Here is a 72,089-nt window from a genome sequence, read left to right on the forward strand (position 1 = left end):
AAATGCGTTCCCCATTAAGATAATAAGGAAGTATTTGATTCGCCGAGTTTTTGTGCTTCCCTCTTATCACCACAATATATTACACAATAGTAATAAGACATCGTTTTCTGAAAGTTGGAACACTCTTATTACAAAAGTAAACGCTAACTACGACAACATGACCACGTTGTTTACTACAATTTCATCCTAGAAGTCACTTCCATCAATTAATAAACGAAACCCTTCATTATGTTATGTCCGACGTCATCAAAAACATTGTTTCTAACCACACGCATCGACTGATTTTATTTTTGTCTTTATATGCGTATTGGTTTAAATATATTTGTAAATATGTGTGTAAGAATGCTCACAATGTATGAACATCCATTGATGAGTATATTACGTATGTGCCAGTTTGTTATACTGAATTAGGTTCTTGGTTGTCAACTTTGCTTTACGTTGTTTATACTCGTTCTAAGAGGAGCTCCCACTGACAGTTTTTACTTTGGGACCTCCTTTTGTAGTATACGCACTTTTTTGTTTTCATTCTATTGTAATACAGTCTTTATTATACTGAATAAAGTTTAATAAATACGCGCCAAATCGTCATATCTACTTATAGGCACGTTATATACTAAGCTTCGAAAGAATAAGATGACCCAGTGTATCAACGTTGGTTATATATCAATGTGGGTTTTCACCTCGTCTATATAGAGCTGTCACTTGTGGTGCCATTAGCGTATCTAAAGCCTAGTCTCCCAGAGGTTTCCACCCTGTCGACGCGATGAAAACCGCATAAAAGCAAATCCGTGACATTCCACCCATCTCACTTTTCATATTTATTATTATTATTATTATAGGTTTTTTTCGTTACGCACCCCCTCTCACACGCGAGGATCCTCCCGTCTTTAGTTTTAGTTCCCACCCTCTCACTACCCATGAGGTTTTCTCTGATACACGTTTCTTGAGGGTGCAGAGTGAAGAACGTGGAGAGAAGGAGAGAGAGACAGAAAGAAAAGTTATAAAAAAGTAGAGAATAATGGTAGACATACATAGTGCTAAGTAAGGCAATTGTTGCCTTCGCAAAGAAAAGTCTTCTGTTTGAAGCATGGGCTTTGGCGAGTATCCCTGTTGAATATTTTCTGGTGTCTTAAAACCTCCATCCTGACATAATCTTCTCTCTAGTAGGTACCAATGTGAAAGTGTGTCTCACTATACCGCATCGTGCCAACTTCACTTGAACGTATAGTGACAACTAAAAAACATGGCGACAGAAATGTGCTTTCAATACTTCACGAGAAAATGTTTCTGCATGCTTGCACTTCCACACGAATAACCATTATGTAATCTCTAAGCCTCTCATTGTTATTCAGTGGCGCTTTCGAAACAAAACCACCCGTGAAGTAAAGTGAAGTGCCATTTAGTACATCCGTATTGACCGTAAAAAAAGTTTCGTTCATGTCAAACGTATCTCCGATGATGTGGCAAGAAATGGTAATTGGGTATATTTTGAACGTTCCCCGCACCCAACGTTTTTAAAATTTACACACGTTTACACATGCACACAAACACATACAACCTAACAAAGCATTATACATAGGGATCATTTGAATCTCTTAAGTCTCCCTTCTCCCTTGCGAGCATTTGTCACTAGGGCAATCTTTAGCTCGTTTTTTTTCCACTGTACATACCTTTGGGGAGAAATAAACACTGATCGATTGATTGATTGGAATGTTAAACTAAACGTGCAGCAAGCTGCCCAAGTTGCTAAGGATGTTTGATTTCGATTGAGTAGAGCAAGAAAAGCGTGCTGTCTACGTCGCTGTCTTTTATCTCCGTTTTTCATACCCATCAACAGTGAAATAACTAACGAGCACTTGATGAACAGAACGCAAACATATGTAACAAACCTTTTTTTGTTCGAATTCGCAGGTTAAACTTCGCCAGACAAAGAGAGTCTCTTAGAACCATTAGAAGAAAACAAAGGCTTAATATTGGATCAGAGTGATGAAAAGTGCGTAACTCACAGTTCAATAGCACTGAGTAGCCAACTAAATACAGCACTCTAGGCATCTTTGCAGTCAGAAGTACGATGTGCATAATGCTTCCTACGTCAATAGAAGAAGAATATCGATCGAACGTTATATTTTCAATGCCTCGACATGAATGTCCCCGTGCAGAAGGGAGCACCAACATGTACATCAATGACGACACTGAATTTCTTATCAGACCGCATTGTTGTATTAAGGCAAAGATTCTGGAACATATTTCATGGATCGAACATTTATTGGAGTTATACACTTTCTGATTTGAACATGAATTATTCGAACACGGAGTGCTGTGTAGTTCAGTAGTCAATCACAGAATCACTCCAAGCAATCGCTGTAAAAAAAATGGGGTTACTAGGAACACCAGTTGTAAGGACATTTTAACGCGATTGCGTTAGAGAGCTCGTGTCGCAAATATTCTGCCATCGGCGTCAGCACCATTGATTGTGAGCGAAAAATCTAGAAAGAAGCAAATATATTGAAAATAAATTTTTTTCTCGGGCTGTTCGCGTGACAAGCAGGTGTCCTACCCAAGGAGGATTAAAGAAAAATTGCTGGAGTGGAAGCTCCCGCAATGCCTTGCCAGCAGAAGTGAAGCCATCTTTTTCCACTGCCAAGATGGCGGAATTGTGCTCTTTTCTGGTGGTGCCCACTTGAAGATCAAGTGGCTTTGATATGTTATGTAAATCCTACGTTAGTTGTATTTTAAAAGAAAGTTGTTCCTGACGAAATAACACACATTAGTATGAATGACTGAAAAATAAAAGAACTTTGCCTTTAATTAGACCACATCACGGGGGGCCACGGAGTGCAGACACGCATGTCGCGTCGGCTCCGCAGATTTTCAGTGATTCTCAGCGTGAAATCGAAGAATTGACGGACGCCTTCTTACAGTGAAGAAAGTGGAAGTTCCACGGAACCCCGCGATACCACTCTCAAGTAGGTGGACGTTTAATTTTCGGCACATTGACCGCATTTATGTAACGCCGACGAACGCACGACGCCGTTGCCTCCTGCTGCTGTGCATAATGCGCTTGGCCTAGCCCACGGACGCTGGCGTCTTGAGCCCCTTCAAGGCGGCGTCTTATCGGGTTAATGCCACAGGATGGCTACGATGAGCGTGGATGGCGAAGATATCACGCAACAAGAGTATGAGAACGACGCAGGTTGGCGCCTTGTGAACAGAAAAGGACGAGCCAACAAAGAAACCACAACGCATGAAGCCAAGGACCAAGAAACGCACTTCTCAAGCGAGAACGTGGTCAGTAATAGATGGAGGAAGGGACAGAGAGCAAGAAAAATTGCGGCTGCGAGCAGGATGCCCCGTCTGCCGAAGGAAGATTACAAGATAATTGTGCGCCCACGTGACGGCTTCAAGGTCACTGACTACGGGATCAATCGTCTAGAATGCTGCATCGCCAACGCCGCTAAAATACCCAGGAATGAATCGGAAGAAGACACGGTATGTGCCTACTATAAACAGAACATTCTAGTGGTCAGCACACCATCAGAGGAGCGCGCCGAAAAATACAGAACCATCGCTAAACTGAAGATTGGGGACAAAGAATTCGAAGCCAATGCGTACGAGTCAGCTCCGGAAGATACATCTAAAGGGGTGATCCGAGGTGTAACGCAGGACGTGTCTCCAAGAGAGATCGTGGAAATGCTGGTAACCCCGAGAAATCCGACAGTCCTCATGGCCAAGAGGATGGGAAACACCACAAACGTCATCGTCCTCTTCGATGGGCATCGCGTTCCAAGTTATGTGAGCTACGGAAGAGCACTGGTCAAGTGCTCACTATACTGCAAGAAAATAGACGTGTGCTACCAGTGTGGACGCCTTGGTCACAGAGCTGACGTCTGCCCGAGCCCGAATAACAGAATATGCAGAGGGTGTGGCACTAAGAACCCACCGCAGGAGCACGAGTGCGAAGTGAAGTGCCAGCTGTGTGGCAAAGACCACCCGACGGCAGATCGCCATTGCAAGGCCAGATTTAAGGTACCGTATCTGGTGAAACGACGCCGCTGGGAACGAGCCCGACGGGAGGAAGAAGAAGCACTTTACTACGAGACGGAAGCGAAAGCACTTCACAGGCAAAGATGGGGTGACTCAGGTCAAAGATCGGAACATCGGACGCGGGACGCATCCGGACCAGAAGCCTTCACCAAGCTTCAAGCACAAAACAAAAACCGCTCTACGTTTACTACCACCACATCTATGTCGAGATCCAGATCGAGGTCCAGATCGAGGTCCAGATCGAGGTCCAGATCGAGGTCTAGACCCAAGACTGGCAACACCGGGTCTCCCCGATCAAAGGAGGGAGGAGGATCCCAAAGCTCAAAAGGACCGAGCGGCGTCCGTGGCACCGCGGGACCCTTCCAGGTGAGCTGGGCTGATGTGGCCTCCGGGGCGCGCGCGGAGGCAGAGGCTGCTTTTCAATGTAAAATTAAGGCGCTAGAGAACGAATTGGCGCAGATCAGGCAGAACAATGTTGCATTTATGAATGAGATTAGAAAACTCAGGGAAGAAAATGATTTTCTGAAAAACGGAGGGGTTACACGCAACGAGGAAACCTCCCAAGTTATAATGAAGGAAAAAGGCGCAGCAACGGAGGAAGAGGTAGCAGCCCTCACCCCTGTTAAACGTAAACCAGAGAACGCTCCGATTAAAAGCGTGGTAAAGAAACCAAAAGCAGTTGCGACGCCACAAGAAAGACAGGAGGAATTCGCAAACACCATGGAAGCCAAAATGGAACAAATTGAAAAAAAATTGCAAACTAAACTCGAACAACAAGAAGTTAGATTTGAGGCAAACATAGAGGCCAAAATTGAGGAGCTAGGCAAGACGATATTGCAGAAAGTGCAGCAAATGGTGGCTGATTTCGACGCCAAGCTAGCAATATGGGGATCGCAGTCAAGTGGTGGGGGCCCAGTTAAGACGTCTTTTAAACCGTACGCTAGGACCTCGGTGCCCACCGAGGGATTAGAGAGCCTGTAACGCCGCCATGGACAGACAAAATAGCTACACGATTTGGCAATGGAATTGTCGAGGATATAATCGAAAACGATACATTTTGCAACAACATCTTAAAGACACCAGCACCCCGGATGTTATAATGGTGCAAGAAACGCACGGGCTGGTCAAACTGTCGGGATATAAGTCATTCGGCAGTGCTGATGGGGAGACAAAGGTATTAGCAACGTTGGTTAAGCGAAATCACGCGGTGGTGCAACATGACACGGAAATCAAGGCAATAAATCACATTCTCCTCGAACTCATACCCACGCGAAAAACAGAGGACAGTCTTTTCGTATTGAATATTTACAGCAGTCCTAAATGCAGAAAGCACAAATTCCGCACGCTGTTTCGAAAAACCCTCGCTATAACGGGCAACCGGCCGCTAGTGATTGGAGGAGATTTCAACGCCCCACACGGTGCATGGGGATACAGGATCGAAACCCAGAAAGGCAGGAACTTGTGGTTGGACGCACAGGAGGAGGGCCTGACGCTCGTGACCGATCCATCCATTCCTACAAGAACAGGTACTAGCGTTTGCGCGGATACCACGCCAGATTTGACGTTCACCAAAAATATACTGGACACGCAATGGACCAATACGCAACATGACTTGGGAAGCGATCATTTTATACTTGAAATAACGGTGAGGGCAGGGCCGCGGAAGGCAAAAGGCAGACAACTTAAACTTGTCGATTGGGACAAGTTCCGAAACACCAGAGAGGAGCCCGACGAAATGATACGGAGTATTGAGGAATGGACCGAAAAGTTAAAACGAGACGTGGAGGCAGCTACGCAAACGGTGCCACCGGAGGCGCAGCTAGAGTATGTAGACAATAAGCTTCTCCACATGTGGGAAGCTAAGGAAGGTTTACAACGAAGGTGGAAAAACCAAAGGCACAACCGGACACTTCGTAGAAAGATAGCTAAATTGAACAGAGATATAGAGCAATACGCCCAGCAGCTGTGCAGACAACAGTGGGAGGAAAAGTGCAATGACATGGACAACCAGATAGGAATGGCGAAAACGTGGACCATCCTTAGACATTTGTTAAACCCGGACGGAAACAAGTTGGCAGAAAGGCACAATATTAATCGGTTAATACAAAGATATCAAGGTACAGAGCAGGATTTCCTGAATGAAATCAAGAAAACATACATCTCTCAAGCGCTTCCCGTTACACACCCTGATTACACAGGGCTAGCAAATGATGATTTAGACAACGAGATCGGGGAAGCAGAAGTGAGGGCCGTCTTGCAAAAACTCAATACTAGATCAGCACCTGGACCAGATGACATAACTAACAAAACGCTACGCAATTTGGATGACGAGTCCATAACTAAGTTAACTGAATTCATTAACAAATCATGGAAGGCAGGACAGATTCCGCAACAATGGAAGACGGCAAAAATCGTGTTAATACCCAAGCCAGGCAAGCGAGTGCAGATTGCGGACTTGAGGCCCATATCTCTCACATCTTGCGTGGGGAAACTCATGGAGCACGTGATTCTGGAGAGGATAACTACCTATCTAGAGGACCGGGATGCGCTTCCACCCACAATGATAGGGTTCAGGAGGAACCTCTCAACGCAAGACGCAATGCTACAGTTAAAACATCAGATGATAGATAATCCGGGAACAGCGACAAAGGCCATTCTAGGGTTAGACCTCAAGAAGGCCTTTGATAATGTAACCCATGCAACGGTGCTAAAAAGGGTAAACGATCTAGATCTGGGACAACGGACGTACAATTACGTGCGTAATTTCCTGACGGGAAGGAAGGCAAAGATCATGATAGGGGACCTAGTTTCAGAGGAAATTGAGATGGGCAGTGCAGGTACGCCGCAAGGCTCGGTATTATCACCTATGTTATTCTATCTGGCTCTAATTGGACTGCCAACCAAACTCCAAGCAATCGAAGGACTGAATCATACTATATATGCAGATGACATCACCCTATGGGTGAGAAGTGGTAGTGATGGCGAAATAGAGGAAACGCTTCAAACAGCAGTCGAAACGGTCGAGCGGTATCTGGAAGGTACTGGGCTAGCCTGCTCTGCGGAAAAATCAGAGCTGTTGCTGTACAGACCTACTCGTAGAGGTCGCAAACCAGGCAACTGCCTGCAAGGTCTTGCTCATAGAGAAGAAATACAGTTAAGAACAGCTGATGGAAAAACCATACCCATAGTCGACAGGATCAGAGTACTGGGTCTGCTCATCGAAGCAAAGGGCAACAATGGAGAAATCCTCAGGCGATTGGATGCAACTGTAGCCCAAATAATGAGACTCATAAAAAGGATAGCAACTAAGCACAGTGGCATGCGGGAGGAAAACACGATAAGGTTGATACAGGCATTCGTGATTAGCAGAATAGTATACGTAGCGCCATACTTAAAATGGCAAGTCGCGGAAAAGATCAAGCTAGACTGCCTCATTCGAAAAATATTCAAACTAGCTATAGGGCTACCGATTAGCACAAGCACCGACAAACTGTTACAGTTAGGCCTGCACAATACAATAGATGAGCTTATTGAGGCGCAGCGTACGGCGCAATATGAACGTCTCTCTAAGACACGAGCAGGAAGACATATTCTAGAGCGACTAGGTATAACGTATCACACGCAACACGGCGTTAAGGTGGACATTCCAAAAGAGACCAGGGAAACAATGATGATACCACCCTTGCCAAAAAACATGCACCCCGAACACAATAAAGCTAGACGAGAGACAAGAGCAAAACAAATACAAAAAAAGTTCGGTAATGACAAGGACGCAGTTTTCGTAGACGCTGCTCGATACAAGCGCAAACGGGTGTTTACCGCAGCCGTAATCGATAGCAACAAACGCTGTATGACATGCGCGACGATACGCACCACAAGTACCGAGACAGCGGAAGAGGTAGCCATAGCGCTCGCTGTAGCTCAGACAAACGCAACCGTGATATTCAGTGACTCTCAAACGGCAGTGAGAAACTTTCTCCCCGGAGGCACTACGTATTATCAAAGGAGGGTGTCGAACGAGCCCCAGAAATACATATATTATATGGACACCTGCTCATGCCATCGCGGGGGACAGCAACAACGGGGCTGTACATGACGCAGCTCGAGGGCTCACCGACCGAGCTGCCCTCTCAAGTGCCGCCCCAACCTCCTCCGGTGATTACGGCGTGGCAGACGAGTGGGAGTGGGAAGACAGAATGACCAGATACAATGAAATTACAAAGCATTATAGATTACAGAGGGGCATATTCCCGCCACCTCACCCAAAATTAACAAAAAAACAGTCTGTCGAATGGCGGCAGTTACAAACTAGGACATATCCGAATCCTGCACTATCGCACATTATATATCCTGATATATACAAAACGGACAGGTGCAAGCGTTGCGACTCCAGAGCCACTCTGGAGCATATGTTATGGGAATGTAGAGGGATTAGTACTCATAACAAGTATGCGGCCTCTGCTGACAGCCTTCGCGCGCGCTGGGAGGCCGCAATGCTCAGTTCCGTCCTCGAAGACCAAATGTGGGCCGTCCAGCGGGCCGAGGAAGCCGCCAGGATTCAAGGACTCCTGGCCGTAACCTAGGCGGGGCCAATCGCCCACCCCATCTACTCGCCGGACTCTGAATAAAGTTCTTTCCTCCTCCTCCTCCTTGCCTTTAATTACAGGCTCACTAAGGAAAACTAGTAAACGTAAGACGCACTTGGAGCACTATGGTACCCGACAAAGTTCACACATTAAACTCGTTGGGCGTGTTAGAGAAACGCTTCGTTTTTAATCGCTTAACGGTGGTACTTAAACATGCCCCTAGTATGACGGCCGCCACAGCCACCATCTTGTCAGAGGAATGGCTTCACTTCTGATTGATATGTGGGGTTTAACGTCCCAAAACCACCATTTAATTATGAGAGACGCAACGGCTTCACTTCTGCTCAATCATTTCCACTTCAGCAACTTTTTTAATCCTCCTTGGTCCTACCACAAAGCCACGATGTTAACTGCAGCCTCAGCGGGAAAAAGCACTACATAAATGCTTTGCACTGGATGGAGTCTCCTTATTCATTTTGTTCGACAAGTGTGATGACGAAAACAAGCCCATTCGGCGCATTGTAGGCGCATTTAGGAGGCCATCAAAGTACGTCAAAAATGGCCGAGATAGTGCAGCGATCGCCGCTAAAAACACACTGGAACTTTGAAACGGCTCTAAAAATGAACAACTATGTCCACCTAGCGGAAAACAAATCATGCGTTTTCAGAGGCGTTGATCAAGCAAACAGCAAACGCTAGCTGATTTGCTGCCATTTGTGAGGCATTGTGAGACTCTTTATGGCCTCCTGAATGGCAAGCGCGTGGCATGTACAATGGAGGCGACGCGACTCTTGATTTAGAACAAAAACCTGTATGTAGAATTTGCGCGCGTGCACGTGTGTGTGTGTGCGTGTGTGTGTGTGTGTGTATGAGTGTGTGTGTGTGTGTGAGTGAGCGCGCGTGTGTGTGTGTGTGTGTGCGCGCGCGCGCGTAACAAAACATATTAATAGGTATGCACTTGGCGGTTGAAGGGATCACTAGGAGCCGGATTTCGCTATCGCGTTTAACTCTTGAAGGCGATCGAATCCCGGCTGCGGCGGCTGCATTTCCGATGGAGGCGGAAATGTTGTAGGCCCGTGTGCTCAGATTTGGGTGCACGTTAAAGAACCCCAGGTGGTCGAAACTTCCGGAGCCCTTCACTACGGCGCCTCTCATAATCATAAGGTGGTTTTGGGACGTTAAACCCCACATATCAATCAATCAATCAATCTTTAAAGCGAAGCCTAAGGGTTCCTCAGTTTTCATTGTTTTAAATTCTATACTAGTGACATTGCTAACACTGCCGAATTTCGTGTGCAGCTGTGGTTGCCTATCAATGCATGCTTCTAAAGATAAGTTGTGTCAGCGATGAAGTTAATTTGTTCAGAATTTAAATAATATTTAGGAATGAAGTATGTGCCGGGAAATGACACTTTGTAGAGACAAAAGCGCACTAATGCGAATTATACATAAAATCACTCTTACTTCATGTGCTTAAATGAGGTTCAACTCCTGTGCATGGCGTAACTAACTTTAAGTATCTGGGAGTTACTGGCACTTTAACTGAATTCAAGCATCTGGGAGTCCCTTTGAACAGCACGTTAACATGAAATGACCAAATTGGTAACATCTTTACCTTATCTTTCAGAAAAGTATGTCTGTTGAGGCACTAATTTAGCAAAGCCCTTTCACCGAAAAAGTTTTATGATATAACACTGTGAAATATGTAAACTAGTGAAGCAGATGTAGCATGGCTGTCACTCCGACGTCACCGGCCATTTCGTTAAAATCGCGTGACCTGTTACGTCACCACTCTTGCCTATATCTACTTCGTTTCAACCACAATAAAGGTTGTTCATCACCCGACTGCAGGCCCGCTTACATGGTGGCAGCGCTTCCTAGCTGAAATCGCTGGCCACGTTGCCAGCGATTTCGCCGTCAACAATCTTGCCGCCGCCAAAGCCGCTCGACACATCGGGCAACACCTGGCTTGCATAGAAAACCTGGAAAAGTGAGTTCACTCTATTTTCCACTGCTACCCAGTTGACAAAACAAGCGAGAGAAATGCAACCAGCCACGTTGCTAGTGATTATTGGCGAAGAGGGAAAGAAGGTATACAGCACCTTCACGTTTGACGATGAAGAAAAAAAATAGCGTAATCGTCTTAATTGCGAAGTTTGAAGACTTCTACAAGCCAGAAACGAACTTGACCTATAATGAACTTCTATTAGGGTCCAGAAACCAAAGGGAAGGCAAACCTTTCAATGAGTGGCTGACGGAGCTCCGAATGTTAGCCACAAACTGTGAATTTGGGGTAATGGAAGACCGTATGCTGCGCAGTCGTATTATTCTGGGTATTCGTGACAAGAACCTGCAGCAGAAACTGATTGCGGAAAACCTTTCGTACAAGAAGACTATCGATATCTGTCGCACGCAAGAGCAAGGGAAACAGCAGTTTCGTGAAATCAGTGAAGCCGCGGAGACAGCGCAGGACATGGCAGTTAACGCAGTCGCAAAGAAAAGGGAGGCCTGCGGCATCTCCGGCTATCGCGCACACCGCGGCGAAAGATGCCCCGCCACCGGTAGAACATGCAATAGGTTTGGAGGATTTAACCACTTTGCCCGAGCATGCAAATCGCCAATGCCTTCGTGAACCGTTCCTCACAAGAAGAAATAACTACGGGAACTATGCGCAGAAAACGGCGATTTTTTTCTGCAAACATTAACAGTGAGCACGGTCAACACAGACCACTGGAGCGCGACGGTGGACATTCAAGGCCAACCAATGACTTTCAAATTAGACACGGGGGCTAATTGTTGCGTCATTTGAAGGAGGGACGTTGCAAAGCTACCGGATATACCTGAGCAGGCTTGCCGGGTCGTGCTAACAGAATTTTTCGGCCACAAAGCAACCGCCCAAGCAAAAGTGCACCTGCGGCTTTCAGCCAATGAGAGGGTGGTCCACGAAACATTATACATCATAAAGCAAAGTGTACCAGTGACTTTGAGTGGTTCAGCAGCCGATCGCTTTGAATTTATCCGCCGGGTACAGCACATTGATGTCGATCAACTTTACCAGCTAGCCCAATTTTTTGCTGATGTCTTCACAGGACTGGGTGAGCTCAAGGACTACGAGTACGAAATAAAACTCAAGCCCGGCGCCGTGGATGTCGTCGTACCAGCTCGAAGAGTCCCCTTGGCCCTGGAGGACAAGACTAGAGCGGAACTTCACCGTATGGAGGATCAGGGCGTCATAACAAAGGTAACTGAGCCTACAGAGTGGTCCAGCCCTATGGTTACCGTTGTTAAAGGAGACAAAGTTCGAATTTGCCTGGATTCAACATCGCTGAATCAAGCCATACTCCATGAAAACTATCCCATGCCAACGTTAGAAGATGTCGCTCCTAGGCTTGCCGGAGCAAGATTTTTTTCTACGCTTGATTCAGTTTCAGGGTTTCTGAAAATTCGGCTTAGCGAGTCGAGCTCCACACTTTGCACCATGAGCACTCCATATGGTCACTATCGGTTCTTTCGCATGCCGTTCGGTATAGCTTCGGCCCCAGAAATATTCCAAGCAGCAATGCACCGCATTTTGGAAGGCTTGTCCTGTGTAGCGGTTGTGATGGATGACGTATTAGTATGGGGCAGAACTAAAGAAGAGCACCACGGGTTCGAATCCCGGCTGCGGCGGCTGCATTTCTGATGGAGGCGGACATGTTGTAGGCCCGTGTGCTCAGATTTGGGTGCACGTTGAAGAACCCCAGGTGGTCTAAATTTCCGGAGCCCTCCACTACGGCGTCTTTCATAACTATATGGTGGTTTTCGGACGTTAAACCCCACATATCAATCAATCAACTAAAGAAGAACACGACTACAGCTTAAAACTTGTGTTATTCCGGTGTCAACAGCACAACCTCTGACTTAACCCCAGGAAGAGTGCGCTTCTGCAGCTGGAGGTCCAGTATCTGGGACACATGCTCACTACAGAAGGCCTACGCCTTGATCCTGAGAAGCTACAAGACATACTTGGAATACCGGAACCGAAGAACAAGAAGGAAATGCAAGTATTTCTTGGTACGATGAATTTCGTGCAGCGATTCATTCCCAACATGTCAGAGGTAACCGCTCCGCTTAGAACAGTGTTGCGTAAAGACATTGCATGAGTTTGGACGAAGGCGCAGCAAAAGAGTTTTGAGACCTTGCATCAATCCTTGACGAAAGCGCCCGTTTTGGCTTTCTTCAACCCTAAAAAGCCTTTCATTCTCTCGGTTGAAGCAAGCCAATTAGGAGTCGGCGTACTTCTCATGCAAGACGGCCGCCCCATCGCTTTTTGGTCCCGGTCGCTCACAGAGGCGCAACAAATATATGCACAAATTGAGAAGGAAATGTTGGCGATATTGCATGGTCACGAAGTTCCATGACCATGTTTTTGGTCAGGCAGAAGTGATTGTAGCGACCGACCACAGGCCTTTAGTACCAACACTTAACAAGTCGCTGCATCAGTGTCCCCTTTGCTTGCAACGCATGCAGCGCTTGCAGCGCTATTTAATCAAACTGGTTTATAAGCCAGGCAAAGATCTTTTTCTTGCTGATGTTTTGTCGCGTTTCTCGAGCACAGTGAGCTTGTGGGAGGAAACTGCGCAGTATTAAGTAAATGTGCTGGAATTTGTTTCAGCCTCGGAACCCTGTCTAAAAAGTATTCTCGCAGCAACCCACAATGATACCGTTCTCTCCCAGCTGCGGGAATATGCACTGACCAGTTGGCCTTACAAGGAGCACGAGGTTCCAGAAGCCATCCACCCATACTGGTCTTATCAAGAGGAGATACACACACAAGACGGGCTCCTATTTCGCAGCAACAAGGTGATCATACAAAGTTCGACAAAAGCAGAAATATTGACTCTTTTTCACGTCGCACACCACGAAGCCGATAAGGTGAAGGTGCGGGCACGAAGCATCATGTTCTGGCTCTGCCTGGCAAGTGACAAAGAGCAATTTTGCCGAAACTGCAAAATGTGCCAAAAGCATCAGCCCCGAAACGCAAAGATGCCGCTTTTGAGCCATGAGGTTCCAAACTTGCCATGGGAAGCTGTAGGAATGGACCTATTCTTTTACGGGGGTCGACAGTTTGCCATTATTATCGATTTCTATTCCTTCTTTTTTGAAATAAGGCAATTTCACCATACTACTGCTAATCAGCTGAAGTCTTGTTGCACAGAACTTTTTTGGGTTCAAGAATTACCGCTTAAACTGTGCAGCGATAATGGGCCGCTAATTAACAGCACAGAATTCAGACTTTTTATATGGGCTCGGCATTACCCACGTAACGTCAAGCCCATATCATCCACGCTCAAATGGTATGACAGAGAGGGCCGTGCAAGAAGCAAAAAAGCTATTAAAGAAGTGCTCTCTTAGAACGCCTCATTTCCACATGGCTCTGCTTGAATGGCGTAATACACCGCGAGATTCTGTTTTCAAATCACCTGTGCAGAGACTACTGGGAAGGCAGACGAGGACCCTGCTGCCCGTACCCTCAAGCCACCTGGTGCCGGAAACTGTGCCCAACTGAACCATCCATAACCGTCTCAAGGAAATCCGCCAACACCAGAGGATCTACTACAATCACCGCTCCAAGCACCTGCCACCTCTATCACCTGGCCGGAGGGTGACTACATACGATACCCATGAAAAGACCTGGACACCTGCGATCGTTCTAAGTCCAGCTGAGACGCTGGGCTCGGTGGTGGTGAAGCTGCGAGACGCACCTACACATCCCGAAGAGAGACCTCGTGACGGGCGCGAACGACCAGATGACGCCCAGCCCGCTCAAGAGCTACGGAGAAGCAAAAGGCCACGCCGGGAGCCCTGCCGATACCCACAACCAGAAAGACCAGTGTAATTTTTTGCTTCCCCAAGAAAAGGGAGATGTAGCATGGCGGAGTCACTCCGACCTCACCGGCCATTTCGTTGAAATCACGTGGCCTGTTACGTCACCATTCTTGCCTATATCTACTTCGTTTCAACCACAATAAAGGTTGTTCATCACCCGACTGCAGGCCCGCTTGAAGGCCCGCTCACCTGCAGGCCCGCTCACCCGACTACAATATGCATGAAATGTGTGAGTCTCGTGCACTAAAAGTAGCATCGGTGGCCTTGAGAAAGTGGCGTTGCATTAGGGCTCATGTTTTATTTTGTGCGTTAGAAAACTACAGCTTTGAGAAAGTGTAGCGAAGAACAGTTAGATCTATATGTAACAACTTGTCGACATCGCATGCCCCCGCGGAACGCATGAAAGCTAACCACATTGAAACACTCGAGATAAGAAGACAGAAGAAAATGCCTGAAGTTTTTATACTGTATTACGCGAACAATTCTCTTCTCCACTCATCTCTATATCTATTGCTCTTATTAAGCCGAACCACACATCTTCGTAGACAACAAGCTGTAACACCTTATTTATATGGACCACATTTAAGTATTATATTTGCCATTGTTATATAGCACGATGGAAAAACGACGACTGAATACCATTTCATAATCGAATCGACATCGTGATATTCGTTACTGTTGTTTTGCTTTCTAATCCAGGCCCGAAAAAATCACCCTCTTTCTGTAATATTGTTTTGCGTTCTTGTTTTGTTTTATATTTTTTTTCTAAATGCGCTCACTGTGAGTACTATTTTTTTGGTCTCCCTGTTTAGACTATGTGTCCGCATTATTAGACAAACAGTCAAATACAATGAGTAAATAAGTTTATGCGGTAGATGCGATGAATCGTTGAGACCTAACCTATCTGGTACTTTGTTGTTGTTTTTTGGTGTTTTGTGATGCAAATGCTATAAATCTACTTCTATTTATTGATTAGCTGTGGTAGTCTAGTGGCTGAGGTACTCGGCTGCTGACCCGCAGGTCACGGAATCAATTCCCGGCTGCGACGGCTGCATTTCCGATGAAGGCGGAAGTGTTGTAGGCCCGTGTGCTCAAATTTGGGTGCACGGTAAAGAACCCAAGGTGGTCGAAATTTCTGGAGCCCTCCACTACGGCATCTCCCATAATCATAGCGTGGTTTCAGGACGTTAAGCCCCACATATCAATCAATTTATTGGCTAACTGTTTTTGATGTACTTAAACTGCGTGGTGGTGAATTGCATATGTCGTTGCTACCATAAAGTGGCTGGTAACATATAGTGTGAAAAAATTAGCTCATTGTATTTGTAGTGATATGTTGCTAGATAAAGAATTTCTACCCTTCAAGGCTTCGAACAAACCAGGTGGTTGAATGAAAGTCCTATGAGCAGCCCTTCGTTAATATCCGGACTCCCCAAATTAGCTCATTTTCATTAAGTAGCTCTAAAGAGTAACTATAACGCTGCCTTACCATAATGTAAATATCTAAAGGCTAACGATACTACCAGTTACCCGTTCAGCCTGACCCATTTGTGAGCTCGGTACCTCAATTAACAATGTTTCACAAAGATAATGATAGCACCATTCATTACGCTCGTCTCAAAATGTATATAAAGAACTTAAAGCACGTGCTGCTTTCTTCATCGAGAAACGGCACTAAACGAACAGAGGTCAAGTCGTACTGCATTCGAAACTCCTACGGTGGTGCCTGAGCCAGATTTGGACTGCATGCTGACCACTGCCGGCTACCGTTATAGCCCAGCGTTGCGGCGCATTAGTGCTCAGCCTGTGGGTGCACTGGCGTGCCGGCCGTCGTCAGCGAAGCGTTCCTGAAGTTAAATTGCCGAAAATACCCTATGAGCAAGAACGATCATTTTACCCAGGAAATATCCTTCAAGCTCCAGTTCCTTAAATACTTGTTGTCATGCCATCCTGAGTCACAAGAAGTCGTGGACTTGGGTGAGGATGTCGATGTCGGTTGTGGCATACACAAAGATTCGGTGGAGTGGGGTCAGCGAATGTAGTTCATTCCCTGGTGCGTTGCGTTTTCCTTCGGAGGGGAGAGTCAAATAATACAATGTTCAACTAACATGAGGGCATTGTTCAGCAGTGAGTTTAAAGAAAGAAAGGTAGAACGTCTTGCGAAATTCTGCAGTACTGCTCTTCAATCTTTCAAAACGCTTCAAAACACCTTAGAGAAATGTTCAATCAAAAAAACCCTAACACAACATTTTAACTTTTACGATGAAAAACAATACATACAAGATATCAAACGCCAAAAGACGCTAAGTAAAAATGACACAAGCACTAAACCAAAGAGCTGCACTCACAACTAATTCCGAAAAACATTCTGAAAAGCTCGAAGTCCTACATCCCGCTTCACACTTGAGCGTCGGGTGTGGGACAATATTGCATCCTTGTTGTGGTATGAACAAACAAGCTTAATTCCTCCTCGGAATAGTAACTATCAGCGTTTCCTTATGAAAATGAATTTTGAGAGTTTAATGTGCAGCGAATGCACACCCACATAATGAGCCATTAGATTGACATTAAACCTGCAAAGCCTAATGTCTTTTAGCATCAGGTGTGCAACGGAGACTCAGATGACAACATGCACCAGGATTTCTGATGATCAAAGTACGCACATTTTCCAGTGCGTGTCCTAATGTCAAAACACATCACAATAAAACAATTTGCGTTAATCTTTTATAGCCAACAAAACCTCAATTTCTTACTACCAATTGTAATATTCGCGGGAATTCCAGATCCCAAAACCACAATATGATTATGAAGAATGCCGTAGTGAATGGCTTCAGAAATTTCGATGATCTGTGATTTCTTAACGTGCACCTAGGTCTAATTCAATTACTTGCTGATCTCGACATTCACGTACATGTTGTCTTTCGGAAATCTAAAACACTAAACAGTTCGTATTCCCATAGATTTTTCTATCATGTTTTAGTAAATATAACATTGACATGATGAGAATGTCTTCATACACATGCTTAAGTGTAAGTCAGCTAGACCATAAGAGCAATAATAATAATAATAATAATAATAATAATAATAATAATAATAATAATAATAATAATAATAATAATAATAATAATAATAATAATAATAATAATAATAATAATAATAATAATCATCATGATGATTCAGGGTCTCTTATGAATTTACGTAACTCGAAGGTGACAGCCATCTCTTTTAGTTTTTTATAACCAGTCGATGTGTTCATCCTGCCGCCCTTCGAAAACTTTCTGAAACTAAAGTAGTTATGCATTGCCTCCAAGGTTAAAGACACCATTTCGCGTAACCTTCACAATCATCCAGCCTTTGGACAAGCTATGATGCCATTGGGTGCGATGTATTGTCTTGATCATGTGACGCTATGATGACACGTCATCTCGTGGTGATTATTTTTTGCATGCATCTGTCGTTCCCTACATTGCAGGATGCGAGACGCCACCAAACGGTCAACTTTTACATGTAATGAGGCATCTAAGGCTTGCGATTTCATTATTGATCAATGATTTCTTATTTACTTATTTATGTAGCGTCCCCAGAAACAATTATAAAGTTGTACAGGCGCATCTAAAAAAACAACATTTTAATAATAATAATAATAATAATAATAATAATAATAATAATAATAATAATAATAATAATAATAATAATAATAATAATAATAATAATAATAATAATAATAATAATAATGTTATTATTATTATTATTATTATTATTATTATTATTATTATTATTATTATTATTATTATTATTATTATTATTATTATTATTATTATTATTATTATTATTATTATTATTATTATTATTATTATTGATAATGAGATATTCGTGCCAAAAGCGCGATGTGGAGGCAAACTTTACTGGGGAATTCATGGTTGCTTCCCACCACCTTGCACGCATAAATATTGAATATGTATTTAAAACTACCAAGCACAGCGCCGATCACTTACGCTGAAGCAGTACACCAAACAGTTGCACAGACGTGCCATTTTGCCATTTGCATAGCAGGGGATGGTTACATTAGCCGTTCATAGGACACGGAGGACAGCACAGGAGATAAACTCATTGTATCGCTGAAGTATTTGTAGAAAGTGTATTTAAATATCAGTCACACCTTTACAACAAAAATATGGCTGGGAGTGGCAGCTGCCAAATGTGTGCCCCTCTCCCCCCTCCCCGCCACCAGTAGGTGGTGGACAGCGAAGGCGTGATGGAGAGGGAGAGAGAAGTTTTAATGCGCATTCGTGCCTCTCACCTCGCCCCACTGTTTTGCTGTCACAACGCTAGCTGTTATGTAGAGACAGCGGCGTAGGTAAAAAAAAAACCAAGGGAAGGGAAGCAAAGGAATCCCTCGTTGATCTCGGGGAGATGGGGGAGCAGGCAAATAGTCATTTTGCTCTATGTATGCCACGCCGAAAAAAAAATCGCCCGAAAGGCGCGGGGAGGGGGGAGGGCAGAGAGGGGTAACGGACACGGTTTGCCAGCCCCTGGCTACGCCACTGCGTAGGGACGTAAAGGAACGGACACCTGGTTAGATACCTTTCTTCTCTGTAGAGCATGAATGCATACCATTCATTCTCTCTGCACACGAACAAAGCCGCTGCTGCAAAGCATTGCCCTTGAGATCTGTACTTATTGTGTTGCAGAGACTCAGAGATGACCATCGCTTTTGACATGTGAAGTTAAACCTTTTTTGTTATGCAAAACAAAGTACATACAACTGAATAACTACATCCCAGGCAGCACGCCGCCGTTGGACCAATCTTGGACCAACATCGGCTAACATCGGCACCGACGTCGGGCCGACGTCGGAAGTGCAACTTCTTCCACTGTCGGGCCGACGTTCAAGCCAATGATGGGCCGACGTTTTGCCGATGTTTTAGCCAGTATGCAACCAACATTGGGCCGACGAAGGCCCATCGTATTGCCTACAAAGCTGCCAATGTTCGGCCAACATTGGGCCATATTTCAGCCAATCACATGCCATTTTTACGCCGATGTTTGCTGCACGACGAATATTGGCTACGGATGTACGACCGACATTGGACCAATCCAGGGCCACATTGCAGCCAATCAAATGCCGTTATTACACCGATGTTTCCTGCACGACGAATATTGGCTACTGATTGGCTTGCCATTATGTAACCATTATTAGTAGGGAATTTTTTTTACCGGAAGATTTAAACAATATGCCTCGATGACCCGCTCTTGTAGCTTTGCAGCCCTGTATACTTGGGGCAACGAAAATTGAATGCTGAGAAGTGAAAGCAGTTACTCGATCTATTATATCTTTTATACCTCATTCCCTTTGCTAACACTAGAAGTGTAGTTTATTTTTTTACCAATCCATCTTTTGCAATAGCTAGTGCTTTATTTGGTACTGGTATTTGGTACAGTAGATCGAAAAAAGTCGTTAGGAAGTAAATGCTGAAAGCGTATGTCCCCCACTTGCAATCCCTACATATGTCCCCCACATGATAATCGAGAATATTCATACAGTTTAGAGCATTTTTTTTGTAACTAAAACATGGTGATGGTGCTTCCGAATCAGCATAAGCTAGCCGAACAGTGCACCACCGACAGTCTGCAGACCATTTATTCTTAGTTTTTTTATTTGGTACAACAAAAAATGTATACATTGAAAAATATATATACACAACTAAAAAGGCCCGCTCTACTGCAGGTCAGGTTGCGTTGGGGGCACAGTGGCAGTGGTGCTGTCAAGGCCCTAGCTGCTGTGGCTGGGCAGGAAGCCAGCTGCCGCGAGCAGCCGATAATCTGCACTCTGAGAATGGGGATCATCGGGCTGCTCCACAACAAATGCTTCTCTGAAGCGCCGCTTCCTGCCCCCACAGCGATCACCAGACCCTGGCAGCCACCTCTTAATAAAGTTGAGGGCCTCCGCCTGGTCGCACCCTGCTTTTTGGCAGATGACATCTGCATACAAGAACAGAAATACCACAGTACACATGAAGCACTGCAGAACAGAGAATACACAAGGGTACACACACATAAAACAATGAACAAGTCTAACCTGTCACTAATCTACACAGCCTCAGGTTCACAAAGGCCCTTTTCCCTTTTCTGCCATGAAGGCTGTACAGCACTTGCTCGTCATGTGCCAATACAGCCTTCATGGCATTCACAGCAATTTCTCGGAGGCCACGTCCCCCAATCTGCAAGAGGTGGTTGCGCTGTAAAAAAATGCAAGAAGCATAGATGGGGTAAACGCAACAGCACATCGAAATGTTTTCATGATAAAGATCTGCAAGAAGAGGACACTGAAAATAACAACTTGAATTTTTGGGCATCACAACATTTCATTGTTTTTTACGCTAACTTCAACTCACTTGACCTAAAATAGTTTCCACATCAGCCCTCTCACACTCAGTGTGAGAACCTTTCAGAGTCCTTCTCTGATATGCAGTTTCGCTGTTATGAAATCAAATACAACACTGTTATAACCCTTAATAAATATTGATTCTAGCTATGAAATAGTATAATTACTTTGTACAGTGCTCAAATTCCAATACACGTTTCTTCGAGGTTACAATGTCTTTGCCTGAATGTTGACCAGGAGTAGCTTCTACAGGTGAAAAACGATAAAATATGTGGAATTCAAAAAGAAGCTTGGACATGTTTTTAATCAATGCATTGTAAGCAGAGCACAACAAGATAAATGAACATGATCAAGGCGTACTAAGAGGCAACCTTAGAGAGACCAAATCTTCGTCATAGATGAAACTGATAGAAAAATAAAGGTCGCACTAGATGGTCGCACCATTTGCTGTTTATATTTTTCTGTGATAGCCAACAAAAAGGCATGTCGCTATAGAAATCTCGTCACAATAAACAAAGGTGCATTTTTCTTAACCCTGCGAAATTGGGTGCATGTTAGATTTTTAAAAAAGTAAGAAATCGGCTAACACAAGGCAGGGTGAACTGTAGCTCAAAGTAGAGAGAGCCGCAGCGGACACGAAATAGGGTGATAAATGAACAAAATTACTGAATGTCTGTTTTAAGCAGGCTATTGCTAGTCACTGCCCATCAAACACACGATGCCGCCTACATCGTCTGCTAGCTTAGGACAGTTCACTCGGACTTCACAGACTATAGTAAATACAGTCGAATCTCATTAATTCCAACACACTTAATTCGAACTGACGCTGTGGTCCTATCAAAGCTATACCGCGCTCCGAAAATGCTCTCAGCACCCCGCCCAATCCTGCGGTGGCATTCCAGACACCTCATCGCTGTGCTTGAAGAAGAAAATGAAGAAAAGGAAAGAAAAGACTGCGGTGGAATGTTTGCCAAATGCCAATCTGCGACATTCCTGTGCCACGCTTCGGCTTTTTCCGTCCCTGCCACGTAGAGACCCTTCTCCTCTTAACACTGCGCACGAAGAGAAAGAGGGGAAAAAAAGCTGTCACAGAGAGCTGGCTCTCTCTCATGCCGATCTGCAACGCGCCGGTGTCACGCTTCCCTGTTTTTCGTTCCTGCTATGTAGAGACTCTTCTCCTTTCAACACCGTGCATGAAGAGAGAAAAAAAAAAGCTGCCGCGGAGTGTTTCTCTCTCGAATGCCGATCTGCTTTTCTCCAGGTGGAGACGCTCTTCCTTTCTCAGCATGTGCTGGCCACGCTCCGGCTGCAGCGCAGATGGTAACAGTGGAAACACAGTTGTCTTCGAAGAGTGTCAGTACTGGACATAGCCGTGCACAACTTCTTTTGCCAGGAGAATACTGAAGCCGAAGTACAAATGCTTTGCAAACTGCACGCAAAACTTGTTGACTCGTTGCAAGGCCAACGTGTACAGACATGTATTGACTACTTTAATTAATGACGGATGTCCTGCAATTTGTGAATAAAACTTCTCCATGCACATGCATCACTGCATGGTGAGCCCTCCGCTCGTTTACCGTATTTACTCGATTCTACCACGCCCTCGATTGTAACGCGCGCCCGGTTTCCACGACAAAAAAAAAAAAAAAAAAACTAAGACATCGGTTGCAACGCGCACCCTTTTTTCTCGTTGGCCCGCTTGATCACACCACTGGGGAAAACGACTCTTTTTGAGAGCGTCTTCCGTTTAAATATGAAGTACGGGGGAAGCTTATGCCTATCTGACGTGCAACGGAGCATTGCTGTCACTCTAGTTTTACCGTGGCCCGATGTCAGTACACGAACTTGCTTCGCCCCCTTCTCCTAGACAGTTGTGGTGCCAGGCATGTCGAAGTAAAGAGGCGTGTGATCGGAATTCCCGATTTGCTGAAGCAGGTAGCCGTTGTTGTGCCGCAAGTTTAGGAGGAACCTCTGAAGACTCTGAAGCTTTTCTTCGTACTCCTCCGGCAACTTCCGGCATATGCCCGTTCGCCTTCGAAGGGAAAAACCTTTTCTCTTCATAAAGTTCGTTAGCCAGCACCTGCTCGCTTTAAAATGGCTCTGCAATAGCCCTTTTTCTAAGGCTAACTGCATAGCCTGCACTTGGAGCAGTTCTGTCGTCACGGGCCGCTGTGCCGCTCACTGCTTAATCACATACTCGCCGAGCAGCTCTTCAATTTGTGGAAACCGACCCTGCTGTGGTCCACTGAAGCCTTTGCGTGAATCTTTGCTGTCGACAATATTCTGCTTTTGTTTCCGCCAGTCCCGCACGCACGTTTCGGGAACTCCGAATGACCGCGATGCGGCCCGATTTCTGTTCGTTCCGGCACACGCGACGACTTTTCTTTTAGAAGCAGCAATGTGGTGCACTCGTCGAGTTTTTGGAGTCGGCCCTACCATGTTGTCGATGCTAATGTACTACAAGATGACGAACTCCTCAGCACACGCATGAAGTGCCGCGCATGGGAAACGTATAGGCAGAAATGACCGACGCGCCATGCCGACGCACGTAGGGGGCAGCCATTTTGTAAGTGGCGATGGCCAAAGAATGACCATATTCATTTTTTTTCGTACTCAATTCTACCGCACATGCGATGTATGAACTCTCTTAACCGGAAAAAAGGTGTGTGTTAGATTCAAGTAATTAGGGTAACTTTCATTATTTTGAACTTCTTTTAATTTGAACAAATTTTCTGGCCTCTTTGAATACGAATTATTCATATTCGACTGTAGTACAGTGGCTCATGAGATAACCTGACTAGTTTGTTTCCCGAAACACAGTATCTTAAAGCAATACTAAATTTCTGCATGTTACATAGGCATATTAAAAATCAAGAAATATACACCAAAGCCGCAGCCACAGCTTTACTCTGCCTCTGCTGTCTCCACTTCTCCAATTGTACCAGCAGGCAGCTGGGGAAGGTCAGAAGGGCGCTGTGCTGGCTGGGTGTGCTGAGGCACGGACAAGAGCCGTACCTAGTGCTTCAGCTGTCGCACCTACTGCAGAACCTCTCTTTGTTGCTGCCGGATGCCAAGTTGGATCCGCACGATCCGTAGCAACAGAGCTGAAACATACAAGAGTACATACCATATTTACTCGCACAATTTGCATCCTCACATAATTTGCTCACCAGTATAATTAGCCAGCCTGCTTTACTACAAGAAACTTTTTGCTCGCATACTTTGCCCTCCCCAACCAGCCCGAGCCACCTTGCCAGCACACACACAGACACATTTGACTTCATGATGCTCTGGTCAGGCACATCTCTTGTCGAGCAGGCGAGTGCAGTCTTACACAAAATGGACTGAGTGCAAGGTCCCTTCTTCCATGAACTTTTATGCTTTCCCTAGAATATTGAACTTGAAAACCGAAACCTGTTTATGTGTAGCCCGAAATGCCTAAAAGTTTGCCTCCTATCTTTCCACCTCTTCCACGGCAAGAATGTATTCCCGAGACACAGCACAGATGTTGAACGCGTGCAAGGACCTGTCACATCAACTAGATGAGGCAGGTTTTCGCACTCATTTTCTTTTTTTTTTGGTTTCGCCATCTGGCCATTGCGTTTTTACTGTTCCTTGTGATAGGCTACAATAATTATATACGAGGCAGATTGCTGTTATAAAGCTTACCGAAGAAAACTGAAACCGGGCTACCGCTAAGCATATCAGCGTGGAGTTCTTCGACATGCAATATTCAGTATGGGAGCCAGCAGAAGAGTGCGTTGAATAAGACTTAGCATAGAAGCTTGGGTGTGTTGGTTAGATATCGGAGGGAACACAACGCAATAGAAGACTGGGACAAGGAAAGGACACACACACACATGAAGGGCGACACACACAGCACTGTGTTGGCATCGCGCTTCCTTGTCTGCATCCTACTTTACGTTGGGTCCCCGACAATTATTGGAGAGTACTTATGTTCTCTGGTATAACCCTGTCGTGGGAACTGGTTTTTGTGAGCACTGTTCGGAAGAACTTCAAGAAAATGGGGGCATTTGAACAGGCTTAGCAAACAAATGACAATCCGCTTTGAGACAGCTGTGACAGCGCCTGCAACATATATTCCCAGTTGGGCTTTTAGGCCAGCGATTCCTACTCGCTTCGCACATAACCGGATCGACAAAAAAAGTACACATAATACGCGAGTATATACCGCATTTGACTCTGTAGCTTTGATGAACCAGGCAGATACACAAATTTATCCAAAACTCCATTGATTTTGTTGCAAAATTATTCAACAAACAAATTGCGATTTTATCCATGTTACTATACGATTGTGGCACTTTACCATTGCAGCTTTCCAGGAGGCACACGTAGTGCACCGTTAGTTCACCACTCACAGTTAATTGTATGCAGTAGGTTGCTCACAGCGACTGACAGCATGCAATGGTGAACATCTTGCATGCTTGCACCGCTGTTTCAGCATGCTGGCTTCCCTATACGCCTATCAATTGATGTTGACAAAATTGGGAAGATCAAGAAAGACTACACAGTGCCCTCTGGCCACCCTATACCCCAAACCTCCAGCCAACAAACAAACAAAAGAAACAGAAGCATGCAGATGAATATTATTTCTAATGCAGCTGGAATGAAGTGTAGTTTTCACCGATTCTGTGTGTTAAGTCAATATGGAGTGAGTTAACTTCATAAAGTAGCTTTTCTCATAACAGTGTTCACTCTATTGTAACACAAGGAGTGACTTCATAGCATCTAGAAGGAAAAATAGAATCTTCAGTATTTGACTGAAATGTGAGGCTCTACCTTAAAACAACAATAATCAGGAAAAAGAACTCATTACATTCGAAAAAAAAAGGTAGCACAATTGACCCCCTTTACAAGAGACACTGATGTAACAGACAAACGGGGATAAGAGGCACCACTGTGCAGGCTGACATTTGGCCCATCATGCATCAGGCACTCCGTAGATGCGCCTGTGCAGCCGGGAGCCCTGCAGTCAAGCATGCTGAGGAAGACTGTTGACCACTGTACAATGACACATTGCCACAAATTTTCAAAACTTCATTTCACAGACTTCTGCAAAAGCTTCTTACTCATTTGCATAATTTTTGCACAAGCTTCTCTCATTCTTGCGTGATTTTCGTCAGAACATATAAGTGTTGGAAGTTGTATGTCCCCAAATACTTGCACAATACAAATAGCATACATTAAAGTCTATCACTTAATACGTGCATAGTGTAGCAATGAAAGGAAACTCACACATGGTTTGCTCCGAGCCTTCCCCCTGCGGTGCCTCCTTGTGCCTTGGAGAGCACTGTACAGCTAGAGCAAAGTAGCATCAATACAGTGTTAATGGCAGGTTAACAAGACAACAAAACTAAACCCCATATTCATAAATGCTCCCCCGACTCGACTTTCACCCTTCACTTGACAGAGTTGAGCACTGTGCCGCTGCTCGTTTGAAAGCGACGCTGCGCTACTCGAGAATCACAGCTGATTATTGCTGACATGCAGCGACTTTCTCTGCTTAGAGACGGCGCTCCCATCAGCCATATTAAGTGAAGGTGAAGCGTTGAGTGGAGGGACGTTCTAGAATACGGGGGTAAGATTGGTTGCAAGAACACTACAATAGACACACTTAATTTTTACTTTCATCTATATTGTACAGCCACACACATTCTGCATCCTTATAATGCAACATATACATACAGGCTTATAAAGTAAACACTGTAGGCTGCTCAAATAACACCTACACAAAAAATTACCCAAACGTGGCCATGCGCAAAGTAGTTTTATTTGAAACTCACAAAACTTTTGCGGTGATGGAGAATAAATAAGACAGGTTACGCTTGGAGGCACATGAGACCTTCGCAGCTTTCATAAAGTACAAAAAACAATAAGGTGTGTGTGTGTGTGTGTGTATGTACGCATGAAGCTTCAGTCTTTACATACGGTTTCTTGAAAGAATTGACTATGAATTTTATGGCACCTGTGTCCTTCAGCGCAATTGAAAGCCTGCTGATCAGTGTGTGTAATTGTGGAATAGTTACATGTAAAATGGCGTTAAACACCTAAAATCAAATTTTTCTAGCTAGGAAATATGCAGCTGTGTATACACAACACATGCTGCAAAGAGTGGGAGGTGACCACAACAATGATTTTAGTGTAAGCGGCAGTATTCCGCATTCATGCACCCCGCCATTTTCAACTGTTGCCCAAAAGCAGCACCACTTCAGCGTGCTACTTTTTTTTTACATCATAAACAGCACGGAATACAGCCAGGATGAAAACAACATATGCAATTAAATTTTGAGCACTATTTATGGTGCGCATGATTGATTGATTGCTATGTGGGGTTTATAGTCCCAAAACCACTATATGATTATGAGAGTTTTGTTGAAAAAAGAGGTCACTGACCAATGTCAAACAAAACAATGACGTTTCGGGACCCGTACGGGTCCCTTGTTCACAATGGAATGACGGCTGAGCAACAGGTTCTTATGTAACGTTGAGCGCATGACGCAAAGTCCGGGAGTACACGTGGTTTAGTGTGCCAGATGATCTATTGATTGTGTTACTTGTCGTCTGAATGATTAGTGATTCGAGGTTCAGTCTGGTTGTAAAATTCTTCTCCGTGGCTACGATGCGTGCATTGTCCCAGCTTATCTCGTGGCCCGTCTTCTCGGCATGCTCTGCGAGTGCATTTGTCACTGTGTGGCTCTTGGCGACGTCATTCTTGTGTTGCATAAGACGTTTGCAGTAATTTCCACTCGTGCCAATGTACACCGATTCGCAATCGGTGCATGGTATCTTGTAGACCACACCAGGAAAGTGTTGCCGAGGGAGAGGATCCTTCACATTTAGCAACTCAGCCTTAAGCTTGCTTGCTGGAACATGCGCGATCTGTACACCACGTTTTCTGAATAGACGGGCTAGGGCTTCGCTTATATTTCGAATATAAGGAATCGATGCACGCTTTTTTGTAGACGATGTGTTATGCATAGCCTGACTAGTTGACTGCAGTTTATGCATGACGGATTAAGTTGTTTTCCTAATAAAAATCTTGGGGTATCCATTCTTGATCAGGTCATCTTCAATGGTCCAGAGCTCCTCCTGCAGGCTTTCTTCATCGGAACAAATGCGAATCGCTCGTTGAACTGAAGACCGAATCACTGAGCGTTTGTGGGCTACCGGGTGGACTGACTCGTAGTCGAGGTATCTACCGGAGTGCGTTGGCTTTCGGTACACAGCCAACACAGCCGAAAGCCAACGCACTCCGGTAGATACCTCGACTACGAGTCAGTCCACCCGGTAGCCCACAAACGCTCAGTGATTCGGTCTTTAGTTCAACGAGCGATTCGCATTTGTTCCGATGAAGAAAGCCTGCAGGAGGAGCTCCGGACCATTGAAGATGACCTGATCAAGAATGGATACCCCAAGATTTTTATTAGGAAAACAACTAAATCCGTCATGCATAAACTGCAGTCAACTAGTCAGGCCATGCATAACACATCGTCTACAAAAAAGCGTGCATCGATTCCTTATATTCGAAATATAAGCGAAGCCCTAGCCCGTCTATTCAGAAAACGTGGTGTACAGATCGCGCATGTTCCAGCAAGCAAGCTTAAGGCTGAGTTGCTAAATGTGAAGGATCCTCTCCCTCGGCAACACTTTCCTGGTGTGGTCTACAAGATACCATGCGCCGATTGCGAATCGGTGTACATTGGCACGAGTGGAAATTACTGCAAACGTCTTATGCAACACAAGAATGACGTCGCCAAGAGCCACACAGTGACAAATGCACTCGCAGAGCATGCCGAGAAGACGGGCCACGAGATAAGCTGGGACAATGCACGCATCGTAGCCACGGAGAAGAATTTTACAACCAGACTGAACCTCGAATCACTAATCATTCAGACGACAAGTAACACAATCAATAGATCATCTGGCACACTAAACCACGTGTACTCCCGGACTTTGCGTCATGCGCTCAACGTTACATAAGAACCTGTTGCTCAGCCGTCATTCCATTGTGAACAAGGGACCCGTACGGGTCCCGAAACGTCATCGTTTTGTTTGACATTGGTCAGTGACCTGTTTTTTCAACAATGCCTTTACCTGACCAGACGGCATTCCGTCGAACTCTCGACTATGTTTATGAGAGACGCCGTAGTGGAGAGCTCCGGAAATTTAGACCACCTGGGGTTCTTTAACGTGCACCTAAATCTGAGCACACGGGCCTACAACATTTCCGCCTCCATCGGAAGTGCAGCCGCCGCAGCCGGGATCCGAACCCGCGCCCTGCGGGTCAGCAGCCGAGTACCTTAGCCACTAGACCATCGCGGCGAGGATGGTGCGCATGAAAAAAAAATAGGCCTTTGTACAATGACGAATTCATAATTTGCCTTCACGGACCTTCTGTTAGGCTGCACCACATACAGATTTTTCGTGGCTTTCAAAAGAGATTTGAAAAAAAATAATAACCGTGTTTACTCTCCTCATGAGAGCACTCACTAAGTCACCCTCATTTCAGTCGCCAAAATTTTGAATTTTTTTTTCTTCCACATATTAAACACACACCCTACGTTCATCCGCTGCAGTCCCACGGGCTCCCCCCCCCCTTGCCACCTTCGCTCGCTGCCACGTGCCATTTTATTTTTGTTTCAATTTGTTCACGGCACGTCCCCTGTCTTTTTTTAATTATCTGTTGTAACATATGTGGCATTATCTTGTCCCCGAGGTGCCACAGGTGCTCTGCTATGTAGATGCACTATTAAACTAGTATTTTTGATCAACTGTGCATTTCTGATGTTTACCTTGCAAGTACGTGAAACTGGCATGCTTCTTAATCTACGATACACATGTGGCTTGTCTCACTTTGAAGGAAAAGTTAGCATACAATGGTGTAAATGCTTAGAATTTGAAATAGTGAGGCAGCAGCACACCGGAGATGATCATATGGTAACGAAACGAGTGCTGCCTTATTACTGGCAAGTTGTCACTTATATGTACAAATAAATTTTGTGAGCTAAAAAAAGTACAAAAGCACAGCGAGGCTATGATGTGGTTCAACCTGTGGATTCGCTTCATTTATCACGCCATACGATGAAGCTTCCTTTGGTAAAACTGCCCAGATAAGAAAAAAAGTTTGCTGTCCAATACAGCAACTATACAAAGTGTGCACGTGGATCTCGCAGCGCCTTTTCGTCACTTCCGAAATGCGCCACCAACATGCCCGGGCACCAAATGAATCTATTGCCTACAACTGCCATGTTGTCTCCTCGTGCTTGCACCCGTTTAGTTTTGCCTCACGATGCAAGTTTGAAAAATTATGAGCTGCTAGTGAGGCAAGTTGATTTAGAAGTCCACGCAGAGGGAGCAGAGCTTAGGGTGTTTCTTCGCTGAAAGTTATAACCTAAAATTGAGAACGCACATTCTGATTTTCCTAAAAGTACCAGCGTATTTGGCTGGTGCAGATTAACAAAAGGTACTTGAAGAAACTTTGCAATATTTGCATCTTCAGGTGACACTTCATTACGGGTAAGTGCCATAGCCAAGTATTTACCTGCAAACAGATATAGCTTACCAAGATACTGTACATACCAACTTGTCCGCAGTTAAAATGATGATGGCGAGGAAGGCGGTTAAAATCGTGATGGCGATCGCGGAGATTTGGTATTGCATTGAAACAAACTATAAAGAATGGGAAACAATATTTGTTCACTTTGAAGTATAGCCGATCGGTTCAAGTTGGGCGTCAGGATTTTTTTTAATTAGTCAATTAATTCTATACACGGTCTCTATCATGTTCAGTGACTCCACTGTACATTAGCGTACAACAAAAGCAAAATACAAAGTGAAAAGTGTGTTAAAGCATACGCGAAAAATAAAGTGATGACTGGCATTACCGCGGCACACACCACGCAAAGTCGCTATCTGCCTTGTATAATATTTTCCTCGACTATTTCCACAAATTGCAATCAAAGAGGCTCAAGCTCAACATCAGCATTGTTTAAAACTCTTGGGGGGGGGGGGGTGGCATTGCTACTTTGGTGGCGTAGGCCGTGACAATATATTCATAATATTATATCTCTTGTAAACTTGCCTAGCTCTGCACGACGTGTTTTCGATGGGAGCTGCTGCGCTTCGCACATCCACTCTTAAAATTGCGGCTCAAGAGATTTTGAGCTTTCACTTGTTTTTGGGCCAGGCAATTTGTAGTGAAAGCAAGATAATAGGCCCTCATAGGTTGTGGCGGGCAGCCGGTGTACGCCGTGGCTGGTGTATGTGTCGCACATCATGATTATCTGGTCTTGTATCAAGTGAACGAGCGAGGCCTTCCTAATCCAATGGGCTCGTTAAAGTAAGACAACAAAAAACCACAATCCTTCCACATCGTTCACAGCAACAGATGACGAGCCCCCAACAAACCGCACTGCAGCACGTGAACTGCCGTAGGTACCCAGGGAGTTACCCGGGCATGGCGGGAGAGGGCGACAACGGCAGAAGTGACATCACAAGAACACTATGTATAAAGGGGACATTTAAATACTTTTTTCCCATTTTTAAACTTTGTGCACTGTTCTGTCACAATTTATTGCTCAGAATAGTTGTATTTTGAAAAAGGCACTAATTCATAAGCCCAATGATTTAAGGATGGGTGCATTTAGGGGGCCCATTCTACGTTTTACTTATGCCCTTCAAGAACTTGCTTACAGGGCCAACGTCCTGTTTCAGAAAGAACACGCTAGTGCGTGGCCAGCAGTCCGTCAAGCATTAGTGCTGGTGAGATTTGGAAATGCAGCGCATGAGCATCCTCATCTGCTACTTCTCTGCTCATGCTCTCGGGGCTTACTTGCGAGGCACGGTCCTTCGCACTTTTCATTTTCACACTGTAAATCAACTGATACCAACTCTGCCTTCCATTATTTAATAAACCAAAATTTCATGGTCTTGAGGACGAGCTTAAAATGTTTGCTACATCAGACCTGAACAGCATTTTGAGTCATCGAAACTTGCTAGTTGCAGCGAGCATTTGGCAAAAAATATGATGTGCTTTACAGTGACAACTTGCAAAACACTGCAGCAACGATTAAAATCATGCATTTTTTGATCTCACAGGAAATCCCTGAAGCAGGAGGCACTGGGCTAGATAAATTGCGCAGCTAAAATACGGATGTGCTTTCCAATGCTGCCATGCGTACAGGCGGAGAAATGGCAGACAAAACTGGGGGCACCCCGATTCTATGCGCATGCGTCCCATTCACAAGCCTTGCTGCCAGTTAGCACCACATGGCTCACTGTTTATGAGCTCGCTTGTTTCCTGTAACAGTGGACCATACGGTACACCTATTTAAAAAGGAGGATAGAATGTATATAATGCAGCATCTGATGAAGCCATGATGATATGTTGCTGATGAAATCTGGAACTCTAGTTAGTACCCTTATTGTTAACCAGCCGACCGACTAGCAAAAAGATTTGCGACTGAAACGATGGCATCTACACCTGCCCTTAAAGGGACACTGAACAATGTTTTTGCCACCGAGATTTTCAGCAAAAGTGAAAGAATGGGCCATGAAATTCATAGACAATAATAATTTCAAGCAGGAACTACGAAAAAATACTGCATTTAATGAGCCTTTTACAAAATGCCGCGTCTAGCTCTTAGACACGGCGTTTTCTAAAGACCGACTCTATACGCACGACGTCGTGGGTCTTGGCGGAAGCGTGTATACGCACGACGCGACTGACGCGCCACGCGGCAGTTGCTGAAACCTTCCGGATCGGACTACCGATGCATGCTTCCGAGTAGTCTGCGCGTGTCTGTTCGGTCGCCGCGCGTGTGACAACTGTTTAGTGGATGTTGCCAAAGTAACGGGCCCTACAGCTGTGAACAGTACGATGTTTTAATGCAAACGAGAGCGTGTGCTGCACCTTGCTCACCTTATCGCTCTGCACGTAATTGCGCATGCAAAGAGCAGCAGTTTTCAATGGGGTAGGCCACTATACTCGCGGACAACTTTTTCTTGGCATTGAAGCGAAGGCTGCAGAGTCAAATCGCGCGTATCCTATCGTAAATAATATAGTCCCGCAAATGCCACCGTATTTCTAGGTAAGTTATCAGAACAACTCTTTTATTTTCTACATGTAGCCCTCTTTGAGACAGGACGCAGCACACACTAGTGAGATGTACAGACTCCCAAATCTATAACTATCCAAATCTCGTGCGCGAGCGCCGACCTTTTTGTGCGTCAACGCCATACGACAGAGCCATGTTCCAAATAGGGCGAGAGAAAACTTAAAAAAAAAAGCGTTTGCGTCGCCAGATAACAAATGAACGATCCACATTTGTCAGCTTATCTCATGCGCGGGGGCGTGTGACGTATCTGCGGATTTCATTTTCTTGGTTGCTTGCTAATCTTCGGAATATTAAGATACGAGCCAGACGCGCTGCCTGTTCTTCTGAACTAAGTTAATGCAGGGTGACGTTCTCACGAAGGAACAGCCGAGCAGACGATAGGCCCATGTGCGCGCGTCATGGGACTGCGCTTACTCTCGCCGTTTGCAACTTGGCTCCGTCGTACGGCGCTAACGCACAAAGTCGGCGTTCGCGCACGATAGTTAAAAAGATTTGGGCGGCTGTACATGTGCAGAAGCTCCGCCCCCGTAGCTTTCCCTTCATTGCCATGAAAAGTTGTCCTCGTTGGAAGAAACCAGCTTGCAGTGGAAATGGAGGTCTTTGACAACGCTAATAGGGTGAACACCCTATTATTGTTCAGCAGTGCCTTCAGTTCATATACATCTGGCCATCCTGTTTGAGCATGTGTTGGCAGCAAGCACTCCGAGCTTCAGAAAAAGTCAGCTAGCCGCGCTGTTCACACGCTGGCTGTCCTCACCGTCGAAACAGTTTCATGTTGGAGCATATTACAGTTACATGTATTTCAACTTACACTAGTATCAGTTACTCTATTTCCCTGTTTCATAGATGACAAGATATAAAAGTTTAGAAATAATTTACTGTAGTAAATTTCTCATCCTGCTGTGTCAAATTACACCCCCCCTTCCCTTTTTCTCAGGGTCTCCCTATTTAAACTTTCACGCTACACAAAAAAAGTAACCTAACGCTGATGTGCTTCCTGGGTGAGAACTGAAATAGACAGGACGCAACATGCGTCAAACACTTCAGTCACCTTGGTCTCTCGCGATTCCCTCATCTCATGCGCGGGGGCGTATGAGATATACTAAGCTCTCCTGAACTTTTGCAACAGAGCGGACGGACCCGTAGCAGTACTGCAGTTTCGAGCTGACAAGGCACTGCACTACCGAAGACTGCCTACCGTCTATTCAGCAGCAAAACAAAACAGCATAAGTGTAAAAAGAAAAAAAAAGCATGCGTTTATTGCTCCAGGAAGTATCTATGTGTGACTGCAACACTTCATACAGAACCAGTGACGCTTTAGGTCCTCCTTCTTCACTGAAGCACACGGCCTGTAATATAATGGAGAAAAGCATGTAAGAACATAAATTATGACCTTATGCCATCCTATACTTACCAGTGAAACCATTCCAAGCACTGATCACACAAAACCATTTTTATTTCGCCATCATCCTTTTTCTTGCATTGTGCACAGCTCCATATGTCTCCTTTTTTTTTCACAGCAACTGCAGACAAGGAACAGTTGCTCATGCATGGCAGTCACAAAACAATGATAAACGACCAGAAAGAGATAGGTTCTTACGGGATGATGAGAGCAACAGCCATGCCTCTGCGGTGAAGTATTTCTTCAGCTTTGGCAATGATACCCGGTGGTCTAGGAGGGCGCTCGCCAACTCCTCGGGGTGCACTTCAATATCACTCTCATCGAGAATTCCCCCTTCATTCAAAACACGTGCTGTAGCCTCTTGGCAAGCAATGCCAGTTAGGATCACTGAAAAAAATATCCAGCACATAATGCACAAGCATGACAAGCCATACCAATAAAGAACATTTCCTCAGATTAACCTTTCTTGAGAGACGTAGCTAGTGCATGTTTAAAAGTTCTTAAAAATTATGCATCTGACAAAAAATCATCACTAGAAACGTTTTCTGTTCCATTCCAAGCAAGTAATGATTGCACACTTCCAGAACGCTTGCAAAAGGCATATTTCCTTACACTTTTCTTGAGACCTCGGAGATAAATCCTTGAAAGGCACAGGACCTTCTCCTTGTCTCTTCCTCTTCATTGTTCTTTGGCGAATGCGCTTGGCAGGACGTCCTCTGCTTTTCACCACTGGAAGCATTATTGGACAGCTTTTCCCTGTTTCCTCAGCTTTCTCCTGCACGTTTTTTACTACAACGGGTTGACCAGGATTGTCGGGTTCTTCAGCTTTCTCCTGCATGTTTTCCAGCTCAATGGCTTGACCCGAATTTTCAGCTTCCTCAGGTTTCTTCTGCATGTTTTCCACTTCAACGGCTTGACTATGAGGATTTTCAGCTGCTTGTGTGTCACACTCACTGTTACTGCTGGTGGCTAAATTTATAGAGCAGTCCCTTTTGTTCTCTTCACCTCCTTTGAGCCAAGTGCTATTCAAATCCTCCAAGAACCCGAGTCGTTGTGCAAAGATACCAGGTTGACAATCGGCCATCGTGTCAGCAAGTGACTTGAGTGTCCGCATAGCAAAATTGTATCGCTGATTACGGTTCATTTTTTCAAAATTTGGGCCAGGCATCGAAAGTATTCGGAGTTGGTCTGTGGGGGTGCTGTTCTCAGCAGCGGCTTGCTGATTTGGCAAGAATGCGGCCTGGTACCGTTTGAACCAGTGGCTTCGTACTGCTTTGTCCAAGTCAGGCTCAATGTCGTATTTGACGTACACGGCCAACAAGTGCCGGCAAGGCAACCCCATTTTGGAAGAGAAGGTGCAGCTGCACGAGTGACTTTCAATGGAAATATCATGCCACCTTTCTCCATTTGAAAATGTAACATGGTACAATTTTTCTTTTGTTTTCTTCACTTCAATATCATTTTCTGCAAGTTTGCTGAACTGCTTTCTAATTACTCCACAAGCAAACGGGGTCAGCACTTTAGCACATGCCTCTTCAATTTTATTATTGCTAGAATGGTTGTAGAAGATGCATGTCTTCAGCAATGTTGCTGAGTGGGCCGACTTTCTTTCAATACTGCTTGATAAATGTAGCAGTTTCCTTACAGCATCATGAAGCTTTGTTGATGATGACAATGCCGTTTTTATGAAACCATTGTGCGCTTCAACTTTGTTAGTTGTGTTGGCTCCACAAGTGAACTCTTGGTCGCAGATGTGGCGAACCCACATGTTCTTAATTGAGAGCCAATTCTTCTCGAGGTACTCTATTGAGTCTTTGCTTGCAAACCTTGTGAACTCAGACTGTGCATCTTCAAATTTGCTTGAATTAGGGGCGTGCAGCATTTCATTGAATGTGGTCACCATTTTGTCACGTTCGTCAGCGGAACGTGCTAAGTGGCTAGCTGCTGTTCTGAATGCTTTCATCACATGAAACTGGCACAACTGTATTGATGGAGCAGATGGGAAAGCGCTACGAATTGCACTAATTTCGGTGAAGTCCTTGTCCACGACTATGACGCCAGTATTTTCAGAACAAGGGTTTTCCTTCACGAAGAGGTTGAGCATTTCAGTGACGTGGTGACACTGCTCAGAAGCAACAAAAGCATAAGCAATTACTTGGCTTTCTCCACACCCATCTTGCACGACAAATACAAAAAGTGGCATCTTTAACTTGTTTGTCCTATATGTTGCATCAAGCAACACCACCTCTGGGAAGGACTTATATGCTTGCTGCATGTGTGGCGTTTGAATAAACAAAATTTGCAGCTCCTCATTTTCATCTGTGATAGGAATTATCTTTGCCCGATGCTGCTGACGACACTTCTCTATCTCCTGAAGAAGTTGTTCAGCTTCGTCTCGGCCGTGACAATTTCGCTTGACATTGTGCAGATCCTGCGTTGTTACCACCTTTCCTGTTGGTAAAAGCCAGGAAAGAAATACATGCATGAATAGCATGCACTGACAAAACAGGAAAAAATATTCGGAAGTCATAATTGAGCACTCTGAGAAAAATAAGACGGGAAGTGCGAAAATTAAGGCAATCAATGCATCGCAAAAAGAGGGAAAAAACACATGTCCTTACCCGTCTTTTCTGCTAGCTTCCCAGCTATGACATTGGGCAACACATTGAGGTCAAGCAAAGGAAGGACATATTCCTTTTCATGGTGCGTAAGCCGGCGGTTTTCCGGATACAGCTGAAAAATTTCCTTGTTCACTTCGTGGTTGTGGTTGCAGTCAATCTTTGTTATCTCTAACTGCTGGCTGGTCCGACGTGCTGCGATGACAACGGTCGCGGGACACCCTTGCTTCATGGTCCTGCGCACATTTTTTTCTATTCGTAACTACTGGAAACGTAACCCAAGAGGTTAGCTCATTGTTAAAGTGTACAAGTTAAGAAAGGATAAATGGATTGCAGCTCACCTTTGCTGAGGTCCTACACCAGTAGCAGTGCACCTCCGTTCCCCGGCGTGTTTACACACATACGTCGCGTTTGCGTACTTGAGCTTCTTTTGCAGACGTTCAAGTCCGACACTTAGCCGCGAACTGACGACGTCCATTGTCTTTGTCGCTTTTGCTACGAAAAGGGTATTGTTTTGGAGCTGGTATTCCCTAAAGGCGCGATCAAAATCGCTAAAACAACTAAACCGTGCCCCAACTTCGAATCCCATGCCGTTCACCACACTGCGGCCACTAGAACAACAAAGCGAGGCGCCTGTGCACGGCCGCTCGATGAAAGCATGAATACGCACGTGGACGTGCACTGAGCAGCGAGAGTAGCGAGGGCGCTTTCCGTTTTCTGAAGTTGCCGCGTGGCGTGTCGTGGCGCCTCAGTCGCGTCGTGCGTATACACGCTTCCGCCAAGACCCACGACGTCGTGCGTATAGAGTCGGTCTTTTCTAAAAGGCCGCGACATTTATTTTTCAAGTTTTTTTTTGTTATTCAAGACAAATCTACGGTGCATTGTTCACAGAAAACAAAATTGCCTCGGTAAGATTTTTTTGCGAGCAACTTACTAATTTAAAGGCAGGCGCGTTGATTCGTGAACTGAAGGATGCGAGTGATCGATCTTGCCTGCTAGTGGCTAGGCGACAAAGGTTTACCTCATGTCCTGGTGTAGCTAAGTCACGCAAATGGAGCAGAAAATGTGCATTATCATTTATTTCACCTAAATATCACACGTATGTGACTTATTGCCGGTGACAGGTGATCAGGATGAAGTCGACAAGTTGCAAATCTGAACAAGAATTCACTCGAATGAAAAACCAACCTATACTCACGTGCACGGTGAAGTCGAACACGTCGTCCGTCAATGTTGTCGCTGATACCCGAAGGAAAAGAGAAGAGGACAAGTGACGGGGTCGTCTCTTTCTATAAAGTCGGCGGAACTGCCAGAACGGCCAACACAAAAGGCATCGGGTTGACATTCCTCAATCTGGGCATCAGTCGCTCCACCCGGGCATGCAGCTGCTACTGGTTCTACTACTATCCTCTTCCCGACATTGCAGTGTTGCTGCCATACTCGCGAACATTTTTAAATTAAAGCACGCAATCATGTATTATCGTGCGCCATACTAAACTTAAAAACAGTGCGCCGGTACATGAGATCACGAAGCGCGGTTCACGCCATCACAAGACCGATTAGAGAAATGAAACAAAGAAAACAAAAATGTATAAAATATTTTGTCTCAATACGATCCGCAACCAGTTTCCTGCAGCGGCTTTTGGCTCTGTATGAACGGCCAAGCCAGTGCCAAGCCAAGCTTGCGTCCCTGATCAGCTGTTTGTTTCCATGGAGAATTCAACAGTAAACTGGCGATTTGTTTAGATGATATTGCTAAAGGTCTTGAAATTGAATATTTCTCTACGTACTACTGCTGTACTTTTCCTCTCTGTTTCCTGATCACAGTGATGAGATTGAGGAGGTTACAGTTTAGAAAACAGCAAGTGCAGCTCAAGCATTGCTAGTATCGCTGTTTCGGTAATAAAATGTTACAAAGATTTTGCCCCGCGACCTGCTTGCCGTGTTCGAGCACCCAGTAGAAATTTACGGTGCCGCGTTTGAAAGAGTTGAATAAAATTGCAATATTGCGAAAGGAAGGCTCTGAAGCAACATCGCATTTTATCAGGCCTACACCTCCCACACCTAGACGAGTAAAACTCGTCGATATTATCTTGCAAAGCTGTGTATAATATTTAAAACACATTCTTTAGCCCACGATGAATTGTTCTCTCGTGTGGCTTCTCCATTTGGTACTGTCATGTTAACTCACAAAGGCAACTTTCCATATTTAGTCTCTTTAGATGTTGCAAAAGCTTGACACGTGGTGTATATGCCATACTGATAATTCTCCTCGTAACCTGGGTCCGCCTCTTTAAACAGCGTCGCATTTTATTGTTCGCAATTGTGTTTGTTTTATACTGTAAGCCAGCTGTGTGATTTCATCAATATTCACGAGTGTTCCCTGACTATACAAACACGTGCGTCTTATTTGGTGCGGTGCACGTTTGTATGTAGCAAAAAATGTCATTTCGTCAGCGTATGTCTGCATACACTTACATGCCCTGCAGTACGTGTACATAATTAATGCAGTAAGAACTGCAATGCATAGCCTTGCATGGGACATATATTCCATGCACCCTCAGAGAAATGTTGTTTGTTATGAGCCTACTGTTTATCATTACATTTTTTTTTCGTTAAAGTTTCATCTCCATATATAGCAGCTGTATACGGGCACGGGCTTCAGCAGCTTCCTCGTTGTTCCATAATAAATAAAAACACCAAGCCTACCCGAATCAATGATCTGTTCGCTATCATTACTGTTATGTGTTCTACGATGTACACAAGGACAGTAGTATAAAAAAATAGGGAGGGGATTGAATGCCCTGCCTGCATGGCTGCGCCGTTTCACAAGATCAGGCGCTGCGCTGTGAAGCTTCCTATTGGCCTGCAGAAATTCAAGGGAGCGTGCGATAGCGTGGTTCAAGAGGACTTGTGGGGAATACTAGACACACTGGGTGTAAAAGATGGAGTCACTAATCGTTTAAAGGAAATCTATAAAACTAGCAAGGTAGTTAAAAAGTGGGAAAAACAGGTATGTAAGCCCACAGTGGTGAAACGTGGACTTAGGCAGGCGTGCCCACTGTCACCCTTCTTATTCATGATGTACCTACAAGGATTAGAGGCCAAATTAGAGGCAAGTGGACTTGGCTTCAACCTCTCTTTAGTCAAACAAGGAAAACTCATTGATCAGGCACTACCAGCATTAATCTACGCAGATGATATAGTGCTAATGGCCGACAACAAGAAAGATTTGCAGAGGTTGATGGACATCTGCGGTAATGAGGGAGATAGGTTAGATTTTAGATTCAGTTAGGAAAAATCAGTAGTCATGATTTTTAATGATAACAAAGATAGTGAGCTTAGAATACAAGAAGTCACGCTAGAGATAACAGATAAATACAAATAACTGGGCATATGGATAAGCAATGGGACCGAGTACCTGAGGGAACACGAAATATGCGTGACGACTAAAGATAACAGGAATGCAGCAGTGATGAAAAATAGGGCACTGTGGAATTACAATAGGTATAATGTTGTGAGAGGAATATGGAAAGGGGTCATGGTTCCTGGGCTGAAGTTCGGCAACGCGGTCTTGTGCATGAGGTCAGAAGTTCAAGCAAGATTAGAAATTAGGCAACGTGAAATATGTAGGCTTGCTTTAGGAGCTCACGGGAATACACCAAACCCGGGAGTACAAGGTGATATGGGATGGACATCATTTGATTGCAGGGAAGCTAACAGCAAGATAAAATTTGAGAAGCGATTGAGAGAAATGGGGGAGGAGCGTTGGGCTATGAAGGTTTTCAGCTACTTGTACATGAAGAATGTTGATACAAAATGGAGGAAGCGAACCAGGAAATTGACTGGTAAATACTTAGAAAACAGCAGGTGGCCAAACCAGAAAGAACTATCGGTTAAAAAGGAACTGCAGGAAACGGAGACTGACATGTGGAGAATTGGCATGATTAAGAAATCCGCACTAGAGATCTATCGAACTTTTAAGCAGGAAATTGCCAAAGAAAGGATCTATGATAATACTCGGGGTAGTTCTCTACTGTTTGAGGCCAGGACGGGAGTATTGCGAACCAAGACATATCGGGCCAAATACGAAGAGGTAGACACAGTATGCAGTGTGTGTGAAGAGGAAGAAGAAACTGCCGAACACTTGACAATGCTCTGTAAAGGGCTTCACCTTATAGTTTAAGATGATGGCGCAGAGTTTTTCAAAGCACTGGTGTTTAGGGACAGGGAGGGCAAAATAGACTTTAAGCGGGTAGACTTAACTAGAAGGAGTTTATCTGATTGGTGGCTAAAGTCAAGGCACGATTGAAAATTAAACCCTTCACTTCAAAGTACCCTTCCAACTTTACTATTTAAAGGGGGAAAAATCTAGTGGTTAGTTCACTAAGCATTACGGCTAGGTGGCGTTTGCCGCCGCCCAATCTAAAGGGTACAGCCACATCTATCCAGCCAAGAATATGCTCTCTGGCCTCTGGCTGGTTGCTCCAGGCCTGGTCAGGTAGATTTTCTGGCCTCACCGTTGAATTGCATGCTCGGGTTGTGGCTTGCAAACATTGCGGTTTTGGGCTTCGTATCATCTTGTTCCGTCATCATGTCCTCCAAGTGGAGGACATGTCGCAGTGTGAGGAGGGAGTACGACAAGGCGCTGATAGAATGAGCTATCAGTCTTACCAGGCAGGCGGTTGAGAGCGCACCGAGACAGCTGACGCACACCAGCACTATCCGCTTCCTGTATAATACAGGCTAGAGAATTATAGAAACACACAGCAGAAATCAACTCTTGTGCCTCTCTCAGGCACTCACAAGGCGGAACCTGCTTCGAACACTGAGGACTGAGCTAAGCAACACCATGCGTGACGATAAATCATGGTCTCCTATTGCAGTAATGGTTAAGGCAGGCGTGCAACTTAAACCATTGTCACGCAAGATGAATTCACAACACCATCGAAGTGAACCCAAGGCACGTGCTGATTATTATGTACGGTACTAGTGCTAAATTCATGCAGACATTTAGTTGGCGCTGCAGTAGGCCTAGTTGAAGGAATGGCCACAGCTACTGCTGTGATGGAGAAGGGGCTCATTAACATCTTCATGTAGATTAAAACGGCTTACCCCGAAATGGCTGGGAGTGTCACGCTATCCCTAGCAGTGGCACATGCAGTTGCATATTTTACGATTACAGAAATGGCGTACCGGTTTCCAAAGCACCTATCAATACTTCCGTCAAGGCGTAGCACCAAACACTTTATCGCACATTTTGGGAAACATTCCTTTTTCTCCCCATCTGGTGGCTAGGCATGACTACGCCCAAGAATAAGCATGTTAGTATGTATGTTGGAGGTATTTACATCTGATCCCTGAAAAATTATTTCCCTAAACCCATGGAAATGAAAGAAAATAGAATTCGCACCTGTCATGACATTGCACCCCATCACAGGAATGGGATCAGATTGGCCTGGCGCTCAATAATCCCTTACGCTTAATCAGAGCTCGGTCTGGCACCAGCTCCAGACAAAACCATTTATAATCTCCTGTCTGACACATCTGTTTTACTCTGCTCTCTCTCAACCAGAGTGCACCATGTACCTGTGGTTCACCCCTGGTGGATCTTTTTCACTGTTTGTGAATTGCACACAAAGCCCTTACTGGTAGATCCTATTCCCAATTCTTCACTATTCTCACGGGAGGCCACTCTTTGGGCAGCTTACATCACGACATGTGCGTGTCATGATGTCATTGCCGTCTTTTTCAGAGTCGGCGTTGTCTTTTCTTTCTCTTTTGCTCCTTCCCTGTCCTGTGTTTCTGGTGTTGTGCTGCAAACAAGTGAAGATGGTAAAGAACACCAGATGTTCAAAATTTGCTTCTCATTAATATATCGTGGTTTTGGGAATTAAAACCCCAGATATATTGAAAGAAGATGCATGAAAATAGAAGGATGATATTGGAAACTGGCAAAAAAGGGATGACAGACTTCTTAAGCTATGCTGCCATTGAGATTTTCAGCTGTTCACGCAATTCTCACACGTGGCTTTGATGCAGCTATGCACATATCACACAACTATGCTGACTGTACAGTTAGTATAACTGCAACCTTCATGTACCCAGCCTTCACGTACCCTCTATGACATTTCAGAACATCTGAGGCAGTGTTAGCATCGAGTTATGTTCTTCATGCTGGGGAACCAGTGTTATGAGTTACCATTTCTACAGAATGAAGCCCTGTCTACCTGGAACAAGCTGCCAGATATATAACTAAACGGCCCTTTTCAGGGCCAGTGAATCTCTGTCCGGCTTGGATGCACCAACTGATTTCCTTTATCATCAACCCTCAATAAAACAAGCAAATGTTTGTACATGTGCAAGCAGTGTCATTCAATATCTTAGGAAATGCTTGTGAAGCAATTTCAAGGAGAATCGTATTTCTGATCTCATAGTGAGGCATTAGGAACACCTTAGTCACACCAAATGCCATTATTCAATGAGAGGAACAAGAGAAATATTTCACTGGGACCTATGAAGTAAACATGAAGTAAACAGTGAATAGGTCACTGGGACCTATGAAGTTGCTATGTGTGGCCACATTTATTCTGTACAAGCATCGTGTGGTTACAAAATTCTGTACCAAACATAGGTTCAGCTTTCTGGAATAGACCGCGCTGCACAAGCTAGCTCAGTGCATGCACTTCTGTACCCTGCCAGAGAATATATTTACCACCAGTATGTTGTAACGTGAAGTGAAATGGTGATTGCATACTAGGGCACGTCCTGCAGGACCCCAATAAAGTTGTTTCACTTGATCGGTTGGTGTGCTGTAAGCAGAACATTTCCAAGAAAAATCGTATAGTTTGGAGGAAGACTTAAGCAAGGAAAGGTGTAGATAAAACACTGAATTCACTGGCATTATCCTCACCAAGTATAACATTGTTTTTCTGGTGAAGCTTTGTGTCTGAACAGCGAGCAGGATAAGCTGGTAAAAACATGCAAAATGGGAAGTCTAGCACAGAAATCTGTGCAGTACTGCTCATTTCATGGAGCATTAATTTCACAGGCTTTGCTCATTGTTAGCATTAAGCCTATGTTATCTCCACTGCAGGGTGGAAGCCCAATCAATGTTCCCTGTCCTGTATGAGCCAATTTCATATTATGGCTGATAATTTCTAGATCTGATTGGAACTAATCACCTGCCAGCCTCTGCTACATTTCATGTGTCCTAATATAAATTAATTGATATTACTGACCTGTCATCCATCTTTTTTTCTCATTCCAAACTAATGCATTCATTTTTTGATAAACTCTGCTTTCTTCCCATGTCTTAATATTATGCTAGCCTTTTTTCATTTTTCTGAAACATTATCGTTGCTCAGAAGATAGAAGTTATCAGAAAGAACATAATGACATTCTACCTCCTGAGCATATGGCATTATCAATACAAAAATGTAATAAAAGTGAGAAAACATCCTATATATATATAAGGCCCTAAAATACTGCAGGAGGCAACAAATAAACTGGTATTTGTATAAAGGCAGTGACAAAAACTTTGACTACTGTCACTTATTCTGATTCTTGGGACATCTTTTTTAGTACATCATAACACATAATTACACAATTACACAATTTACACAGAGGAATTGCCACCACGTGCATTGAGGCCACCCTTCAGAAGTCATGTGAGCACAAGGGTGAGGTAAGCCTTAACCAGATTAAAAGACTAAAGGATGCTGGATATCCCAACAGCACCATCACACCCGTGTGCTAAACCCTCCTGCAGAAAGTCAAGTTAAACAAAACAGGACCAAAATAAAAACAGAATGACCAAAGATCTTTGCATGCTATACCGTACGTACATAAGGTATTTCACAATATAAAAAAAATAGCGAGCCCACATGATTTTATCTCGTTATTTGCCATCCCTTGCAAGTTTTCAAAAGTGTGTGTACTAAAAAGCAACAGGAATAGCCATTATTTCACCATTCGTCACGAGAATAGGTATACTGAATGCCAATATAATGTTGTGTATGAGATACTATTGACATGTGGAAACGTAAACATAAGAGAAACTGGGCAATGTCCCAATGTTCGAGCAAGACAGCATGCTTAAAATGTTAAGAATGGCTATGGTAGTCGCATGGCCATACACTGTAAAGAATGTAAGTGCACTTCTATGTTTCATAAAACACTGTTTTTGAAAAAAGCAAGAACAAGAAATGAAAGAGAGGAATGTGAAAGCATTTTCTTGTCAGGAAGGCCATGGATCAGTGCATCAGTATACCTTCACTCATTCATTCGGGGAGAAAGTATTCTTTTCTCAGTTAAGATTATATTATCATGGTCTCACATGTGTCGTTGTGCATGAGCACTGTTCTTGTACTCTGTATAAAAGTGGGCGTAGTACCTTCAATAAAATTTAGTTGGCAGTCAGCGCTCTTTCCTGTCCTTTTTGTCTCTTCCTGAACTTCTCTCACTGTTACTAGAACACAACCAGGATGAACCAACTTGCCCAGATTAAGCTATTGTTGACGAAAAGTCAGAGCATGAAAATACTTCAGGGGCTCAGAACCTCCTCACTACCCGTCTAGTTACGGCCCTGGTCTATGTGTTCTGAGAGTGAAGCACTAGTGGAGCTATCTAACTACCTAACGGTGAGGAGGGTTTGTGTATACTCGAGCTTGATTCATGACATGGTGAGAGGTGGCAGGTTGTTGAAGCACTATGCTGTGTGGGAGGTCAAGATTTTAATTGAGAACGCTGAGTATGAGTCAGTGACATTAGGCGTTCAAGATTTTTTGCGATATTCACTCTAGCATAGGACCTTGGTTGGTCGCTGACGTGTGCATTTGATCACATTGTAGTCTTCCACCATAATTTTTTTGCCACTTGGTGTCGGCGCTCTTGAGTTGTACCAAAGTAATTAAGCATCCAGGTACAAGTATCTTCTGTAAGTGTTTCAATGAAGAGCTGAATATGAGTAATAGCTTCCATCGATACTTCTGGCATTGGTGTATATAGATTTCTTTTGAAGTTCTCTTGCAAAAAAGGCATTAAAGGTATGTTTCTGTGACTTTTTAGTGTTGGCCAGAACTGCTGGTGTGTCCGAACGGCTCTTCGATTGGTTGTGGTGTTGTCTTGTTCAGGGCCACAGAGCTTTCAGTCTTTTTTTATATTTGCCTTCACAGGAATGCTTTTTGCATGCTTCTTCATTACTTTGTATTATTCCTAAAGCATTGACTTCCAGATGTTGATTGTGGTGCTTTAATCTAGTGTTCAACCTCACGCTAGCTTCATTTGCACGCAAAGCAAGAACTCAGGAGCATGGTGACTTTTGCTATGGGTTTTCCCTTCTTCAGTCTACTGTTTTTTGCCTGTGTTTTCTAAGCGCTCACAGCCTCGTGCGACAGCTTTTTTTTTGTGCACTTATTGTGTGCGAATGACTTATTTGCCTCCTCAGCTAAAGACTTTTTGTATTATAAGAGAAAGCTCTGTCTGTTTTGGTTTTGTCATTTGCTGATGGTGTATCTTCAGTATCTTTTCTCAGTGTACACTATACTTGAATGGAAGGGCAGCATGACTACCTTCAGCTGTTAGCAGGCTTTTAGCTGCTGTAATGCTGATTGATGCTCCTTTCTCGGGCGTTCTATTTTGGATGGTTGGCTTGTCATTGCTTCTTTTAAACTTTAAAACTGCAGGTGCGCCTTTTTCTGGTTACACCTGGTATATTTTTCCAGTGGTGATGTGCTCTCTCTCTCTCTCTCTCTCTCTCTCTCTATATATATATATATATATATATATATATATATATATATATATATATATATATATATATATATATATATATATATATATATATATATATATATATTGCTAACTTGAGAAACAAGACCTCTTTACGTTAGGTGCACATCAGGTGGGAAGAGTACTTCTATTACTTGCCAAGATTGTGGCCCCTTATGGTGGGAATCATAATGCTTTGTTGATGTGTCAAATTCACATAGCATAATTCCAAGGCACTCGATCAATATTTAAGGAAGAAAATTATGTTATTTTGCGTGAGTTTCAGCAACTCATAGTAATTTGTATGTAAATGAATACTTCATCATTCTTGGCTGTCATGTTTTATTAAAGCACATGTGCTTCGTTAATAACAAAAACAACACGCACGCTCACGCCACTGTAGTGGCGTGAGCGTGCGTTTTTTTTTTGTTATTAACGATTTGCCCTATGCATTCACGTTTCTTCTTTTTTTGTGTGTCGTACTGCTCGTATCGCGCAGCCTACCGTTTTGGGCACACGTAAAAAAAGTACATGAAGAAGCGTTCCACGCCGAAATTGCGTTCGCAACGATCTGGGCACCGACAGGGTGCCCTACAACGCCCACACACTCCGCAACACCTTACCAACCGTTCGCTGCGATGTTGTTGGGAATTCGTGTGGTCGTTGCATGAATATAGCGCGTGCGTGCATGCGCACGCGCGTCTTTGTGTTAGATCACGGCAACTGCATATGTTGTATGATTCAGTCACCATAACGCAACTGACGACCCCCGCTCTTTCCACACGTCAAGCAGCAGCAAGTGCCGTTAACACGTACTATGCTGTGAACGCAAAACAGATTCGAATAGGTCGCGTAGATAGCGAGCCCGACACATGATACGATAAGATTTGCGTCAGATATTCGACGTCTACATGCACGCGTAAGACAGCGGTATCCGCAGCAGCTTCGTCATACGTACGGATAGCACCGCATCGGACGTCACGTCTGACAGAGAAACTTGATCGGTAATTTTTTCTAACTTAAAAAGTCTACCTTGCACAACTTCACCCAACGATTATGCATTTCAACGAGCTGTGCATGGTTTAATGATCGATTGATTGATATGTGGGGTTTAACGTCCCAAAACCACCATATGATTATGAGAGACGCCGTAGAGGAGGGCTCCGGAAATTTCGACCACCTGGGGTTCTTTAACGTGCACCCAAATCTGAGCACACGGGCCTACAACATTTCCGCCGCCATCGGAAATGCAGCCGCCGCAGCCGGGATTCGAACCCGCGACCTGCGGGTCAGCAGCCGAGTACCTTAGCCACTAGACCGCCGCGGCGGGGCATGGTTTAATGACGAATAGTTCTAATATCGTGCCCGGCACATATATTACTCTCTCTCTAGCTTGAAAAATCGGCGCGTGAATTGGGGCCAGAACAGCTCCAAAAAGCAGCAGACGCAGAAATTGGCTCATATTCTAATATTATGACATCGTGATGTTGACTTTTCAGCTGACGCCGGCAATAACGGTCAAACGGCGGGCCAATAATGCCGTTCTTTTTGGATGGCTCCACCCATATTAGCTGCTACTTGTACAACCTGGCCCGATGTGTCCGTTCTAATAGGCCGGCACAGCCTATATGGGCGGAAAGTTCTGAAAGCTGGCCCAATATAACCAATCTAATAGACTGGCACAGCCATCATTGGCGGAATGTTGTTAATGCTGGTCCAACATAGCCGTTCTATTCGGCTGGCACAACCAATATTGGGGGTACGTTGTCAACGCTGGTCCAACGTCGCCGTTCTATTTGGCTGGCACAGCCAATCTTGGCGGTACGTTGTGAAAACTGGGCCGTTCATGGACCAGGCAATGCCGATCTATCCCCAATATTGGGCCAACCTTCTGTGCTGCCTGGGATATGAGGCCAATAATAATAAATAAAGCTTCGTTTGGCTTGAAAAGTTATAAATACATTTGATTGATATTGTAAAATATTTTTATAACGACTCGTTAGTGCTGCCACTTGCACACTTATTTAAGTTAAGCTTGAAAATCAGCAGTTGCAACAGGCCTTGTTGTACTGCAGGCTCACTACCAGCTTCACGCAAGAACATGCGCAGCAAGTCCACGGTTACATAATTGCCGTGTTGATAGATATTGCGTGCATTGTACACTTATCGCCCATTGGAATTCGTCTACGGGATAGTTTCCGCGTGTCGGGAAGTTATGATGCTTTGAGTGAGTGGCGGACGATGACTCGCCGTTAGTTGCCGCTTTAAACAGCTACAATGGACGCGCGCTTTTTTGTTCGCTCTGAAAAGGGATTTCTTCCTTCATTTATCGATTACTCGTGTTGTTCGCGTGATTCAATGTCGAGTGTACTTCCGAAGACAATCCAGGACCCCGTGGTGTGACAAGCAGTGACTGATGTTATGTGATAGTGTGATCTTTTTGACGGGCGACTGAAGAGTTCAGTCGGAGAAAGTTCAGTTGGAGAAAGTTCAGTCGTCTTTCCTTTCTTTACAATTGTTTGTGTGGTATTGTACAAATTGATCTCCCTGACTGTGTTAAACCGCTCTCAGTACGACGTACTCGTCATGGTCATGAACATGCTCTAACCCCAATTTTTGCCCGATCAAATGCTTTTAAATATAGTTTTTTTCCAAGAACTGTCGATGACTGGAATTGTTTGCCGTGTGACATCTTTCATTCTAATAAGTTTCTTGGTGACCTTGAGCGTCACCTTCTTTCTTCACCTTTTGTTTCTTTTGTATTGTTGTCTGTTGTTTTCTACAATTACGTTTTGATGTATTCACTCCTGCTTGGGCCAGCACATTGGTCTGCAGTATTGTGAAATAAATAAATAAAAAAGAGTGCACAGCCATTGCCAAAACTTCGGTAAGTTGAAAAAAGTCGCTGAACTATGTTTTTGGGTTACTTCAGTGCGTGACAAATGGTATGCAGGAAGCGATGGCCCGAGCGGCTTGTTGGCACAGCGAGGATGACGAACCAGACACCCGATAGGCAGGTCTGCTTTGAGGTGGCTTGTTTTATATCACCGTAAGAACCAATCGCTGTTCGCGTTGATTACATGTTTTAAAGATGCGCGTTGCGCTACGCGATCTATCCTTCGGTCATGCAAGCCTCTTGTCGTGCTGTTATTCCTTGGCTTTTGACTGCACAAGATTATGCTTTGATTCCTTGTCGCCTTGTAAAATCGTCTGCTTTTAAGCATACGGGTGTCGCCAGAAAAGTTCACGTTCACCAAACTCGATAGTTTGTGCATTTTTACGCGCGAAACAATCAGGCAACTGGGCACGTAGATAGAAAAACGCACAGCCCTGGCAAGCACACACGAAGAATGTTTTTCTGGCTGCGCTCCAAATCCTTGTGCCAGAAATCCATGTAATTTCTCCGTGATTAGAATTTAACCCTAGCTGCTTCTTTATTATTTTATTAGAGCTGACTTGAAGTATACGTATTTAAGTAATCTACACTGTGTGCTGAAACTAAGAGTACACCCCTACCGCTGCATTGAAGATATGTTGATATCGAGTGTTAGTAGAAGAATATATGAATTATTAAGCTAATACATGACACCCTTTGTGGCAATATTTGTGTGAACATTTGGTAGCTATATAAATCCGTGTTTTCTCCTTGAAGCATACCAGGTGCTCCGTCACAAATACCTTACACTGTGCTCATGTAGTATAACGGTTGCTTTATTGTGTGGTGCTTCAAGTTGTGTTTTCATGCTTTCTTTTTTACATCAGTGTTGTCTGATATCGCCTACGTGCTTGTGTGATGTGGATGTATACCCTATGTGTAGCATTCAGGGATTTAGTATTTATTTCGTTTTGTGAGGCATTAAATTAGAAGTAAAAAGGTACTCATATGTTTCCAGATGTTGACAAAAATTTCAGAATAATAATAATTTGGTGAAGGACTTATGTAATAAAGGAAATCCTACAGATAGCTTGTGTGAACAAAAGTCAAACTGCATGGAAACTTGCTTCAGAGTACCGACAGTTTGTTTCCTGAATAGCTTGCATTTATGATGTAATACAATATGTATGGCTCGCTCTTACACACGCCATGTGCGCATAGACCATGCACGCTTTGCAAATATTGTTTTCATCATTTAGATCAACCACACACATGTGCATGCTCTGCGTAGTGTTATTACGTAGTTTTGTTAATGCGAAATGTTCAGTGGCACTCAATCAATTGTCAGCAAGAAGGGGCTAGTCCAATATTGCCTGTTTTGATTGTGCCATGATCCCTTTATTTAAGGATTTACCTTTTAATGTATCAGTATACACTTCGATAAAAAGTGTTTGGTAGTCGCTATCTGTGTGTGAAATAATGTTTATTGTGTGTGAAAGTAATCTTCTGTGGTATCTTTTATGAATGTATCAGCGATGACAGCTGTTCATGATCCCGACACAGAGGACAGGTTGCAGTGCACGATTGAAGCGGTTTTCCTGCAAGCCCTAACGAGCCTTATTAAGTGGTAGGTATTTCTTTTTGTTACCACAGAGTGATAGAACACCTACTGAGGTATAGCATACACTGTCTTTTAGCTTAGGTGTGGGAAGCTTATGTCCGGCACTTCAGTGCAGTATTCCTTGGACATGAAACATGCTTCATTTGGTTTGAACATGGAGGAGAAGGAGGAGGAGGAAGGGAAGAAATGAAAGGCAGGGAGGTCAACCAGACGCACGTCCGGTTTGCTACCCTGCACTGGGGGAAGGGGTGAGGGGATTAAAGGAGAAGAGAGAGAGAAGTGAAGGACAATGTGTGTGTAGATGTGACCTTGTCCATTGCACGCTTATAAGCGGTCGCGTAGTCCGGTCGTCTTTAGAAAACTTAGCAATGCCCGCGTCGCTTTGCTGGCCAGCGACGCGTAGAGCCATGAGCCAAGTATCTTCTCTTTGCAAGAAGGTCTACTGTCTAGTGTCTCTAACGTTTCGCGTAGCAAGTTGCGTTCGCTCGCAAAACGTTCACATGAACACAGTAGATGTTCTATTGTCTCGTCAGTGTCACACGATTCACATCGGGAGCTATCCGTCATTCCTATGCGAAAAGAGTACGCCTTTGTAAAAGCTACTCCTAACCACAGGCGGCACAGTAAAGTTGCATCCTGGCGGGAGAGGTCCGATAGAACTTTAAGCTTTCTCGGTGGGTCCAAGTTGTGTAGGCGGTGGTTCCTGACACTGGGGTCACTCAGCCAAGTTTCCGACATGGTGTTAGCGAACGAGTGAAGGCCCCTTGCAGCGTCACTTCTCGACAATTGAATTGTGGTTGTCTGGGCGTCCGCGTGGGCGGATCGGGCAGCATTATCAGCAAGGTCATTACCGACAATACCACAATGTGCCGGTAACCACTGGAACACCAAGTCATGTCCTTCTGATAAAACTTCGTGAATCACTTCTCATATTTCATTCACGAGTTGTTGATGCTTCCTCTGTCGTAAAGCTGATTGCAAGCTTTGAAGGGATGCCTTGGAGTCGCAGAACACAGCCCATTTTTGAGGTCGGGCTTCCGCGATATAAAGTATAGCAGCACGTAAGGCGGCAAGCTCCGCTGCTGTGGATGTTGTCTTATGCGACAGTTTGAGCTTTATAGTGACCTGGTACGCCGGAATGACAACAGCACCTGTGGAGCTGTCAGCCGAGACCGATCCATCGGTGTAAATGTGGGTCCTCTGGCCGTATTTTTCGTTGAGTAGCGACAATGTCACCTGTCGTAGGACCACTGTTGAATGATGACTCTTGTTCGTTTTACTCGGAATAGTGAGGCACACCTGTCGTTGTTGTAGGCAACACGGGGGTGACGCTGGTCTTGTTGCTGGAGTGAAGCCAAAAGGAAGGCATTCTCTATGGGCAGAAATAATCTTTGAAAACATCGTGTGTGGTCTTTGAAGTGGCAACACTGCAACATGGTGACCAGGAACTCGGCAGAGGTGTCTTATATGGGCTCTCAAATTGTCAGTGGTGATGTATGTTCGAATTGGATGCTCTCTTGCGATCATAATTGCCTCGTAGGTTGAGGTGCATCGCGGCAATCCTAAGCACACGCGTAGTGCTTGTCCTTGCAGACTTTCGAGAGTGCGGATGTTCGTCTTGCACGTTCTTGCCAGTGACGGCAAGCTGTAGCGCAAAAATCCCAGAAACAGTGCCCTGTATAGCTGCATCATTGACCTTATCGATGCGCCTCAAGATTTTCCGCAGAGGAACCGCATTATATGGACGATGGAAGTTAGCCTTCTCTTCAGGTAATTGCAGAGGGCACTCCACGAAAGGTCCCTGTCAATAATCACACCGAGGAAGCGATGGTTCTTCTGGTATAGAATATTTTGTCCATTGATGGTAACGGGGTATTCTGTCATGACTCTGCGAGTAAACGCAACCAATGCACATTTCTCCGTTGAGACGGAAAGACCTTGCTTGTGGAGATATGAGCATGTCAGGGTGGCAGCCTGCTGGACTCTTGCACGTACTTGTAGACGAGTTACTGCCGAAGTCCATAGACAAATATCGTCAGGATATATGGATATGAGGACGGTACTTGGCAAAATTTAACGAAGTCCTACCATCACGAGGTTAAATAAAGTGGGACTTAATACGGCGCCCTGAGGGACGCCACGGGAAGTATAGTATTTGGTGGTAGGTTCATCTGAGGTTTGTACAAAAAAGGACCTTCTCGTCAAATAATCCTGGATCCATTGGAACATCCGACCACCAATTCCAAAAGCTTCCAACGAGTCTAGAATGGCTTTATGTGTAATGTTATCATAAGCCCCTTTGACGTCGAGGAAGAGTGCCAGTGGTATGCGCTTGAGGCTCTTCTGTTGCTGGATAAATGTTGTGAGATCAATCACGTTGTCAAGAGATGACCTACCTCGCCGAAAACCCGTCATGCAGTTTGGGTATATGTTGTAGCGCTCGAGGTACCATTCTAGGCGTGTAAATATCATCCTTTCTATGACTTTCCCTACGCAACTTGCGAGGACAACAGGGCGAAATGATGTCGAATCAAATGGTGACTTTCCTGCTTTGAGTAGTGGCACAAGTCGACTTATCTTGCAATCCTGGGGAACATTGCCCGCAAGCCATGAGTGGTTGTAATAACTTAAGAACTGTCCCCTTGCCTCATGTTGAAGGTTGGCTAGAGCGGCGTAGGTGATGCTATCGGGTCCTGGTGAAGATGATCGTCGGGAAGCCGCCAAAGATGCGTCAAGTTCTTCTATAGTGAAAAGATTGTCCATTTCGTAGATGCGGGGTTCAGAGATAACACTCCTAATGGTGCCAGGGGACAAGGCGGACACACCAGCGATTCGCGGACAAAACTCATTTGCCACTACAAATTGGGTGTGGCCTGAATGTAGGGCTAAAGCCATGAAAGGATGTTTTTGTTGGGGAGTCGAGCGCAGGCCACGAATAGTGCTCCAGATGCGTGACAACGGCTTTCCGGGATCCAATGATTCGCAGAATGATTTCCAGCGTTCCTGTTCAAGTTTGTCTAAACGTCGTTGGACTTTTTTTCTGTATGCGTCGTGCCAGCCTCATGTCGCATATTGCTTTCGTCCGCCTGTATGTTCTTTCCGCCCTTCGGCGAAGCGCGCGCAGTTTTTCCAGTTCAACGTTGAAATCTGAACGCTTGCCGGTGAACGGGAGGAGACAAGAAGCTTCCCTCATTGCCTATTTAATGACATCCTCCAAGTTCTGGTCAGGGTCTTCACGGCATGTATTATCCATGAGTCGCTGAAATTTGGACCAATCAATTCTTTGTATTGTGGTCTTAGGAAAGGAGTTAGTAAGACCCCTTATTCGCATATAAGTTGGAATGTGGTCACTCCAATGCGTTTCGATGTCTGAAAACCAGTGCACTTGCGACCGGAAGTTTCTGGATACCAGAGTCAAATCGAGGCAACTGCTGTACGTAAGGCCCCGCAGGTATGTAAGACTGCCATCATTTAAGAAACATAGGTCATGCTTGGAAGCGAATGACACGAGGTTGGAATGTTGCCGGAGCCAACGTTGACACTTAGAGGCATCTTGATAATGGGAACAGCTGTTTCTTGTCACTACAGTCTTGTCCAAGGCAAGGGTTCTTGTTAAAGGTAGCACAAGAGAAAACATTCAGCATTCAGCATTTACCTAAATATAACACAAGGATGAGACCGGTGCACTTTAAACAAAATGGGTTATTGCAACGGAAGCACAAAAACTTACGTTGTGATGCTCACCATGTATATTCAGTGCTTCATTTGCAATAAACTATTTTATATAAAGTTAGGGCACGTGTTGCGTCCTGCCTCATAGTCTTTGTGGTACATTGTGCTAAACATCAATTGAGTTGGAAAGTTGGCTGCAGCGACATTTTCTTTTACAGGATTGATTTGTTGTTCTTTTCAAATTTCCTCTATCGACATCTATTTTGTTCGGACTGCCATGAAACTGTATGCAGTGAAATCTTACCTATAACCATGTTTCGCTTATTGTCGTGATGATTGCTTTCACCAAAATTTTTTTAGTGGAAATAAAGAGTTTCTTTAACAAAGTTCATTTTTACAAGTAAAAGTTTTATTCACTTTTTGTGCTTTTTAAAGGGACAGCAAGCACCATTGAAGTCTAAAAAATGAATGAATTTAAATAGGCACACTCATGCTATGTGCACATTTTGTCACAAGAATTTGGCGAATTCGTGTTTAAGGAAGTTACAGAAGTTGGTGTTTCAGCTCGTTTTCAAATTTTCACATGTATGGGCAGATTTGTGGTATTTTTATAAGTCGTAGTGCAATCTTGTTTTAAGTAACGTCGTGCAACAAGCATGTACCTATTCCTTTCTAACAAAGCCTTCTCAGATAATCATTACACCTGAGAGTAAGATAATCTGAATTAGGGACAGCTTTCTTTGGGAGGCAGCACATACTCAGGTTTCATCACATTGTTTAAAACATGTTCCTATCACAATCTATGAAACTACCATGAATGTGTGTACTGTTACGAAACGTGCCTCCGACGACGTTACGAAGCGCGCCACGAAACCTCACCACTGCTCTCACTGTTACGAAAGACGGCGACACCAACACGGTCCCGAAGGCACCCCTGCTTCGAATTCCGCCGGGAAGGTCACCAGCCGTTTGGTAGCGTAGGTTTCTCAGCTCGCGACTGCTTCTGCGCAGATCTGATAGATGAGCGGACGAGACGACGGTGGGTTAAACAACGTTTATATACAGCATATATACAGATGCGTTACAAATTCGGAACTGAGGCCGACAGTTTAGAGACTCGAAGAGCCGAGCTCTCTTCTCTGACACATAGGTCTAATGCTCACGACGCGCCGCAGGGCTTTTTTATATACACCGGGTGGATTCTTTGAGTAACCAAATGTCCAACCAGAAGCGCCGCTGGCCGGGAGGTCAGAATCCTCCGATGGGGTCACGGCTGGGCCGCGTCATTCTCTTCGAATCCGGAGTCGCTGCGCGTGGTTGCAGCCAAGAAAGAGTGACGTTGCAACGCATTGCGCAAGACTCGCCAGACAGGAAGGCGCCAATTTCTGCAAAGACTCGTGGGCTGAGCTGGTTCGCTGTGCGTGCGCGACAAAAAGGCGCCGCCGCGTGATGACGCCGTTGAGTTGTTCACGTCAGGCGGGCTCGCGTGCTGGCCTTGACAGAGATTGCCTTTTTCAGAGGCATGGGCGTTCGGTGTGGACTCGCAGGCATAAAAGCACTCCGGCCTCCAGGCAATTGACCGGAAAGACGAGCTGCTTCCACGTGGCTCGGATGTCAGGTGTGCTCGTTCGCCAGGTCCTTCCAGGTTCGCCTCCAGGGTCATGGGCAGAATGCAGCTTCAGACTCCGTTCCGGCAACACATCCCATTCTTGAGTACGGATCGAAGCTCCACTGGCTGGTCGCCACAACTTGTCGGCCAGCTTCGCTAGTCTATTCTGACGATCTTCGGTTTCAGCACTTGTCGATGGTTCTGCAACATGTCAAGAACGGTTCGACAACAGGCAACACACGACACAAGCAAGTGCCCTCGGTCACTCGACAAAACACCAGTCAAAGTATATTACAACACATACCTAGCTACGTCTCCATCGGAATTTCGTTCCCTCTACATCAAGAGGCACATGTGGGACACAAGACTCTTAAATAAAAAACTCATTTTTTTCACGTAAAACGCAGCGAAATAAAATAAAACATAAAGTTGGCTCCTTGAGCTCATTCTGGACGAGAGCGCTCAGTAAGGCCGTGATAGGGACAAAATTTTGCCTCAAATGGCCAGCGAGAAACCAAAAGGTGGAGAAAGTACTATTTATTCGCACGGCTCAATGCGTCTGCATTAGCGTTTAGCTTTTCTTTCAAGTAGCGAACGTAAAAGTTGCGCTGTTGGAGCATCATGCTCCATCTCAGTAACCCGCCACTTTTAGCCGACGATACCTATGCGGTACCAAGAGCGGCTCATACTTGTGACGTTGCACAGGGGAACAACGATACGGCTTGCTACGGATTGGCTCCTCACAAGTTAGCTCGATATCGTGTTCAATCACCGTCGTTTTTCCGGGACGGTACGAAAACACGTCTTCAGACACGAAAACAATCTTTATCAGGTCCTCCTTCTGGACTTCACTTAACCTAGGCTCTAGGTTCAACTGCTCCAAGGTTACCTCCGATCCCCTTTCGATTACATCACTAGAACTCAAAATTTCTGCTCCCTCTTCCCCTGAAGCATTCAAGAGCAGATTTGCTTTGAAAGAAATTTATGTAGCGCGAGGCGAAAAAACGTACACAGGAAAGAATAGACGGAGAGGACAAAGCGCTCGTATCGCTTTGTATCGTCACGTTCGCTTGCACAGGATTGGTCTTCGTGCATATCTTCATACCTCCTTTGATTCATCTGTCGCTGGATCTCTGCTGAAAAGGTACCCACAATTGGCTGGGCAAGCTACCGAAGCCCTTTGGATGCCTCAGCTGCACTATCTTCGTGAGCGGGTCACCAGTTTCAGTTTCAGTTTCAGTTTATTATTCATTTCAAAAAAAGTAGTACAGTAATATTATTATACAGACGGGGGTCCCAAAGTTAAAAACTGTAACGGGACCCCCGACGAGAGTCCCGAAGTTAAAAACTGTAACGGGACCCTCGATTCATTATAACAATCAATAAATCAGATCAAGTTAACAAGCAACGAGTGAATGGAAATCAATTATACAATAGAGTGTTCGACGGATGGCCAAGGGAAAGGTTCATGTACCGGAAGACCTCCAGCTTCCTGATGACGTCATTCAAGTCCTAAAGTGGTGGCCGAAGTTCAGGCTTCAAAGAGAGAGGACAAATCCCTAAATCCTGACTGTCGTTCGTAAGGTGGCACGTTGTGCGACTGAAGGTGAGGAAGAAAGAATTACCTCTGAAGGAGTATACGCCATTTCGCGTTGTAAAGCTGTGTGTTCTCGCATTCCTGTTAAGCGTGTTTTGTCGTACCTGGACAATAATTCGCTGTGTGTTTTGCAGGGAGATAAGGAAGGTACTTCGCAGTTTTATCGCGTTCATGCATCTTGGAAAAAGCTAATGATGCTATTTCTAGGGTGTTCCATATAAAAGACAGCGTATTGTTGAACAAAGTGAAAGCAAAGGCTATCCAATTGTGCAAAAACATGAACGTAGTTGGAACTCTAAAGAGTATTCAAAAAAGTAAGAATAGCCTCGATGTATTTTTAATGCAAAAACTCACAAAGTTAACACTCCTTTTCGAGTAATAGTATCGAAAATAGGAACTTGGCAGAAAGAACTCTCTGCTTTTTTGTTAGACAAACTCAATTTTCTCAAAGTCCGAGACCCGTTTTTAGTCAAGAGTTTCGATAGTATTTTAAGGTTCATAGAAGCTCATGAAAATGAAGGGCTAACAGCCTTCTCAATTGACGTCACAGACCTGTACTATTCCCTCCACCATCCACAAATGCTAAAATGTGTTGGAAGTAGTGCTTTGTCCTTTCAGTCTATTCTTTCCTGTGTTCGTTTTTTCGCGTCGCGCTACATAAATGTTTTTCAAATGTTTCACCAACAAGCTCACATCGTCACTCTTGTAGCAGATTTAGGACAGCTTGACGTTGAAAGTATCGTTTCATCAAGTTACTGTGGTAAATTTTGTTCGGCCGCCTTCCTAATTTCACTTAATAATTGATATCAGAAAGCTTCGATATTACTTTGGCGGGCCCTTCCCAATGAACCTCAAGCTTGTTCTTTTTGGACGACCGCAGCGGCATTACCTGACTTCCTACTTCAAAAGCGCGCTTCTTCGCCGATTTGTCGTAGTACTCCTTCGACAACACTTGTACAGCTTTCATGTGGCTTTTCACTAGCGCTTTAATCGACAGGTTCTCACGTCGCTCTCGAATGAACGTCTCTAGATCAACCCTCGACAGCTCGCTCAAACTTTCCGCTACAGGCGAGAGCGTTGCACCACTCTCGCTCCGAATCAATGGCGCCATGTCGTTTCCCTGCTACGAAAACCGCGCCAGTCGCTTCGACGACGGGCCACTCGAGTGACTGCTAACATGACTCACACGGTGAATTTCCTTTCAGAGGTTCCGTCGACTCGGCGCCAAGGTCACTTGATGGTTCACCACATTGAACAAGATCAAGCACCTGCGAAAGCTTCCCTGCTTGCGATCGCGTGAGGGTCATGTACGCTATGTTGGGGAAGAACGATTTACCCTGCTCTTTGAGAAGCTGCTCTGAAATGTTAGAGAAAAGATAAGGAAAACAATCGAGAAGCGCGGCTGACACAGCCGCTTCGGTGCGAAGCTTATCGAACGCGCCTTCAATGACAACTGGAGCGATTGGTAAGCAAGCACTCTGCTCCTCGGCGACTTGCCTGATCCACGCGCATTCTCCTGTAAAGTCATCCGGAGACACCAATGAAGGGTGGACAACGTCCATGGTTGCCGCTGAGTCTGGAAGTGCTCGACACATTTTCTCATTCACACTAATGTCTTGGGTATACGGCTTTAACAACCGCATGTTCTTTTCCGATTCTCGGATTGTTGCAAAAGCAAACTTTTGCATACAGTTTATCGCAAAGTGCCCTTCCTTTTTGCAGTTGTAGCAAATTAGCGGCTTCCGTGATTCAAACGCCCTTGCGGTATCAGTGCGTTGTTTAGGAACCTCTCCCAATTTCGCCACTTCCGTTTGCCCTTTCCCTACAGTGTCCTTCGTAAGAGACGGGTCTTCTTGAAATTACGGTGCGGAGCGGGCTTCCGTTGATCAGGTTTCTTTGAAAAGCCCCCTTTCCCTTTCCTTTCATCCTTTTCAACGCGCACTGCCCTGCTATGCAGCTTTCGGCAAGTATAATACTCCTCAGCTAATTCTGCGGCCTTGTTTAGCTGTACTTCACCAAGATTGTCCTGCAGCCTAAACTTAACATCCTCCTCGATGCAGCGGTAGAATTGCTCCACTACAATGCATTATACCACTTTATTGCGATAGTCATAAACACCTTCGCCTTGAGCCATTCACTTAAATTGGCTTTAAGACGAAACGCAAAGTCAACGTGTGACTCATTCCCCTATTTAGCATACCGGAACCTTTGCCTGAAAGCCTCGGGTGACAACTTATAACGTCTCAAGAGCACTTCCTTAACCTCGTCATAGCTCTCAAACGCTTCTCTCGACAAGCGAGTTATCACGTCGGACACTTCGCCGGGAAGAAGAGCTAACAAGTTCCGCGCCAAAATAGACCGCTCCAAAGCATTTCGCTCACAGACGTGTTCAAACTTGACGAGATACTTCGCCATGTCCTCGGCTACTACGAACGGTAGCAGTTGGTCGCGAATTTTCTAACCGCTGACCTGAACTGTCGCAGAAGCTACGCTAGGCACCTGCGAACACTGTAGGGTTGCTAATTCTATTCGTTTCAACTCAAGGCGCTCCTGCCTCTCGGCCTCCTCACGGCGTTGTCGCCTTTCGGCTTCTTCACGTTCGCGAACTTCTACTTCTCGCCTTACAGCCTCCTCGCGGCGTGCTTTGATATCGGCCCAGGCCTCATCGACCTCTTCAGCCGAGGCTCCTTCATCCTTCCATTCTCGAGTATCGCTTGCTTTCGTTTCGCACGGTCCAATGTAATGCCGAGTTCCTCACAAATTTCGATGAGTTCCTTCACTTTAAGGTTCCTCATCGTTCACACTAGCCTCTTGCTGTTTGCCCCTGTTAAGAATCTACTTGCCATACCCACTATAAGTCTACAAGCAAGACGCGCAAGCAAGTTTGAACACTTCCGTGTTTACCCCCTCCGCATTACCTATAGTTTCAAATCACTTCGACTTTGCTTGAAACGATCAACGCTCACTGTAATGTTTCACACAGTCCTTCTCTTAACTACTATAACCTGAGATAGAGTAGTCTGGTGAAATAAGGGGAAAACATCAGGCACTTACCGCATCGATGTCGCTGATGCCGGCCGATCCCGCAGCTGCCAACCACTGTTGCGCAGCGCATCTCCAACGACGTTACGAAGGCACCACAAAATCTCACCGCTGCTCTCACGGTTACGAAAGACGGCGACGCCAAAATGGTCCCGAAGGCGCCACTGCTTCGAACTCCACCGGAAAGGTCACCAGCCGTTTGGTAGCGTAGGTTTCTCAGCTTGCGACTGCTTCTGTGCAGAGCTGATAGACGAGTGGACGAGACGACGTTGAGTTAAACAAGGTTTATGTACAGCATATATACAGAGGCGTTACAAATTCGGCACTGAGGCCGACAGTTTGCAGACTCAAAGAGCCGAGCTCTCTTCTCAGACACATAGGTCTACTGCTCGCGGCGCGCCGCAGGGCTTTTTTTATATGCACCGGGAAGATTCTTAGAGTAACCAAATGTCCAACCAGAAGGGCAGCTGGCCGTGAGGTTAGAATCCTCTAATGGGGTCGCCACTGCGCTTCGTCATTCTCATCGAATCCGGAGTCGCTGCGCGTGGTTGCAGCCAAGGACGAGTGACGTCGCCACGCATTGCGTAAGACTCGCCAGACAGGAAGGCGCCGATTGCTGCAACAGGCTCGTGGGCTGAAGTGGCTCCCTGTGCGTGCGCGACAGAAAGGCGCCGCCGCGTGATGACGCCGTTGAGTTCGCGTCAGGCGGACTCGCGTGCTGGCCTTGACACAGATTGCCTCTTTCAGAGGCATGGACGTTCGGTGTGGACTCGCAGGCATAACAATGTGTAACACAGCTCACAAGACATTGAGGAATATGATACAGAGAAGTGTAATCTGTGTGGTAGTGCCTTAAGTAGCCTTGTTGGACTACAAAGTTAAACTGTTGAATAAATTCATGCACATGCTTTACATGTGCCGCCGCTCGTGGGTGCGCGTAAAACCAATCTTTTGCGTTTTGGTAATGGGCGATAGGGGGAAGACCAATGGAGCAGGACTACTCCTTCTGAATGCCAAATTGTCGGCCTGTAGTTCACCACGTGTACACTGACAGGGCAGTGCTGCAAGGCTCACACATTCGCATGTCGACCACACTGTCATAATATGTGCTGCGCGGGCGCGAAACAGAAACTAAAAAACGACAATAGTGTGCCGTGCGGTGGCGAAGAGGATGTGATGTGTGCGTGTATGTGCCGGGCGGGGCCTACGAGGAAGACGACAGCTCGTGAGGCGCGGCCTCGAGCGTGGGTGACCCGTGCCTTCAGCAGTGCGCGAGGTACGTCGTTCGAGGCAGGACTACCTCGTTGGGCGTGTGGCCCATAGGTACGACCCAGGCCACGTCGAGATACTCGTACCAGCCGAGTGGACAGCTCAGCCTCCGCTAGACGACCGGTCTAGGAGAGCTGGCGCCAGGTTCCTGAACCTGTCCTTGTCCCGCTAGTCGTGGAGAGCTGGCGCCGGGTGCCTGAACCTGCCCTTGCGCCGCTGTTCCAGAAGGGCTGGCGTGGGTTTCCGAGGCGGACTACAGGTGCTCAAGGGCACAACTCCCTGCCGCCGGAACACGTGAGTCGTCGGCTCCAGTTCGTCGACAGTGGCGCTGAGCCACTGGAGTTCGACGCGGCGACCCTGCGTCTCCCGACTTCGTCACGGCAGGTGACGACGCCGCCCAACGTCGACTTCGCCACTGAATCCTGGCCGACGGGCGACGCCGCCCAACGTCGACTTCGCCACCGAATCCTGGCCGACGGGCGACGCCGCCCAACGTCGACTTCGCCACTGAATGGTGCCGACGGGGCATCAACGACGGCCCAGGCTACTACCCCGACGACCTGAACTGTAGGCCGAACGTTCTACTTATTCATTTAGTTTAGCCGCGTGTTTTTTGTGTTAGGAACTTCGTAATGTGTGGGTTGTCCATGTGTGAAGGGTACAATAGAAGTTGGACGTGTGTTTGTGCACTGGCGTGCTGTCTGATTCTTTCTGGAGCGGTCCTGCCCCAATAACATCACACACACTGACTCGCTCCTACGCCCCACATTTATTTCCACGCCAGCAGACGACCTTCTTGTTCTGCGTGCTTAGGCAATGCAGTACACATGCTGTGCAAGTAAGATGCAGGATTCAGTTAGTAGATTGCACCTTGTGTGCCTTAGCAGACATGATAAACATCTGCACAAAAGCATTGAAAGTTTACTTCGTGGTTTCTGCACAAAAGCATAGAAAGTTTACTTCGTGGTTTCTGTCTCGACAAGAAAGAAAATGTGTGGCATGCTTTTCTTCATGCAACATGAAAATAATATCATGTATTAGTGTCGTTAGGGTAAACTGTGGCCTATTGTTGAACAAAAATGTGAAAAGCTCGCTTGTTCTTCTATGGCCGACAGCTCTATAAATCTTGCCACGCAGAATAGCCGCACTATTCACTGCTCGGAGCAAGACAACAAAGAACAAAGTCATTGTTTTGATGCTGCACGGAAACAGGCCCGAGGCTGGTGCTTTTATTTTTCGTCATGACAAAAAGCTTGAAAACTTTTTGTGCTTTTGTGCTGCTATTTATCATGTCAACGAGCGCATTTCAGGCGCGACATCTTAGCGGTATCCAATTTCTTACTTGCGCAGCCCACGTGCCCCATCGTCGAATGGCGCCGATCGAGAGCGTTGTCTGCTTGCGTCACCATATAAAGGGTTTGCACCGTTCCCATTGATTCCGGCTGCATGCATTTAAAAATGTGCGAGACTTGCAGCACCACGCTAGAAGTGTGCACTTTGTTAATTAAATGCCAACTCTTTAGCGACCGAAAGGAATAAGCCCGCTTCGTGGCTGTTTTTGCTCTCACTCTATACAACGGTGCAATACCCTGGTTCCGCAAGCACCCATGAGCGGCCGCACATGCATTGGCGGCTACGCACTACGAATGTCCTGTTTCAATCCGTGAGTACAGTACATGTATGTTGACCATACTGGGCGTGTTGGTACGTACTTGGGAGGAAACAGGAGTGCAAGCGAATACATGGACTGCTGCATCCAATATTCTTTCATTTCGGTGGTTTAGCTCGTGATGCTGTTCACACCTAAGTGTACATTTTATGTTGCTGAGCTCGTACATACACTCTAAATTGTATTATCTCTGTGACGTGTGGGTTCAGGTGACATTTTTGGCATGTGCATGGCGAAATATCAACAGAGAAAAGGGAGACGACACAAAGTAGTGCTAGTTAGTGTTGCCGTCCTATTGTTTGTGCATGTTTTTCCTGTCATTAAGTATGTCGAAATGTAAACTAATGTCATTTACTCGGAAGCTTATAACTTCTCTACATTCATACAATATCAATAAAGACATCGCTGCAATAGCTACACAATATGAGTATCTAGGCGTTATATCCACAACAAATCTTTTTTGGTCAGAACACATAACCTTCGTTTCAGCCAAAACCTCCCAATGTTTGGGTTACTTGTGACGAAACTTAAGAAATGCTCCTTTGAATGTTTGTAAATTAGCATACCTTACCCTCGTTCGCCCTCAAGTCGAGTACGCTTCCCCTATTTGGTCCCCTCACAAAAATTACCTTACTGACATGTTGGAACGAATTCAGAACAGAGCAAGACGCTTCATTTCTAACGATTACAGCTATCAATCTAGCGTCACACAAATCAAACTTAACCTTTCATTGCAATCATTGAGTACTCGACGTGACATTGTCTTGCTGACACTGTTCACAAATTCATTCATTCATTTCGAAGAACACTAGCATGCTTCAAAAAACCCTACTTCACGTCACACAGGCTTCATAATTACTTTAGCTATACCCGCATTTACGGATCAACACGTGCATTCAACTGCTCTGTGCTTCCACGTGCAGTCCGATGTTGGAATTTCATGCCGGATAGCATCGCTTGTCTGACAAACAATAATGCGCTTCGTGACGCATTGACCAGGTATCCGGCACACGAGGTGTAAAAATGTTTGCCATTACCGCAGTGCGCTTTCTTCGTTGTAACCTTTTCGCAGTCTCTTATTGTATTGCACCATAGTGTCGCTTATGTATTTCCTTATTATCTCTTTTATCTTTGCTAGTGTTGATGATATCTTTTTCATTTTTTACTGCTCTTCTTATTAAGTGATCTGCTACTTGACCGCTGTTCATGAACTTTGTGTTTTGTAACTACTACGGAAGTTCACTTTTTTGAACTGCGCCCCTTACACAATGCCTCAATGGAGTCCTGTAAGGTATATTTAAATAAATAAATAAATAAAATAGTCATGAGTTCAACACTATGATGTGCTGTTTCCTTAAATACTTAATTAACGCAAGTGTTTGGTAGAGTTGGTAATTCATCACCTAGAAACTTTTCTAAGGTATAGCAATATATGAACAGAGAAAAGGAAGACAATTCAAAGTAGTGCTAGTTCGTGTTGCCGCCCTTTTGATTGTGCATATTTTTCCTGCTGTTGAACTTTTTCTTTAGAAAGAGTTCCTATGCTTGTCCTATCAAGAGGTTAAGCAAGTGCCAACACATCTCAGTGTGGATTCTTGTGCTTGTTAATGAGCAGCGATCAATTTCATAATTTGCAATACAGGGTAGTGAACATGGGCAACTGTGCACTCTGAAACATGGAGCTAGGTAAAAATATTTCCTTATTTATAAAACTTTTGTCACCTCTTCAAGGTACCTAAATAATGTATTTTTAGCTATTGAATAACATGCAAAGTAATCAAGGGTTCAAAAATGTTTTGCTTGGTTCCTCCAATCTGTTGCTTGTAAAAAGATGTGTAGAAACGACCTGTATTATGTTAAAACATGCATATCTGTGTAATATACTGTAGGTTACAAAAAGCACAATTTTTAATTGTTTCACTGGAGTTGTGTAGCTGTATCACCTAGACGTAGCTCTAAAATTCATGTGCCTGTTTGTTGCTCAGTTTCACCTTATACATAGGCGTGCACACAGGAGTGGGGGGCAGCCCGCCTCTCCCTAAACTTGTTACCTAAGACGGGGGCTATAAAATTGGAAGCTTACTTAACTAAGTAAGGGTGTGTGCCGTGGTGAACCTTTCTGCCACCAGTGTGTAGGGAAACCCTGCGCATGCCTATGACTTTGCATCTCTGAGCATGAGCCCTCATTAGTTCTTAATTAAAGAAGAGGGACTTTAATGTGGAAGTTTTGTGTAAAACAAAGTTGTGGATTAGACCCACTGTTGCATGCCGTAGTCATACATTGGTTGCCATTGGAATCGTGAAAGGAGGTTACTCTGCAATATTGCCTTAGAGAAGCTGACTGAGCTGATTCCTCTATTCGTGATAGCTGGCTTGTCTCCAATTACTGATGAATCGGCAGCCCTCTTAACTGATGTGTAGTGGTTAGTTTTTTTTCAACACAGCATGAAGTCAAGGATATTTATTTATTTATTTATTTATTTATTTATTTATTTATTTATTTATGAATACTGCAACCCTAACATAGGGTTTTGGCAGGGTGGATATACAATTGATAAACTTACAAATCGGCAAACAAATAAATATAAAAAAGAACAGTGGTTTGTAATAAACCGGCATAAGAACATATAGAGAAATGAGCGCTACATTCAAGATGATCACAAGTGGAGAATAGTTACAGTGATTGAAATAAACAACAGGAGCACATGTCATAGAATTTAGACACTCACTGCTAGAGCTGCGCAGCAAAAGGTTCAAGGATGACTGGGAAACAACTTCGTTACTAAGGTTATTCCATTCGGTAATTGTCCTATGGAAGAACGAATATTTGAATGTGTTATTACGGGTGGAAAATGGGGTTATTGTAAAGGCATGCCTCTGCCTTGTGGTATATCCTGTGGACAAATGAAGTAAATGTGATAAGTCTAACTTAAAATAACCTTTAACTAACTGAAAGAAAAATTTCAATCTCAATACTTTATTTCTTGGTGTAGGTGTTGGGAGGTTAGGTTGTGCTAGTTAACATGTTATTGAAGTACGACCAAAACTGTTATAAATAAACCTAACAGCTCTCTTTTGATTTTTTTTCCAGTTCGCTGATATTTTTTTTGTGTAAGGATACCAAATTATGGATGCATAATCTAAAGTAGGTTGAACAATTGCAATATATGCAACAAGGCGAACGGCGGGAATGGAGTGCTTAAGAGCTTGTCTAAGATAAAATAATTTGTAATTGCACGAGATTATTACAGTGTTAATGTGTCTCGTTCAGTTAAGGTCAATCGAAATCCAAAGACCAAGGTACTTGTAGTGTTGTACCTCCTGCAAAAAACATTATTTGCTGAATATGCAGAATGAAGAGTGTTACGTTTGTGAGAAATTTTCATGAAAACGGTCTTTTTGAAATTAACTGACATCTGCCATTCATCGCACCAACGAATGACCTTTTGAAATGCATCGTTTAAATTATTTGATCAGTATGGTTTTCTATTGCCGAGTACAAGATGCAATCATCCGCATATCACCTAACTTTTACAGGTATATCACGTGATATATCATTTATAAACAATAAAAAGAGGAGTGGTCCTAGCACAGAGCCTGGGGAACACCCGAGTCAACCGGTACTGAACGAGAACAATGGTCATTGAAAAAGACGTACTGTTTTTGATTTGAAATATAACCGGAAATCCAATTTAGAAGCTGAGGCTCGACATTGAATATGTGGCTCGACATTGAGCTGCGCTAACATGCATGCTTCAGTGCCTTCTAATAATTCATGTTCTCTCTTGCAGGTTTTAAATACAGCAGCGGTGCTACCACGATGGTGCTACAAGAGACCCTATCATAAGTGCAAAGTCAAAAATTAAATACAAATGCAGTTATTCCTGGAAATGTCTAATTTGGTGTTGCTTTGTTGTAATTATAAAACAGCACTTTCGCAAGAATTGTAAACAAGGACGAACTAGCTCCATTTATTGTCCTTTCGGAACTGAATTGCTTGGCAATGTAATGCTTGTTTCCAAATGCAGGCATTATACACTTGCAGCATTATTTATCGGTCTTGAAAGATTCTGACATGTAAAAAACAATGATTTGTTTGTTGGTAGAAATGGTCTCATTGTATTTCCTTTACAATCCTGTAATGTGTGTATACTTTCTTATTGATAATGAAGTGATTTATTGATCTGCTTTTCAGCAAATGTGTTGTTGATGGCATAGGGGCCTTAGTCTACAATGCGACGTTCGATGTCAACCTAATGCATATGATCGATGGCACTTCACTGGATAAGGGCCGTCAGAAACTAAGACGTCAAGACTCTATAGACTAACGCTAGCCAATGGTCATCATAAACTCTCATGTCGGGCCTCTATAGACTTACGCTAGATTATAGTCATCAGAAACTCTAATGTCATAACTCGATAGACTAACTGTGGCCACCTACTACTAGACTCACATTAGGTATGCATTAGAAAAGCGCATTATACTGACATTAGGCAGTTTAGTGATTATGATGTCGAATGACATTAGCCTGTTTATAAAAGTTCTTTAATTTTTTTCATAATGTTTTTCTCTCCGTACAACGCAAAAAGCACGGGATCTTCTCACACAGTTCCGTAAAAACGTCCAGTAACTCACTTGCAGGGACGTATCGGCAATTTCAAAATGACCATGGGCATATAACATGTGCAAGAAGCCGAAAAAAGCCCAATACCTAACCGAAAATTCCTTGACTTGGGAAAGTCGCACAAGTATTCGGCAATAAGTGGTACTTACAATTCCTTTGTTTTGCACTTATCTCAAAAGGTATCTCAGAAGGTAGATTCAGAAGCTGCTGTTATATTTAAATGCACGAAAGACGAACTATTTGTGGACTTAGTACAGCACGGAGAAGGCGCCGCATGCGACTGCACTCCTTCTTGAGCCTGTAAGGGAGGAAGGAACAGGAGAGAAAGGAAACGCGAACACGTTTACCAATCTCGGAGGACTGCTATGTTACCCTGCATAGGAAAAATGGTTGGGAAAGTTTGAAAAAGAAAGAGGAAACGAGTCACACAAAAATTCGCGCTTCACATTCATCGTAACACCTGAAGTTTATAATGGGTCTATGCAGAACTCTGCATCGTGGTACAATAAATTATATTTAACACGACCCCTTAGAAGAGAAGCCACGTCCAGTAATCAGAAAATTTCTAGATTATCGGGAAAAGACGTCTGTATTAACGAACGCATTTAAGCTAAAGGGAACTACGATGTCTATTTCTGAGGACTTCTCTAACAGGGTACGGGAAGTACGAAGAAATTCGTGGAAGAGCGCGGCTGAAGAAAAGAGAAATGGCGCAAAGGTTAAGCTAATATACGACAAATTGAGCATTGATGACACCCTGTATGGTTGGAATGAAACCGAAAAATCTCGCTTTAAACTTCAAAAGAAGAAGGGAAACTGACGTCGGGATCCTGTATCTGAGCCATTAAGAATCCTAAATGTAAATTGCCGAAGTGTGGTAAACAAAGCAACTGAATTAGAATTATTGCTTCTTACTCATGATCCAGACTTAATAACACTTACAGAAACATGGTTGCATAGTACAATATTTCATAGTGAAATAATTCCACCTTGTTATAGTATGCTAAGAAAAGATCGCGAAAGTAAGGGAGGAGGCGTTGCAGTTGTATTTAAGAAATGTCTCAAAGTAATTAGGATGCCAAATATTCCACAAGTGGAAGGCTTATTCTGCAAAATGTACCACAATAATATTCAATATATTGTAGCTTCCATATACAGACCCCCGACCTCGTCCATTGAAGTCATCAATGAATTAAAAAAATATCTGTGCACTCATGCAAAGTGAGGAGCTCGGATAATTTTATCAGGAGATTTCAACCTACCAGATATAGATTGGACCTCTCTTTCAACTACTAAGCATAACGATATCATAGGAGAAGCAATGCTCGACGTTGCTTTTACTTTTGACTTGTTACAAGTTTTTCACGATTTCACTAGGGTGCAGGGAAGTTCGAAGTCAGTACTAGATCTCTTTTTTGTTAGTGGATGTATTAAGTCTTCGGCCACCTGTGAAGTGGTTCCTGGTATTTCTGACCACAGTGCTGTACTATTGACCCTGGCAAATGGCTTTATGACACGGAAACAAAAAACGTCATGTTTTCGAAATTTTTTGCGAGCTGACGATACATCAATTATAGATCTCTCCCTCAACTTCGACTCATTTTTAAACAGTACTGCTGATGTGCAAGGCCACTGGGACTCATTTAAAGATTTGGTGAATGAATGTATTGATCACTTCGTTCCATGTGTTGTTAAAAAGAAGAAAGAAAGGAACCCCTGGATTTCTCGGGACACGTTGCATCTCAAAAGGAAGCTAAAACGATTAAAAAAGCGTCGTAGTCTTGGGAATATCGCTGGTATAAACGAAGAGATTTCAGAAATTGCAACTAAACTAAAACACCAAATCCATATTGACAAACAGCTGTATTATGGTGAATCATTACCAAACTTCAATAACACGTGTCCTGAGAGATTTTGGCGGAGCATTAAGCCTACATCTACTGAATGTAATGTTTTTGTAATTGATGGCGTTGATGTGCATGATAGCAAGGTTATTTCGAATGCCTTTAATCAACAATTTAAATCGGTTTTCACCATTGACAATAATGTTCTTCCCTCATTCGATGCAGATTATGCACCTATGCCTGACGTTGTTATCAGTGACCATGGCATTCTAAATATGCTACTTAAACTCAATGTTAAAAAGACACCCGGACCGGATAGCATTCCAAACGCATTTTTAAAGCGTTATGCCGGGTGTATCGCCAAATATCTGTATGTTTTATTTTCAAAATCGCTACACGAAGGTCGAGTACCAGATGATTGGAGGGCCGCCAGAGTCAAGTCTCTTTATAAGTCGGGTAAAAAGCAACTTATCTCAAATTATCGTCCTATTTCATTAACGTCAACTACCTGTAAACTTATAGAACACATAATACATACGCATATCTCTGAGTTTTTTAGTGAGCATAATATCTTAACAAAACACCATCATGGATTCAGAAAAGGCTATTCAACCTGTACGCAACTTGTCGAGACAATTCACGATTTCGCAACTTCAATTAACAATGGGACACAAACTGACGCCATTTTTATGGACTTTTCAAAAGCGTTTGACAAAGTCTCACACAAGAAATTACTTTTTAAATTAGAGAAAACAATTAAAAAACCGCGCCTAATAAAATGGATAGCAGACTACCTTATAAACCGTAAACAATTTGTTGTTTTTAACGAATGCTGTTCAGAAGAGGCAACCGTTGACTCTGGCGTCCCACAGGGTACGGTTCTTGGACCCCTTTTGTTTTTAATTTTTATCAATGATATTGTGAATGAAGTTCCTGTAAAAATCAAGTTGTATGCAGATGACTGTCATATATTCTGAAATATCCAATGTAACCGACCAAATCCTTCTGAATAGTGCCTTTTATAACATTGTGAAGTGGTGTGGTTTATGGCAGATGTCAATTAACTTCGATAAAACAGTATTTATGCGATTAACTCACAAGAAAAAACCCTTACTATTTAAATATTCCACCGCAAGTTTCACCCTTTCTGAGGTAACTAACAATAAGTATCTTGGCATTTGGATTACCAATGACCTTAGCTGGACTAAACATATTGACTCCGTAGTTACAAACGCTAACCGAAAACTATTCTTCCTTCGAAGAGCTCTAAAACATTCTAATTCCACGGTGCGTACTCTAGCGTACAGGACTATCATTCGCCCAGTGTTAGAATATGGAGTGATTGTTTGGGACCCCTTCACTAAAGCTAACATAACTAAATTGGAAAACGTACAGAAGAAGGCAGTCCGCTTTATATTTAATAGCTTTGGACGCACCTCTATAACTGAACTCCTA

General features: G+C 44.4%; 2 protein-coding genes and 1 long non-coding RNA gene across 3 annotated transcripts; all 3 read right to left on the reverse strand.

The window, feature by feature from the left end:
* Nucleotides 1–20,271: 20,271 nt before the first annotated feature.
* Nucleotides 20,272–21,961, reverse strand: LOC142785200 (uncharacterized). The gene is made up of 2 exons (XM_075883650.1): nucleotides 20,578–21,961; nucleotides 20,272–20,480 (listed from the first exon to the last, which is right to left on the reverse strand). The coding sequence occupies exons 1-2, from the start codon at nucleotides 20,852–20,854 to the stop codon at nucleotides 20,272–20,274; spliced, it is 486 nt and encodes a 161-aa protein (XP_075739765.1). The 5' UTR covers nucleotides 20,855–21,961.
* Nucleotides 21,962–34,251: 12,290 nt separating this feature from the next.
* Nucleotides 34,252–34,718, reverse strand: LOC142785231 (uncharacterized). Its single transcript, XR_012888880.1, has 2 exons — nucleotides 34,621–34,718; nucleotides 34,252–34,543 (listed from the first exon to the last, which is right to left on the reverse strand). It is a non-coding gene; the product is annotated as an uncharacterized LOC142785231 (long non-coding RNA).
* A 236-nt stretch (nucleotides 34,719–34,954) lies between these two features.
* Nucleotides 34,955–37,285, reverse strand: LOC142785222 (zinc finger SWIM domain-containing protein 3-like). The gene is made up of 2 exons (XM_075883667.1): nucleotides 37,044–37,285; nucleotides 34,955–36,873 (listed from the first exon to the last, which is right to left on the reverse strand). Exons 1-2 carry the CDS (start codon nucleotides 37,270–37,272, stop codon nucleotides 34,955–34,957), a joined length of 2,148 nt encoding a protein of 715 aa, XP_075739782.1. The 5' UTR covers nucleotides 37,273–37,285.
* Between the last annotated feature and the right edge of the window lie 34,804 nt (nucleotides 37,286–72,089).

Source organism: Rhipicephalus microplus, unplaced genomic scaffold (genome assembly GCF_043290135.1).
Source record: "Rhipicephalus microplus isolate Deutch F79 unplaced genomic scaffold, USDA_Rmic scaffold_19, whole genome shotgun sequence".
Taxonomy (NCBI): Eukaryota; Metazoa; Arthropoda; class Arachnida; order Ixodida; family Ixodidae; genus Rhipicephalus; species Rhipicephalus microplus.

What these genes read in the sequence shown, in the direction of transcription:
- LOC142785200 (XM_075883650.1), bottom strand. Translation starts at nt 20,854, where the DNA reads ATGCCCAAAAATTCAAGTTGTTATTTTCAGTGTCCTCTTCTTGCAGAT. An exon ending in GCTGTGTAGATTAGTGACAG is followed by an intron (nt 20,481 to 20,577) that starts GTTAGACTTGTT and finishes TCTTGTATGCAG; the next exon opens with ATGTCATCTGCCAAAAAGCA.
- LOC142785222 (XM_075883667.1), bottom strand. Translation starts at nt 37,272, where the DNA reads ATGAAGCAAGGGTGTCCCGCGACCGTTGTCATCGCAGCACGTCGGACC. An exon ending in GAAGCTAGCAGAAAAGACGG is followed by an intron (nt 36,874 to 37,043) that starts GTAAGGACATGT and finishes TTTTACCAACAG; the next exon opens with GAAAGGTGGTAACAACGCAG.